This window comes from Phytophthora infestans, genomic scaffold (genome assembly GCF_000142945.1).
Source record: "Phytophthora infestans T30-4 supercont1.42 genomic scaffold, whole genome shotgun sequence".
NCBI classification, from domain to species: domain Eukaryota; phylum Oomycota; class Peronosporomycetes; order Peronosporales; family Peronosporaceae; genus Phytophthora; species Phytophthora infestans.
This window is the reverse complement of record NW_003303717.1, coordinates 810,915-872,202: the sequence shown is the minus strand read 5'-3', so window position 1 is coordinate 872,202 and position 61,288 is coordinate 810,915. Positions and strand designations below refer to the sequence as shown.

The window sequence follows — 61,288 nt, the reverse complement described above, 5'->3', positions numbered from 1 at the left end:
TTCTTACTAGCAAGGGCTAAAAGAGGATCCACGTACTCATGCGGCGAAGCTTGGATTCCAGCTCCGTTTGCGCACGCTCGGCATCCGCCCACTCGGTAGTCGCCTTGTCCCGCTGGAGCTCGCTGTCTGCCAGTTTCGTTTGGATCTCGTCCCGCAATCGAGTCATACGCACGAATTCTTCAAGCGCGTAATCTCGTCCGGCAGACGCCCTCTCGAGCGACTCCTTGGCGTCTTGCAACTCCTCAGAGAGTTGAGCCAGGGCTGCATCCGGCGACGAGGGAGGTGGATTTGGCGCGGGGGACCCTCCACGCGCCGACCCTAAGGCGGATCCGCCATGGGCGGATCCCACATAGTCGTTGGTCACCACCTCCTCCTGGGTCAAACGCAACTCGTCACGGAGGCGGTCCAAGCTCACATCCGCAGCTGCCCCAGCAGTCTGGGAATCCTCCAGATCCCGCTCGAGGTCGTGGATCTGGGATTGGAGTTGGTGGATCTCAGATCCGGCGAGTGCCATCTCCCTGAGGAGATGGTCGTTGTCATCTCGCATAACGTCTCGTTGACGGGAGGCGCGATCCAGTCGTCCGGTCAGGTCGCGGATCTCTACCGCCTGATCAGCCAACAGGAGTCGCAGGTCCTGCGACCGAGAGGCCGCACGGTGCTCCCACCCCTGGATCTCCATCGCTTGGTCATGGATTTGGGCCCGCAAGGTCTGAAGTTGGGTAGTGTGTAGAGACGCAGCTTGGTCTTGGCCATCTTGAGCCGTCTGGAGCTCCGCCGTCAGGGTTTGCACCTGATCGGAAAGAGCCTGAGCTAGAACCCGCAGATCGGTGGGCGACATAGAAGACGGACTGACCGGAGGGGTAGTGGATGGGGCCTTGCCCGACGATTTGCCGGTACGCTTGGCGGGAGACATGTGTCGCGAAGGGGAGAAAACGGTGGTGGGTGCTGGTGATGCACGCCGTGAACGCTGTTGTGCAGCGCCGACAACGTACAGGAGGCGATTGTGGTAAAGTGCTTTCTCAGAAATAAGAGAATGGGCCTGATGCGGGGTCACTATCCCGAATCAATGACAATTTCAAGTGATTAGAGAGGATTTGGGTTGGCTGGCACGGATGCAAGTTGCCGGTGGTGGATTAGCCATGACGAGCAGCGCCCCGTATGAAGTGACGATGGATCTGGTATGAGCGATGTACGAGAAGGCAAGATCCACCAAGACTTACCTCGGATCCACCCTTACTTGGATTCACCTAAATGGATATGGGATATACTATACAAGAGTGGATCGGGTGTGGATCCTATGAAGGAAGGATGGTAGGTGCCCTCTAAAGGTGGATCTAGTAGCCACGGCTAACGGGGAGTCAAGATCCACCGCGAGGTGACCCGGATCCCATGCTTTCGAGTTAGGATCCAAGGAGGGAGGATCCCGCCTTAAGGGACCTGGATCCAGGGTACAGGTATGATGGATGCAGTGGATCTAGAACTTTCGTGGGACAGTGGAGATCACAGACGGTTGCGAGATGATGTTGGATGAGTGGAGAGCTCAGATCCACGACGAGTGTACACTTTCAAGTGAAGTGGATCCAAGCGACCTGGATCCTGATGAGTGTACCCATAATGGGGTAACCATAATGATTACGCCATGGATCCGGTGGATCTGAAGATAATACAGCTGGGATGATGGGTCAAGGGAAGAAGGGACATGCAGCCGAGCCGGGTAAGGGATTTAGCAGACGAAAGACATAGAAGGTAGAAACCCAGGCAGGTATAGGCTTAAATATCAATACAGACCTCAATTTGCACAGTATCACGCAAGTGCCTTCCTGCCCTCAAGAACCGGAACTACATTGGCCGTACGAGCTCCGAGAAGGTTGGGAATTGCGAATCTAGTGTTGGTAGTGATAACTGGATAATACATTGGCCAGATCCTACAACCTAGTGAGCTTTTCCTTTACTCGTGCAGATCCGACAGGTTAACCGAATTTACTACTTGGTCGGTTACACCCTAGAGGTTCTCAACTCTCAAGATCCCGTCACAGGAGAAACCCAGGCAGGTATAGGCTTAAATATCAATACAGACCTCAATTTGCACAGTATCACGCAAGTGCCTTCCTGCCCTCAAGAACCGGAACTACATTGGCCGTACGAGCTCCGAGAAGGTTGGGAATTGCGAATCTAGTGTTGGTAGTGATAACTGGATAATACATTGGCCAGATCCTACAACCTAGTGAGCTTTTCCTTTACTCGTGCAGATCCGACAGGTTAACCGAATTTACTACTTGGTCGGTTACACCCTAGAGGTTCTCAACTCTCAAGATCCCGTCACAGGAGGCGGCAAGTACGACTTAAAGGACAACACAAAGGCAAGGGAACACACCCGCAAGGCAACCCTACGGCTAGATCCACGATCTAGGCCCCGGATCCATAAGCTCGAATATTCGCTTAGGATACGGAACCATCCACGGACGCAGAGTGAAGATTTTCCACTGCTGCTCCACCCCATCCCCACGTCTCGCCAAGACACTCAAGCTTCACCACTTGAACTCTTCGGAAGTTACCGAGAGAGCAGATCCCGCCCTACCGACGGGTACACAAGGTGAGGAAAGTTCAGCAGAACACGGATCATCGGGGGACCCCCTCCGTTAGTCGGTGTCTGGGCGCAGTTGGTAAGTTGGATCTGGCAATCTCGCAGATTTTGCTGATCCCGCTACACCACATCTCCGTCCGTGGACCCGTTTAGAAAGGCCGTGTGCACATCTATCTGATGGATATGGCAATCCAATATGGTTCCTATTGCCAACACGAGTCGAAGTGACTCAAACCGAGCTACCGGTGCATTCACTTCATCGCAATTTACCCCCAAATTCCTGATGGTTTCCTTGTGCAATCAATCGTGCTTTAAACCTCGCTATACTTCCATCAGCATTGTACTTCACCGCAAGTACCCAGTGACATGGCAGTGCCTTTTGTCCAGGTGGTAGTCTAGTGAGCTTCCACGTTCCGTTTTCCAGTAAGGACTGATACTCCAAATCAAGTGCTTGTTGCCACTGTTTCCTTTGTGGTCCTGATATCGCTTCCCTCAGACTTTTGGGAACTGATATCCTATTGACAATGCTATCGACTGCAATGGCCTTGTCAATGTGCGTTTGAAAACATTTGTAGTCTTCAAATCGCACCGGGCGTTTCCGACTCCGTTGTGGTCGTACTACCCTTGTACCACCTTCAGATCGTATCTTTCCAGATTTGCTCTTAGCTCCCACTGCTACCGACAACGGCTCTCTTGGCCTCTTGACTCCCACTGTCTCATACAACGGGTGTTCACTGTTATCCCCGTGAGACACTTGTGGTGCTTTACCTTTGCTCCGTGAAGCTGTAGCTAGCAACTCTATCTCATCTTTCTCAGCAGCGGTCAACTTATCGGGATCTGTACCGAATGACCGTGTGATGATATTTGCACAGTTTTCTGTGTCAAATTTAACCGATCTGGCTACTATGTGCTTGTTATTGTACACATCTAGAAGACGATACCCTTTTGTATCCTCAAAGATCCCGAGAAACCTGCACTTTATGGCTCGAGCTGACAGCTTTTTATCCTTCCTGACAGCTTCTGGCAGATATGCAAAGCACACACAGCCCCAAACATGTAAGGTCTTTACATCGGGACTGACACCTTTTACTAACTCGTATGGTGTCTTATTCTTTAGCCTGTTCATAGGCGTGCAATTCTGCACATATGTCATGTACTTTAGTGCTTCAGGCCACCACTTAGCTGGTAGGTTTGCATCTCTGAGTGCGCACCGCACTTTAGCCATTTTCGTCTGATGATCTCTCTCAGCCGCTCCAGTTTCTTCTGGAGTAAATGGATTCGACGTCTGAAACACCACCCCTTTCTCTGTGCAAAACTCTTTTAGGGGCCTATTCACAAATTCAGTACCACCGTCTGATCGAATCCTACGAATTGTGAACTTTCCTTCCCGTTCTAGTTGTAGTAGCAACTCTTTTACCTTTAGTTGCACCTCCTTTTTGATTGCGAAGGGCACAAGTCCAACGCCATGATGTCTGATCATCAATGATGCTGAGAAAGTATCTTATTGATCCGATGGTACCATACACACCAAGCGTCCGCATCGGACCATTTGTATCCATGTGTATCGTGCTTATTGGTTGACCGTCTCTGGTCCCAACCATATTCCTGTAACTCATTCTGCGCATCTTCATTTCTGTGCACGTATGGCAGAAGAATGGTACTTTACTCAGTGCCGCCCTACTGAAACTGGGCACTCCTGGGATCAGATTCCTGCTCATGACCTCAATGAGCTTATCTTTGTTCAGATGACCTAATTTAATGTGCCATTCTTTCAACGTTGTTTCCACTCGTGTGTTTCCTGAAACATACAGCGCCTTAACTGGCTTGACTTTTACTGCCGAACAGTAAATTTGCCTGTCCCTTAGTGTGCGACCCTGTACATAGTATGCACCATTCACTGCAACAGCGACAAACGCCAGTTTGTGTCGCCATAGGACAAACGTGTACCCTCCTTTTGCACTCTCTACTATTTGGTATCCACTTTGCTTCAACCAAACCTCGCTGAGTATGTTAGCCTTTGCCTTTGGTACTAGTGCCATGTTATCAAACCGAAATGGTTTGGCTCCTTCAGGACCAAAAATTAGAGCTGAACTGAGCCAACATGTGTATATTGAGTTTAGTCCCTTCTCCAAATGTGAAGCTAAACGCTTTGCTTGCCTGTTTCAGCACAAACAGCGATGCGTCTGCCGTTAGCCCTTGCCACAACCTGAGTCTAACACCCAATCAGAAGATGTTATGTCAGCCATGTCTCTCTGCATCAGCTCTGGGTACAACTTCCTTACCGTGTTTTCGATAGCCCTCGAGGCCTCTTCGATGTTTCCAGAAGCTTCCGTCACCTTTGCAGTATGCGCAGGGACACCCCCCTTCACAAAATCCTCGTAGCCATCCTCATCATCGCTCATGCCGCTTGACGACAATGACGATGGCGGAGTGGGGGATACCGGAGGTGATGTCATCAGCTCATCCGTATCCATTTTGGCTTGTTCTGCCGACAGTGTTGAGCCGCCGTTTGATTGTGTGGCGCTCACCGTCGCGACAATATTCAGCTTACTGATCGGCTGTAGTAAGGCCACATCGGCTGGGATCTCTTCTCGCTTAGCCTTAGCCTTTCTTTTGCCTTTCTCTTCCCCCTTCACATGAGCGACTCCCACTGAGTTGGATGGGACATCGACTCTCTTGCCTTTCACAAAGGTCGAGTTGCGCATCAATCCTTGGCTTCGATCCTTTGCCCTTTTGGGACAGTCGACCTTGTAGTGAGATTCACCATTCCGGTAGTACCGACCATCACAGTAGTAGCACTCGCCCCCTTTCTTCTTCTTGGGCTCGTCTACTCGTGCCTTGCGCTTGCCCAACGGCTTGTTGGATGCCGCATAGTTTACTGGAGCCGTCTGAGCTTGCATAGCGTCAATTTGGCCCCGGCTCTTATCCATGAAAACATTGCGTAGCAGCGCTTCGACCTTATCCAGGTGAAACCCCTCGTTGCTGTAATCCACATGGTCCCCCCAGTATTGGGTTGGGAACAGTGACAGGACCTTCACGGCCGCATACTGATTGGGTATCATCGTCACACCTTTCAGGTTCTCCCGTGACTGCCGATTAATGCGGTTTCGTGTCTCCTTTACACGAACAATGAGTTCTCCCACCAAAGCGAAGTCCATCGCCAGTGCCTCATCAAACTCCGTAATCAGTGCAACCATTCCCTGGGCATTGGACTGCCCATAGTGAGCCTCAAGTCGCTTCCATGCAACCGGCAAGTCCTCGTCGTTAAACAAAACTCTTAGCGACTCCAAATACCCTCGCGGTAAAGTTTGACCTAGCAAGCTACGGATGTAGCTGTCCTGATCACAAAGGACCACCATTTGCCAATCATAGTTGCGCTTCTTTTCTGGGTCCTCGTCGTACTCCATTGGACGAGGTACCTCGCAGCTGGTTACCAGTAATTCCTCGTACTTAAACGCTGGTTTTTCCTGACCTTTTAGCATCGCTTCGCGAGTTAGTGCCGTACGCTTTTGACGCAAGTGACCGATGATTAGGTCCTTCCATACACCGAACTGCCGCACGTCTTTTGAAAAGACGAGCCTGTTCACTGTCTTGCTTTCCCTGTTGCTAGTCATTCCGACTTGCTCTAGTGCCCTTTACTTGAAATGTTAAATCAAATGTAAGCTTATAGGTCTATTAATTCCTTAATTGACCCCAATTCCTCAACCTATTGCTATTCTTACAGTTGTGCTCAGACTGAAGCAAAAGAGGAAGTGAGGAGCTAGTCCTCTCTTCCTACCCACCATACTTCCTCTCCTCATCGCACTTAGTGTGTGCCTTGATTATAGAGGGGCTCCTCTACCAATCACCGGTCAGAGTACCGTTGACTACATAGACACTTCAATAGGCATAGTAGAGCCCATAAACTTTATATTAATATGTCTCACCCGGTACTACCCAGCCCATACGGGGATTGCCTGTCGCATCCCCTTGGTGCTAGCTCCAGTGCCGGCAAGGGCGGAGAAGCGTCACGAGGGCAACGTTTCAGAATAGCAGCACGTAAGTCCTTCTTGTCCGTGATGTCAGCTCCGGTGGCAGCTAGGAAGTCCTCCGCCTGCCGGTACTGTTTCTCAAGAGTGTTAATCTTCTCGCGAACACCAGCACTATCACGATGCTTGATGCCAGCAGCCTCCAACCTGCGTTTTTTTAGCTTCAGCAGGGCTTCCTTCGTCTGGCCGTTGGTTCTATCACTCCCGCGCCACTTGTCGTAGTTCGATGGGTCTGAAAGCCAATCTAGCACCACTCGTAAAAAGGATTTACCACCGTCGACGCCATCGGGGTCCCAAAACGTTGGAGTGCTCTTTCCCGCTCGTGTCGTTTCGCGAACCAGCTCGGCCATAGCTGCCTGATCATCCTCTACCATGCCAGTGTGAGCCACTTTCTTTGCTTCTCCTGTCCTCGTGAAGTCTACCTTGCGTTTCATCTCAATCTGTTTCAATGGCCTCCGTCAGACCCTTGAGTCCAAAAGAGGTCTTGAAAGAAAATCGCTAGGGTAAGATCTCTTGGAGTCCAAAAAAACATTTTGCTAACGAAATCCAACTGATATCAGTTGCAACGAGAGCAGCATATCCTTCGTCGTGCTGTAGTACTTTTATCTCTTGGATACAAGAGTGTGTAAGTTTGTTCACTTGGACATAAGTGCTTGACATTCTGAAGCAGCAACTTGCAACACAAGTTAAAGTGCGCAGCCATTCTGATCAACCCTATTTGTCTTTAACTCCATACGTGTCTATCACTTAGTTTTCTTTCATAGTTTATATCTACTTAAATTGGGTAGGCACTCAAAAGCTTTTTCAAGAACACGCCGTCCTTCAGGGGCATTTGAGAAGTGCTACGCTGAGCGGCGTCTCATCCCAACCAGTATTGTCAGAGAACCTAGGGCGAGATCCTTGAGTTGGCTCCACGTGATGAGGTCCTGGAACTCACCAGCCTCTTCCGTGTATTTCACTGTCGTGTTGTCATAAATGTGATTGTTGTAGTACGCCACATTTAGGCTAGTTCCATCCAAGTACTTCCCCGGAGGCGGAGATTCTTTCGCCCAGCCAACCGCAGCTGACAAGGACACTCCTAGAATGGTTACGCTGTCCACGTTAGGTCTGTCTTGCCACACAATGGCGTACTCCCAGCCGTCGATGTGGCCGAGGAAACAAAGCGGCACGTGCCTTAGGGAAAGGCGTACATAATTACCCACTTGTCTTTTGTTGCTTAGCTTGAAGACTGTTGATAGACTCACTACGTGTGTAGTTAACTCTGTTATCCTTATTGAGACAATGAGCTCAGTCTGAGGCAAATTGGTGAAGTGAGCATGCCTCCGCGCTGCGCGCGGGGCGGCTTCACGTTCCTTTGCCTGCTGTCGTCATCGCACTATGTACCCAGATCACACCATCTGTGATTTGCACTGAATGCCCTCTCGTATTTGATAACGATAGGTACACATCACTTTCGAAAGGATGTTCTCTCATTCAGTTATTGCTTTCGTTAAGAGACAAGTATGTTTCCTGCTGTCCTCCTCTCAACACTTTCACTAAGTACTAGGGGACAGATTCAGATCTCGAACTCCTAGCTTCTCTCTTGGCTTTACAAATTGTTTTGTTGGAAGAGCTTTTGTTAGAATGTCTGCTGTCATCTTTTAGTTGCGTAATATGCTATTTTGGAACGACCCGGTTCAACGAGATCCCTCGTGAAAAGAAAGCGGATTTTAATGTGCTTATTTGTTTTGTGGTTTCCTGGGTTTTTTACATTGCTTATGGCTGCGTTGCTGTCGCACCACATTTGCACTGGTACCCGTTGCGAAAATCCCATTTTACCTAGCCGAATTTGCTGACTCCCCCTCGGATGCAGTAATTGCCTTGAACCACTCCTTGTTCTCGTCTTCGCTGTCTCCATCGTTGACATCGTCACCTTCTCGACGTTGTCGCTTGCCTTGAGCTTCACTGTGTGCAAGTCTCGCCTTCAAATTAGCATCTCGAGTGAGATGACACGCTCGAGTATTCAGCGTAGACAGTCCGGCATGCAACGCAATACACAGCGACGGCGGATCGTGCATCCCATACACGTCATTGAATGCCTTACAGAACATTTTCTCCAGTGTCAGCCATCTGTCCCCCAATGAGTACGGTTGTAGCAAGATATAAACCTACTGGGTTCTTTAGCTGCGTTAGCAATGTCCGGTCGGGTCCCACGGACGAAATACTGCAAAGAGCCAACGATCCCTCTGTAGTCAAAGGGTTGAGCAGCAATTTCTACTGAAATTATCTTTGTTTCTGGTTCTAGAGTAAGACTAGGTACTTGTGGTTTTATTACCGGTAAGCAGTTGACCCTATTAAACTTTGTGATGAGCTCTACAATGTACGTTCGCTGGAAGATCTTCATCACACGCTGGTGCCTATTGCGGTGAGCTTCCTTTTTAAGGATATAGTGAATATAACTAGGATCCTACATTTTTAACCGTTTTTGATAGTTCGGGTTTTAGCCTGTTGATAAGACCAAAGTCGCGTGACATGATTGTCAGGTCATCAACGTATACCACAACTATGAGCCATTCGTTTCCCACATTTTGCACGTAGATACGAAACCTTTGTGACGACGTACAAACCCATTGATACTAAAAAGGTATAAAGGACTCTATACCAAATTCTCTGAGCTTGTTTGAGACAGTAGATGCTCTTGAGAAGCTCACAGACCAAATGCTCTTGACCGTGCTTCCTAAAAACGTGAGGTTGCCTCATATAAATATGTTGCTCTCTTTCCATAGTGCCATTTAAGAACGCTGATCCATTTAATGGATATGACAGTCCAGTATGGTTCCAATTGCTAGAGCTAAACGAAGTGACTCAAACCGCGCTACTGGGGCATATACCTCATCGCAGTCGATCCCGAATTCTTGGTGGCTACCTTGCGCAACAAGGCGTGCTTTGAATAGCTCAACTGTTCCGTCGGCGTCGTACTTTACTACAAGTACCCAATGATATGGCAAAACGTTACGTCCTGGTGGCAGTGGTACAAGTCTCCACGTTCCATTTTCGATCAAGGACTCGTATTCTAGCTCAAGCGCTTTTCTCCATTGTTCGCTATGAGGTCCACTCAAAGCTTCCTTAAGTGTACGTGGGTTTGGCACTTTGTGCTCCAGTATATCATGTCCAATACTGTTATCTACCGGAAACGTGGATAATCTTGGTATCTCTTTGGTTTATTTTTTTACGCCGCGGGCGTGGCTTACTGCTTAGTGGTGCCTTCCCAAGCCCCGCGCGTTTGCGTTTATTCTTCTCTCCCACTGATGTGGTAGTTGTCTGAGGAGGGGATGATGTGGCTCCCACTATCTCAGTAGAGCCAGTAACGATTGAATCAGTCTCAACTTCCTCCGTATTCTCCTTTGAGAGTGCTTTTGTTTCTTCGATCGCAGCTGTATCTGATGTTGCAGATTCCGTGGTGGGAGTGGCATCAGCTTTTCCGAAAGCTCTTTGAACCAAGGAGGCTACATTGTTGGAGTCAAACAAGACATCTCTGGATATAAACAGTTTGCTATTGTAGGGCTGCAATTTGACCGCATTGCACAATTGCTGTCTCTCTTTGACTGTTTTATTCTGTACGTAGAATGCGCCATTGATTGCTCGAGCCACAAACGTTAGCTCGCTGTTCGCAAAACAAATTTGAACTCACCAGTTTGTAATCAAATTATTTCGTACCCATTTCGCTGTAGCCAGTATTCGCTAAGAATGTTTGACGTTGCATGTGGCACAAGTGCAATATTCTCAAAAAGGAATGGCTGTATCCCTTGTGGGTCATGCAAGTACAGTTTAACTGCTCCCATGTTTGCATTAGAATGCTTAGACCCTTGTCCAAACGTAAACATGTATCGGGTGTTGGGAAGCATCTCGACGAACTTCGACTCCTCATCGGTCAGGCCGAATCGGCAGCCTGAGTCCAACACCCACGAGTCTCTGGTTATACATGTTCCTGCATCAAGTAAATTACGATACGAAGACCGTATCGTATCCTCCAGCTGTATCTTCTGCAGACTGATTTGGTCTGCAATCAGCTGTTCGCCTGGCGACTGCAGCGTTTGATTTTCGTCGACGCACCCACCGTTAAAGCCAATTGACATCACAACATCCATCAAATCGACCGTTTCGTGTGCGTCGAACATGATCTGGTCGCGGACAGGACTTGGTAGAAATTCCATTCTGTTGGGAGGGCTGGCTGAGGGCACTGGCCTCGTGGACGAATTCATGTGCACGGCGTTACACGCATTCACTGATACGCCGTCGACAGACAGTCCTCTGTCGGAACAGCTGTCCTCTGTGTGTCATTTCCCTTCGCATTCGAGTTGGACTTGCCCTTTCCTGTCTTTGACATCGGCTCTTGGTGACCGCGTGCCTTCTTTACCGAACGAGGGTACGACCAGATGTTGCGTCGGAAAACCTGGAGTTTCAGATCTTGTTTTCTCTTGGTGCAGTGCTGCTTGAAGTGCTGCCCACCTTTGAATGTCGTTGTGCACTCCAGCACAATAGAAGCACGACATGATGTCGGTATTTTCTTGCGTCGGCGCGGGAGTAGACTTCCTTTTCCCCAAGGCCGATCCTGTGGTTTTAGCAGATTTGGCGGGTTTTGCATCGACACGATTTACGGATGCCCCGTTGCCCAAAACCTTCATTTGAGCCTTGCGCTTTCTCCCAGAAATCGCGCAGAGCTTCGACCCCACCTTATCCAGTGTGAAATCCTCCTGTGTAAACACGGTTGCTGAGTCCTAAAGATATGCAGGCAGTACCGCCAAAATCTTGATCAGCAATTTCTGCTGCGAGATCAGTCCGACCTTCAACGCGTCAGCGCTGTTACGGTCCACCTGCTCTCTAGCAGCCTTAAGTAGCTGAAAGAGGCGGGAAACGCTCTCGAAGTCGGAGGATGGAATCATTTCGAAACGCGGCACTAACTCGACAACCCCCGATGCCGTTTTCAGTCCACAGCGTTTTTCTATGGCACGCCAAATCTCATGAACCGGCCTCGTCATCAACCTCTTATCCGCGAGGAAGGGTTAGGCTGAGCAAATTCGTGATTAAAGAAGCTTGTTGCCTGACAAACGCCCTTTGAAGCGCGTACGCATCCCTTTCTGCCTCTTGTCCTGGCCCTGGTAGGGCAGGCTCTCTCTCGATTGCATCCTCATAGCGTGCGACAGGAGATCGACGCTTCGCCTGAAGCTCGATGACGACTAGCGCGTCGCTGAGCGTGACCAGATGAACCTTCACCTTGTCTCTCCATCCGGCGAACAAAGCCTTCTTGTCATGGAAGACCAGCTTATCAGCCACAGTTTGGCTCGGTTTGCTTATCTTGCCCATCTTACTTGAAAGCACTGTACACAGCCTCATTACGTGTGTATTTAACTCTTTTATTCATAATTGCCCTTATCTAGACGATGTGCTCAGTCTGAGACAAATTAATGAAGTGAGCATGCCTTCGCACTGCATGCAGGGCGGCTTCACCTGCTGTCGTCATCGCACTATGTACCCAGATCACACCATCTGCGATCTGCACTGAATGTCCTCTCGTACTTGATAATGATAGGTACTCATCACTTTCGAAAGGATGTTCTCTCATTCAGTATTTCCTCTCTTTAAGAGACAAGCAGGTTTCTTGCTGTCCCTCCGCTCAACATCTTTGCCCCACGTTGTTCGAGCGTAGACTTTAGAGCCCAATGGCGTGCCCTTGCATTCCCCGTCCCGCGGGCCGCTTCAGCTGAGGCCACTGCTGATAGCACCGTCCTTTTGCACTGCTGGGTATGGGTGACAGTCGTCCTCAATCTTGATTTGCAAAAACATACATGTTTTCATGTTTCTATGTTTTCATGACTTCACCATGCTCTGACATGAGTATCTCTCATTACAAAAGGTAGTTTGGCTATGCAATACAGTAGCTGAGAAATATCCGACAACGCCAAAGCGCACTCTTTCTTCAATTTTCACACCCTACTGTGAATATGGTTGCCCATGTCACGTTATGTCACGCCATATCTCAAACATGTTCAGCATAAATTTCACGCTCCTCGTAATTTATTTTTTAGAATCATGGACAAAACTTAGCGATACATGACAAAAGTCCATGATTTGGCCACCTAGCCTTTTTAGAAAACATGGGCTGTAGCATCCGCCATTATTAATACCCTTTTTTTAACACACACAACACAAAGCACTACTTAAACTGGGAGGGTGGTGGATCGCTCACGCCTGCGTGTTTACATGAAACAAACTCATAGACAGTAGAGAAGTTTTGCTCTCAGCTGAGAGGTTGGACCAAGTTGTCATCCATCTGGCGGAGCATGTAGGTCATCAGCTTAAATACCTGTTGTCAGCTCTCTTTTACACTCTAGTTTAAATCTGCTGAAGGTATTTTTATTTGTGTTGGGTCGTCCTCTACAAACGATTGAGCGGCACAAATCACGAGACAAACTAATCGGAAGACTCGATTTGTCGTACGAATTACAATCGAAGGTGCCAAAAAGTCTGCAAAGCACAATACGTCCTTCCGAATATGATACCCCGGCCAATTCGAGCTTCAAAAAAGAGAAGTCCAGCACCAATTACTATGGTGAGTGAGTCTACGATAGATACCGATCAAGTTGCAGCAGACAACGCAATCTCATCTGCACGACTTTCTTCTATTCCATCCGACTGATTCATTCAGCGTCATGTTTACAGTTAATGGCCGGCGAATTCAGCAAAATAGGAAGCCAAGGCGAAGCATGAGGTCTTTGATGTTGAGAGATCAATAGCGCACAGCATGACGTTGGGATTAATTGACGATTAACCTGAGGAAGTAAATGCGAAATAAAATCTTCCTAGAGGTATGTACGTCTGAGCTGAAAAATCTAGGTCATTCAAGAAATGCCTGAATACAAGTCCTTATATACTGTTAAAAGTCATCTCGCCAAAATCGCTCAAATTTTAGGGGGATACTAGGAGCTTAAGCCCGGATATACTATTTTAATAATCCATTGTGCTACCTCTGTATCTATTTCGACGTGCGGCTTTCCAAAAATTGTTCATTTAAATGATCTGATCAGTCACAGGCGATGTATGCACACTGACTGCTTACACACTAATGCCGTGCTAAGCCCGGTGAAGCTCTGGATATTACGGTATTTTCAAAAAGTAATAGCTAGTGCGGAATGAAGGACTTTTTAGAAGAAAAAAAAGGAGAAGAATTGCGATATAAGTAAGACTTCCAGTCTAGAAGAAGACATCAACAACCGAGCGAGAATGATAGTCATTCATTTGAGTGGCTATCCCCGAACTTCGAAACTTATAAACAAGTTGGTACCCTAACTTAAGAAAATACTGTATTTTAAAGAAGACCTGTAGCAATTTTTCCACAGCATTATGGTTTCTTAATCTGTTCGATTCTCAATTGCATGAAGTCTTTGGGTTTCTGCCAGCGCATCACGACTTGGAGTAAAATACTCCAAAAACGCTTTCGTAAGGGGGGCCATGAGATACAACTGCGATAACGTTTTCACTCGAGTGACGGCGACGTAGAAAGATGAGCGCTGAGGAATCCTGCGAGTCGGATGACGAAGCGGAGCAAGAATCATTTTCTCTACTGTCAGTTCTTGGCACTTCTCAGTGGTCAATGAGTACGCCAGCACAAGAGAAACTTGGCAAATTGAGATAGAGAATGAGCGATCTGGCAGCCGAATTCGAACACCACATTCTGTCCTTTTGCATACAGGAGTGATACCAAGTGGTAACGTTTTCTTTCTCTGATGTGTGTGATGTGTGTGCGTGTGTGTATGTGTGTGTGTGTGTGTGTGTGCGTGCGTGTGTGTGAGTGTGTGTGAGAGGGAGGGGGGCTTACTTACGCGTTACGTCGTAAGGTTGATGTGTATGAGGATACAGCTTAGCCAAAATGAAGAAGCCGCGGTCGAACGTGCGTTGTCGTCCGACCTTGCTGTGACGCGAGACGGCCTCGATAGGAATCCGATTACACTGTTCACAGCATTTAGTGTTAGTGACTGAATAGTGTTAGTTTTCAATTAGAGTTAATAACATGCAGCGGCAGAGAGAGCAAAAATCAACACTAATTGCCGTCAAATTTGAGGGCGCTTTCATTGCTGTTTATTTCCCGACTCTTCAGGTCCTGAGTCGATGAGCTCTCCCAAACCATCTACAGCTCGACCTTCGCTGATTGTAGCGGCCATGCAGTGTGCTCAAGCTCTCGCGGACAAGCAGCAAGCTGATCGAGAGAGGTCTAGAACATTTGTCGCGTCGGAAGCCGAAGCTACCACTGCGAGCCATCCGCAGGAAGACCTCGGCGTCTTCTCAGAACCGTCAGCTCCAGTTGCTCAAAATGGTGGAAAATGCAAGCGCCAGCCGCAAAATGTCGCAACTAAAAGGGACAAACTGAAGGTGGTCAAGTGGATGATAGAGGCTGAAAAGCAAGAAAAGAAGCGCTTGTTCAAACGCACAATTGATCATTTCCCTGGTTTCTTTCGAGCATCCGACAGCGCCAATTACATGAAAGTATCTCTATCGCCCACAGACGCTGTTGGAGATACCGACATACTTCAAGACGATGTGCAGCTGACCCAAGAAGCTACAGTGTAAGTCTACAATAACCCTATTTTGTTGTACCTCATATACATGTAGTCTTAGTTTTCATTTAGTGTTATTAACACTAATTGATGTCATTGAAACTTGGAAGTCTCTCTCGTAATTAGTGTTAACAACTCTAAATGCTGTGATCAGTGTAGTATTCATCTATTCCCTTCTTTAAATCATGTAGCCTTCATGTACTGTACCACCCACCATTGGTGGTATCGTATATTGGAGCAACATCCACCTAAAACCAGATAGCGTGAACGCTGACCCAGGCGGCTTGGAACGACTTCACCAGTGCTTTTTATGCTTTACCGTAGTTTATTAGGTATTCCGTCCTTTTAGCCTATCACTTGCAAGCCACTATACTTTTAATAATTACAAACGTAGCACCCTAATATTTTATAGAGGATCGTCGACGGTTTCGATCGCCCCTAAAACTCTGGATATGAATATCCAGAGAACTGACCGTTTGCTGCAAGTATGAGATGGCTTGCTTGTGTAATAGGAAATGGCTGGGTCAACGATACCCGCGTAATACGTGAGTGCAGAAATGAATTTGATATTATCTAAGCTAAATGCTAACTGTAAGCTTATCAGATTAAACTATTATCAGAAAATGTTCTTGATGTCACCATCCTCTATGCATCGACAACGTGACATCCTGAAAGCTCGTCTCCAGCATTTTAAGAGTCTTACATGTATTGGCCCCTTTCAGCAAAAATATAACCTGGAACCTGAAAAAAAAAGTTCCAAGCTTTGTTTTTCCCATGCGTTCAGCAAATCTTCCCCTGGAGGTGCTGCGTGCTCTCCACAATCATTCTGGCTATATATTCTAAGAGGTCGCGGCCCATGAACGTCGGACTGCTGCTAATGCTTCTCTTGGAGGGGATTCCTCCTCCAGCTGGCATGGGCGGACAAGCAAGACACCTCATCCAGCAAGCGTACCAAGCAGAACTCGATGTGATAGCCGAAGTAGCAGCTCCAAAGGATCGGGAGATTCTCGCGAAGCAGCGCAGCTCACACTGGGCTAAGATGTTGTTCTCTTCGCGCATCTACTTCGATGGATCGATGAGTAACCTATTTCGCATGGATAGCTCTACAATTGGCGCTTTGATACGGACTGTGACCCCCCATCTCACAACAGGAAGAATGGAACCAGATGCTGTGTTGCCTCCAGTGAGAGTAGCTGTCTTCTTGTATCTATGTGCTCAGGGCACATCGCTGGAAGCCACAGCAGATCGTTTTGCCATTGGGCCATCTACAGTCTCCGGTATCGTGCGCGAGGTGTCGTCCATTGTATGCCAAGAGCTCACGGATTTAGTAGCTTTCCCCCCTTTGGTACAATGTGCTTCCCATTTTACTGAGTTGTGTGGTGTGCCACAGATTGTGGGCTGTATTGATGGATCACATATACCTATTGCTCGACCTAGCGATGATGGAGACATGTATTACAATCGAAAATGCTGGTATAGTGTAGTATTGCAAGCCGTTGTCGATTGGAGGGGGAGGTTTTGCGACCTGGATTGCAAGTGGCCAGGACGCGTAGGTGACAGTCGTGTGTTTCGCAACAGCACATTGGGTCGGGTGTTTCCCAGCGTCCTTGGCTCGACCACTTCTGTACACAGCGCGCCACGCGCGTACCAGAGCAAGGATCGTGATGTCGGTCCAGTTGCGCTTGAAGTCAGAGATCGCAGGCTCTAGAGCTCGCACAGACGCAGGTTCCGCAGAGCCCAGGGGCTCTGCCTCGGGCTCTCCGCTATCCATGCGCAGGCTGAAGGGGGGGGGGTGAAAATGAGTGCCACGGAGAATCTATCCAGTCTCACAAGTTCCACGTTTCAGGGACCTCTTCCGCTCCCTAAAACTTTGGCACTGAACCGAGGTTTACTTGGAACTTTTAGTGACTTTTTTTGCGGTTGGAGGAGAAAAAAGTGGTATGCTGAAAGTGTTTTCCCTCGAACCTAGAAAAAAACTTCCAGGTTAGAGGTTCCAACGTTTTGCTGAAAGGGGCCATTGTCCGTTTTACTCAAATTGTCCGCCTAATAGTCGATCTTAAACTGAGCAAATCATGCGACCAGGGTAATCTTATTCTGGGACGAGGTCTTTCTTATTCTGATGGAGAATTCTTCCTCACGGGACGGGGCCTTGCATTCTCCACACAAGAGTGTTCATTATCCGGTTGACGGCCTCCTGAGCAGTGCTTCCGCACACGTTACGACGGAGGTCAATTGAGGGGGAATGCAGCGCATGCTTATTCCAAGAGGGACTGTCGCCCGTATGGGTTAATTCCCCGCCGGATACTCAATCAAAAAGTAAGTACTTGCCACTCTATCTTTATGACCTGCTCGCGTTCTGACCTCCCTACAGTGTGGTTGTTTTGTGCTTAATGTAGACTACTGTTCATCTCCAATAATACATGTAGCTTGACTCATACCCGATTGCCCATTGATTGTTTTCCTATGGAGGTGTCGCTTCCTAGTCATTTGCGCTGCGAGCTGACGGTGAAAGCTGGGAGACCACTGGAGCGATGTCGCGATAAAGGCGTTGCTTTGTCGTTCGACATCGATGTATCTGAAGGGTACGGTGTGCTAAGGGCGAAAGTCAAGTCGGCTTTTGCTACAAAGGAGCGTCTATGCTGGAGCGACGATCTCGACGTGTACATCAGACTCGCCAAGAATGCACCACAAAAGGCCTTCGTAAAACTAGATCAAGATGGCTTCGAGCCGTCATTGCAAGCAGCGTGGCGCAATGCTCGGCTGCGCCGTGGTGGGCAGGTTGATTTTGTGCTCGATCTCTTTGTATATGTAGCGAAGCCTAAGAAGGCGCCAGCTACTACGCTTCATCGTGCGACCGAAAACCGTGTGCAACAAGTGATTCCGCGCGTACAAACAGCTCTACTAACGGCTAACGTACCATTCGGTCCTGCTACCCTACGCTACGCTGCTACGGCTCAAGCCAGATTACCGGATGGTGAAGACGTCCGCGTGCCAGACAACACAACATTCCGCCAGCTTCAGCACATCGACAGCCTGGAGCAACAAGCGGCAAGTTCGTCAAGAGAACCTGATGAGTTCGCCCCCATACAAGTCAAGATCAGCGACGCTACGGTGACACTGCGCATGCGAGTTCAAGACATCCGCCAGGCGCTCGGCTTGCCGATGTATCCATTGTGCCCTCCATTTCGACAAGCACCGGAATTTGTGCAGCCACCTGCACACGACATGGAAGATGTTGATCATCTACAAAGCGATGAAGAAAATGAACGAGACATTGCAGAATTTGCTGTATAGGATTACATCGATTAGTTACTGCGCAATATTCAATGCAGCTCCTAGATAACCGCAGTGTCGGTATAATCCGTAGCCAACTTGGTCATTTGCCTTGGTGCATTCGCGCAGCGCAGCACTTAGAACTTGAACCGGTGCTTCCTTGAATGCAAGACTTGCGTGCTTAATAATCCAGCGTTTTAAAAGCGAAAATCCCACTTCAATTGGGTTCAAATCTGGGGAGTATGGTGGTAACAAGAATAGCAGAGCTCCGGTCGAGTGTACCAAGTCTTGTAGCTCCGCGTACATATGGATCTTGGCATTATCAAGTATCACAATTGACCGTGGAAGCGGCCACGGATTCAGGTAAGGTGCAAGTTTCGTTGCAAATACCTGATGAAACTCTTTCCTAGTAAATGTGTCAAATGTGTGACCCCATGAGAAAAACCCGCTCACGTCCATTGCTACCAGCACGGAGACCCGCTGACCACGTGACGAAGGCAAACTGACAACGGCTGGCGTGCCTCGTTTTGACCACGCGTGCTTCCTTAAAACACTCCTGTACAACATTAAAAAATATGTTAAAAAACAATAGATATCAAACAACGAGTCGTTCTGCTATCGCACCTTCCGTCTTTGGATGTCTCGTCAACAAACACGAGCTGCTCGGGGCAACTGTAAAACGGCAGCAACCGACCGGCATACTCACGGCGCTCTCGCGGAGCTGACTCTCTTGCACGCTTAGTTAATCTTTTCCTTGTCAGATTAAGGTCGAACCGTAACGCGCGGCATATCGAAGCAGTTGACGTGCTCGTCACGTGCTCGAATTTGCGGCGAAGCTCGTCTTGAAGCTCTTCAATGTAGAAGCACGGATGTATTTCTACATATTTCTCCACGAATTGTATTACCTCACGTGGCCACTTGCTGCTGCGCTCTCGTGACGGTGCCTTCCGACACGGTGATCCTGTCTTGTCGAACTTCGTAATCCAGCGACGGACACTACGTTCGTGGCTTCCGAATATTGTGCCAACCATAGCGGCATCCATGCCGTATACATAGACCAGGACTACCGCTCTCCACCGCAAGTCGCCAGAGTAGGTCATCGCGTACGCTGCTAATCTCCGAATGGCCAGAAAATTCGTGGCAAACTGAGGATGCGAGTTTAATAGCGTTGTTTGAGCTAAAGAAGGAGAGCTCTGATTGGACGACCAAGAATGATGTTGCCTTAATCGTTGATAGACTTCAGTTAACCTGACGTCTCACACCTACACCTACTGCATGCTGCCGTTGTTACTCTCAGTGTAAGAGTCCGATTTGGACAATCCGACTGAAAGCCACAATAATTCTAGACCTTAAAGCTTCAATGGTCTCCATAACATTACAGCCAATCACATTCGCGATCTTGATTGACACGACAGTTCTTCACAAAAAAGACCACCAAGATCTGGAAAATGAGTACGATGGAGCTTATTACGCGCGTTCTGGCCCATGTACGTGCACGCGATGTAGTTCGTGAGCTTGTTCAATGCAACGCAGCTTCAACCTCCAAGAAATGGCGTCAGTACACTGAAAAGTCTGGATATCTCACCCCTGTATCTTGTTGTGGTATGAAGAGTCTACCGGTGCTGGTGGTGATTCTCATCGGCTATTGGATGGGGAGCGGACTCACAGCTTATGCGGTCAAAGACGGCGTGGTGACTGCTAGAGACACTTCGGGCTTTTTTTTTTCGTGGAGTCACGGAGACGCCCGGGTGTTCAATTGGCACCCGCTGCTCATGAGTTTCGGCTTCGTCTTCTGCTCGATGCAGGCGGCTCTGGCCTACATCTCGTTGCCTTTTAGCCATAAAGTTAACAAGGTGAGCAGAGAGAAGAGAAACGGACGTGTGTGTGTGAGGGTAGAATGTGACTAGATTTTGGTCTGTGTTGTGCAGCGTATCCACTTGTCGCTGCATGCTCTGGGCTTCCTGAGTGCGGTGCTGGGGGCTGTGGCTGTTTTCCGCTTCCACAACGAGCACAGCATCACCAATCTCTACAGTCTTCACAGTTGGCTCGGACTTGGCGTCTTGATCCTCTTCTCCGCGCACGTAAGTGTTGTTGTTTTATTTTTTACTGTAGACGAAAATGCTGCTTATTGACGCTTCTTTGTTCAGTGGTTGGGCAGCTTTATTGTGTTCTTCTATCCCGGCGCGGAGAAGAATGTTCGTGCGTCTATCGCTCCGTACCACATTGGGGTCGGACTGTCCATTGTGGGGCTTGTAGTCGCGACTATCGAAGCAGGTATCCTGGAGAAACTGGCGTTCAACGGCAGCTGCAACGTGAACGGCGAACTGAACGGCGAGCCTGTGAAGGGCTACATGGCGTCGGATTGCGTTCTGGGCAACGTCATTGGCTTGCTGGTGGCGCTGAGTCTCGTTGCGCTGGTTGTCACGATCTGGCACGCGAAGCACCAGGAACCGGTCAAGCAGGTGGGAGACGAAGCCACTCCGTTGTTGCTGGGCAGCTCGGGCGATGAAAGGACGGAGATCTCGGTCTGATTGTCTCCAAAAGGGGCAGAACACGCTGCTAAAATGAAGGAGTTTTCTGACGAATATCGCGATATTTCAAAGTCGTTTTGTTGCTCAGTTGAATTGAACGGCGTAATTTACCCCTAAGAGCAGCAGTGCGTTAATTAAAAAACAGAAAAACAGGTAGTTTTTGGTGAATTCAGCTTACCGTAGTGCATCAGTGGCATGTGCAGAATGAAGACGGTCCACACAAAGAGATGGCCTTGCACAGTGCGCATTTGGGTCTCCAGTACAAACGCGAGTTGGAAGAGTGGGGAGATTCCGAATTTCCGCTTGAGAAGAAACAGAAGCCCGACGAATCCTGTCATCTCGACGGCTCCGAACATCAAAATGTTGACGACGTCTTTCTTCAACTTGTCGGGTGTCGATGATGCTGTTTGTGGGTAGTAAGGGGCAGCTGGTAGCTCGAAAAGAATGGGGAGGTATATCGCGTACAGGAGGGGTAAAATGCACTCGATATACTCCGTCATGAGGAGATATTCGGAATGGAAAAGTGCCTGGAGAGCGTCCCAAGAAGCTTCATCTGTTGTGACGCTTTTCATAGTGGAGCGCAGTACTTTAGCAGACGTGAGTGTGTGCGGGTGCATGAGAGTAAGAAGTCTCGTAGGTGCAGATGGTAATTCACGTAATGGCTTCGCTTCAGCCGCTTGAAGAATCGACGGACCGATCTTATGCAAGCGGGGTGGAGCCAAGGCTCGAGCCTTTTGTTGGGCTCTTGAAATAAGCGCTAGGAATGAACGGCTATCGTCCGACAAAGGTAGTGGGAACGGGGCGAAGATTCGAATTCGACTCAATATCTTCGGCGTTTTGAATACTTTGCGCAACATTACGGGCAAGTCTTCCAGATAATTTATGGAGCACGAGACTCCTGGCGATAGGACGCTAGTTTGGTGAAAAATGTCTCGAAGAGCGACAAGGACATGGAAGCCGTCCGAAGCAATGATGAGCAATGTCGTGAGCATTGTCTTTGATATCTGCATGCAGATTGCGACGTAGAAAACGTTGAAGACATCGACGGAGAATACCACGATAGGACCGACGTATTCGTGGAGCCCTCCAGCTGCGTTTGCAATGATAACTTTGGTAACTTGCTTGAATATGGGGATCACAATGATAAAGACAGTTTGTTGGGGTCCGGAGAGCTGATAAAAAACTGCAGTGAACACTGGATAAGCCATCGCCACTGCTCCTTGAGCAAAAATGATCGTAGCCTGCGCTTTGATCTGTTGGCAAAGAATTGGGGACTCCGTAAGCCGCTGTCTTCCAACTACGAGCAACGTAAAACTCAAGACTATCAGCAAGTACGGCCCCACCATTAGAATATAGCCAAACGGGATCGGAAATTGCCACAAAACTGCAACAGCCAGCGCCATGGATACATCTACTAGGGAAGTTCCCAACGCAATTATCGCAGCTCCAGTGTTTGAGATGACGCCTGGTAATATCGCTTCTCGGACTTGTAAAGTGACCCCGACAGAGACAGCGACTAAAGCTAAAAACCAACGAAACCAGAAGGCGTAATTTGCATGCCAACCCTCGGATGGGTCTTTTAGAGGCGTACAATCGATCAGGAGAGTCACCGAGATGGCAGGAATTGGGGTCAAGATACAAACAGCCACGACTCGACTGAATGAGGCGCGCTTGTAGTAGTCTCGAAATGCCAGAAGTCGCTCAACGGAGTACTCGCTTCGATGGCCAATTTGGCTGCGGTGCCAATAGTTTAGTAGCCATAGAAAAGCTAATTGGCGTTTACTTGCGATTGTCTCGTGTTCTCCCTCTGGCTGAATCTTCATCGAGTCGAATAGAAGCACGACTATCGCTAGGCGCTAAGTGCATCGCAAAACTATAATTATTGGGGTCACCACTTAAAAAAACTATTTCAGTCATTTTTATAATCCAAATTGTAGCAAGTTGTACTGTGAGGATTAAGAAAAAATGATACTACAGTAGTAACTTGATACCACGCTAAATGAAGGTGTTTCTATTACATGGCGTTAATGATGTAATTCACACTCCTTAGTAGCTGTGGGAGTACCAAGCGAAGTTCGTGCTGGCTACTCGGCAAGTCGGTGTCTTCATTTGGCTCGCTCTCCCCTTTGCTTCTTCCTCTTGTCACTAGTTGGTTATTATCGATGGCTTCCAGAACTTCTTCAATGGTTCGACGTAAACTCATGGCATCAGAAGTGAAGTTGTCGACACTGTCACCGGCCTTGACATCCTGGGAAAGCAGTAGATTGTAGAGCGCTTTACTTGCTATCAGCGTCATGTCCAGGTCATCTACCGCAGCACATTTGACGATTCCTACCAGCAAACTACGGACGTCCACATCTTCATTTTCACCCATGGGGCGAACTGATAGTAAAGATTGGCGCGTCTTCTGATCAAGCGCAGCGTTCATCAAGACGCCACACACAGTGTAAACGACTTCACGGCTGCTGTGATCTAGCAGAACCACTAGACAATCCAGCACTTTGAGCTCACTCATGTACCCCAACACATCTTTAAATCGCGACAAATTTCCAAACGCTCTGGCCGCTTCCACCACCGCTTCTTCGTTCCTGTCCAGCAGAATTCGCGATAGAAGCTGGGTGATGGCAACGCGGTTGCTTTCAATGAAGCAGTAGTCGTCCTTCTGGACTGGTTCTCTCGAGCCACTGACTGATTCTGTGCTGTAATAAGACACATTGGTGATACAGCTTACGGTGTTCAGCATGAGTTCTTCATCCTCCACTCGTTGAGAGACTTCCAGCACCTCCAGTAGAGGTGACAGCGCTTCGTATCCGTTCAGTTGAGCACCCACGTCTGCGTTTATGGCCAGGTTTGCAACCACACGGACGAGTTTGATCAAGACTTCCATCGCCTGTTCTCCTTCTGTAGCGCAGCGACGCTCTTCCTTCTCGTCTGTGCGCTCTGCGTTCCGAGCGTCCGAATATCGAGCAGCATAGAACTGTAGCACTTCCAGCATGATGGAAACCCCGGAGTTTGTCGCAATCAAACGTCGATTCTGGTCGTTGCCGGCACACAAATTGCCAAGTATGAAGAAGACGCGGACGAAGAGCAAGTCTTGGAAGCGCATGTCCGGACGCTGTGGGTCCGTGAGTGAAAGCCACGAGTTCTGGCGATGGTCGATGAGAGCCATGAGGTTCTGTAGGTTGCTCGAGTTCTGGTTGATCTGAGCTCGAGGGAGTTCGTGTAAGGTGAGTTTACTCAAGATGCGAGAGACGTTCACCATCAATTCTTGGTGGTTTAGGAGCGCAGGGATCATTCCGCACAGCCGCAGAGGAATGCGAGCTTCGAGGAACTGTTTGTGGTTGCTCTTGGTGACGGATAAATTGCGTAAAATACCGGTAGTTTGGATCAAGAATTGAGCAATCTCCTTGTTTCGAACGACATCGTCTGAGCGCCACAGTATCGTCTCGCTGAGAATTGCAATCGCTCGGTTGGTAGCCAGCAAGCGAGCCATCTTGTCCTCTGCATTGGAGCAGTTTTTCAGTGTTCCAGCAGCGTAAATTAGCGCCTTCATGGGGATCTTTCGCTGCCCTGAGGGGAGGATGAAAGGGACATCGCTGTCTTCCGAGTGCCTGTCGTCCTCGTGTTCAGAAGACTGGTCGCCAGTGTCGGCAATAGCGTGGAGAACGGCCTCCACGTAGCGAACATTGCAGAAACTCCCATCGTTACCGCTGTCTTTACTCAGGACAAACAGGGCCTTCCCCAGCTTAACGACTTGTGCACTGGTCTCAGCGTTATCATCACTGCAGCTGCAGTACAAAGCCAGAAGCGATGGTGCTAGCTCCAGTACACATTCCGCCTTGGTAGCCCAGTTTTCAAGCAGCACGTCGGAGAGTTTGTGGAAGAGCTGGCCTCGAAGATTCGCAGCTGCTGCATCTTCCGGGTCTCTTACACTTCGGTCTTTGCTGCCAGCTTGGAGAAACAAGCTCAAATCCACAAACGCGTCCACCAATCCACGCAACTGACCAACTTTGGTGAGGAAGGTTGGCGATTCTGCCAGATCAAGTAGATCGTCCATGCAGCGCTCGATGTCATCGTAGGACTGTACCAGCTCGTCCTACAGCAACAGCATTAGAGATGAGATCAAAGTGCATAGCACGGCAGTGAGGCGTCTTACGGTAGAAGGAAGACTGAGAGAGGATTCCGAATCAAACTGCGTCTCCGCCGCCGCTTGGGCGTCTGCACTTGACAATTCATCTTCCGAGTCATCAGACAGAACCGGGGCGTGGACCAACTTGAGGCTGCTGGATGAAGCTGAAATGGTCTTTTCACTGCGCTTGGCGGTTGCTGGAGGTCGGGCCTTGCGTCCACTTAGTCGTGGTGGAAGCTTGGTGGGCATTGGTACCAATGGAGTGCGTTGCTGCTGTGTCTTCTGCTGAGCCATTTCCTCCAGCTCCACTGCTGTGTACGAAGAGCTCGGACGTGACCCTGGACGATAATCATCTCCGTGGAACAATGGACGACTCGAAGACTGCGGCGTGAATGGTCTTGACGGGTGTTTGAGCGAGGCTCGAGCCTGTTGGGGAGCAGAGTCTGGTGAGTGTCAAAGTTTTGCACTTTGAGCTGTGGGGAATCTGTTACCTGGGATAAAACGTGGGAGATTCCTCCTCGAGCGATGCTCGCGTCCATCGTTAGTTCTCGTTGGTGAGTTTTGCTTGCAAGGTGTTTGTAGCCATGTTGGCTCGCGTCGCTTCGTGCGCACAGATTTAACATTTGGGTACTTCTTGATTAACAATTGCACACACATATCGTCAGATGGAATTCGGTATTAATAACGCATAGAATTTCGGAGCTCAGCAACCGGTATCTCAGCCTGATAGTAATTTAGTGTTGCTGAAATGAGCTCATATTCCCTATGTATCAAGCAGCGTTTGTTAAGATGCCAACTTCAAGTCTGCACTTTTATCCACCTTACAAATGCCTAGATTAAACTCCTGTTTTTGTCAAAATGCCTTCCCAATTCTCTAAGCCCTTTTCTAAAAAATCATCATTGATACCCCCACAAGTGTCCACTGAATTCCTCCGTTTCGTGTGCATTACGATCCGTCCGAGCATGACGGAGGCGGGTTCCGAGGCTGCACGGCAGCGGCGGCAGCTGGCGTACGCGCTGCAGGCGCTCAAGCTGTACAACCCGGACTTTGCGCTGACGCCTGAGGTGCTGGAGATCATGCGCGCCTTCTTCGCAGACTTACGGCCGGATGCAAATGGAACAATCACTCGCGGAGCCTTAGCGGACGAGATTGCGCGTTTAGACCCGAGCGTAGACACCGTTCGTCGCCTGAGAAACGACATGGCAAAGAGAGAAGAGCGTCTGGACTTTGCTGCTTTCTGCGATTACGTCATGCGCTGGAAGGCCCAGAGTCCACAGGCTGTGCAGGCCGTGTACACGTCGTGGGCGGCTCAGATTGCAGCCATTGACTTCGACATGAACGACAATTTATTCTTAGACCTCAAGCCGGAGGATGAGCCGCCCAATGAGTCGCTAACACTCGAGATCATTCAGCTACTGCGGCAACGACGAAGGTCGCGTGAAGGTGACGTCAGGGTCAGATATGAGGACTACGAGGCTTCAATTGCCGGATACGGACTCCATCCGGATGACACCTTCAATGTGGACGTAAAGGAGGACAATGCGACGACGATGAAGCTGAACCACGCAGATGCGGCTGATGCAGCGGAGAAGAAAGGGTCCATTATGACAATTTCCAAGTCGTTTCTTGCCGGTGGGATGGCTGGTATTGTGGCCAAGTCCACGTTGGCCCCATTGGACCGCGTGAAAATTCTGTTCCAAGTGAACCACCAGGAGAAATTCAACTTCCGAAATGCCGTCAGAATGGCTAAGAATATATACGTGCAGGACGGGTTTCACGCGCTGTTTCGAGGGAACATGCTCAACATCCTGCGAGTCATCCCCTATGCAGGACTGCAGCATTCAGGCTTCGACTTTTTCAGGCATAAATTTCACGCCTACAATTTTCGGAAAGCGGAGAAAGAGGGGAGTGACGAGATGCCCAAGCTTAGTAATTTGCAGTTGGTTACAGCAGGCTCGTTGGCTGGAGGACTGTCGTTAGTGGTGGCGTATCCGTTGGATATTGTACGGGCCAGATATATGGTGCAGATGGGAAAGCAGCGATACACCAGCATCTACGAAGCTGTGGTTGCCATGTACAAGGTGGACGGGATACGGTCGTTCTCGCGAGGGATGGTGCCGTCGCTCTTGGGCACGTTGCCCTACACGGGTATTGGGTTCTCGCTTAATGAACGCTTCAAGATCTGGGTTTGTAGAACCGCACTTTGGAATATGAGCTATGGCTGTGTGTGACTAACTTACCGGTATTGCATCGGTAGACACTCGAGCTGCAGCGTCGACGGCTGGAGCGGAAATATGGCGCCGACGCCCCGGAGTCGAGTCTCAACCCGTTGACCAAATTTGTGTGCTCGTATTTTGCAGCTTGTATCGCACAAACGAGTATGTGGAACGCTATGTTTTTTTCTTTTTCATTTAAACGGAGCAACTCACAGTTTCTTGTTGCTAGGCACATACCCGATGGATACAATTAGAAGAAGAATCCAGACCGACGGCTACGTGTCGGGATCCCATGTGAAAATGCAGTATACAGGTGTAGTTAGCACTGCACGAATCATTATGGCACGAGAAGGCTGGCGGGGTCTTTTCAAGGGAGTCTCAGTGAACTGGATGCGAGTAAGTACTGTACTATCAACCTTCGTGATCGGGCGTATCCGATCACTAACTTTCGCTGTCCAATGCGTCTTAATACAGAGCCCCGTCTCTACTGGCATCAGCTTAACGGCATACGATGTCTTGAAGGAGATATTAGGCGTCGAGAAGATAGAATAATAAAACAATTGCGTCCTCCGATACTGGCGCGGTCACAGTAGCTACGCCGTTTGTAGCAGTGCGATAAAACTCCATCCGCAGCCAACTTGGAATGCTGGAACCTCCCGTTTACGACCAGTTTCAAAAACTAGCAGCGTCACTTTGATCGCAAAGGCGACGAACCTGTCTAGGCTGACGGTCAGCTATGACAGCATGAACACAGTGGTCAAACGCCAGCAACTCGGGTCGCGGTTTGTCCACCAGTGTCAGTTTGTCGCGTGTCTTCGCCACTCGCAAGGAGAAAAGCCACCGAGTGTTTGTCCACCAGACTCGCCTCAACTCCACAATAAAAATCAAGTCCGAGTCCACGAATTTCCCCCGAGGCGTCGATATTGGCCGATTCCAGGATGCTCGCCACGTCTCGGTAGTCCCGAATCACCGCATAGAGACCCGTCACGAGGTCGATGGTGGGATCATATCGGCAGATTTTGCCCTGCTCGTCGAATTGAAACACTGTAGTCATCGGCAGCCCAAACGTCGGATTTTGCAGCATTTTGTCGCGCAATCGTGTGCTGCTGAGAGTGAGCGGGAAGGCAGTAGCTAAGCTCCGAGTTGTCAGTCGAATGACGAGCAACGCACTCATGTACCCAACAGCAACGTCTTGTTCCAAGAAGCCCACACTGGATTCGCAGTGCTCCAGCAATATGGGCGCCGAGTCACGAAGTAAAAGCGCGAGATTTACCCAATGCTTGAGGATACTATCGCGTCCAACCGACTCGCCGTACCGCACATCAGTACAAGTTGCTGACTCGAGAAATTTGATCTGTTGGTCCCGTGTGCCTAACTCAAATGTCTTCATACACTCGCGCATGCACGTGATAACGCTTGACGCCGTTAGTGTCATCGGTCTAATTGGCATATTAGCGAAGTATTCGTGGATTCTCTGAGCATGGTGACGCGCATGTAGCTGCTGATCCACATCCATCCGAAGACGTTTCACTGTAGTCTCGAGAGAATTGACATACTGTCGCTGCTTCTCCCGGTACCGTTGCTGCCGGTCACGGCGAGCTTTCGTGGCTGCTGCTTGTCGATTTAGCTTGATTGCGTCTTGCTCATCGTCATCTTTGGGGCATGGCTGAAACAAGAAAGGACTCATCGTTAGAACGCCAATCTGACAATGGATCGCTTCGTGTTTCTGCGACTTGTTGGCCGAGCGAGCTCACGGGTCCCACACGCTTGCAGTCGCAAATGACCGTCGGTTTAGTCAGGCAGAACGGCTCCTTCATTACGGTACATGTTCGTGCGGGGCGGAAACAATATCGGGGCGAAGACAAAGATGCAAATGCCTTGAACCTGCGTGAGAACCCTGAGCGCTGGCAACTGGTCTCCCACCGCATTTCCCATCAGTTTTAGTTGCGATCGCACGTCCCAAGTCATCTCCCATCCATGGGAGATTCCAGACTGGTGCCGATGACAAAACAACATCAACAAAACGTTGGTATTTCACGCGCTTCTCAGAGATGTTCTCTCTGTCTGTCACCATCGTCGTCTCCAGGTTACTGACCGACCCCCTTACAGAGAGCGTACGTCAACATGAGCAGAGACAAAGAGGCGAAGCTCGAAGTTCAACTCCTGGGGATCGAAAGTGGATGGAAGTACAATGTACCAACCAGGAGGATACTTTCGCGATGCTTTTGCCAGTACACCACTTGGTGCACCACTCACATACACACCTCTGGATGAAGTGGCGCCTGCAAACGCTTGTTTAGGATTTGTTGAAAGTAGTAAATCTCCTTCCGACGTGCTCTCGAACACTGACACGTTGATAGACGGAGGAGGCATGGACTCTGCTTCGGTGGGAGACTCACCTGGTGCTGCATCTACCTCTGACTCGAGGACTACCAGCCGAGCTAGAATATCGCATTCCTGCGTGACATGTACCAAATACCTGGGATTAAACGTGTAGCAACCGTAATTGGAACAGCCTGCAGCTGAGCCAGTCTGAATCTCCCACTTGCCTCGCAGCCGCGTAAGTTCCATGCCGTGGCCTTCAGCGGGGATCTGGTGATACGCAATACTGGCTCCTGCAGGTGGATCGCTTACAACGCGCAGTGTGAACTTGCCCAGAACGTCTTGCTCAAAGGTGGACGGGATCAGCACAACGTCATGCAGGCCGGATGCCAGAGTAGCTGCGTCTACCTCAATGAAGCAAAATCCTGGTCGGTACTCACCGGAACTGAGTACCTTAAGCGGTTCATCGACCACCGAGTCATCATCACCTGCAGCATGCAACCCACAAACCCGCTCGCGCGTGTGCAAAGCAGCACGAAGATTGATCGGGAAACTAGCGGTTGTCGTGTCCTTGGAGGAAAACACTTCCGTCTCGAGAAACAGGAAGAGCGAGCGGCATGGCTTCTGGAGCTGCAAATGAAACTGCGGGTTGTTCATGAAAGTCGAGTAAAACGGGCGTCCACCGGCACAAGCAGAGTCCCAAGCACCCGGAATTACTACAGAAGTCGGTGAAGTGGTCGGAAACTGCGGAATGGACATACAAGTAAACGGGCGGGTCGAAAATATTGACAGCGTGTAGTCGAGAGCCGCAAACTTCTCGTACTGTGACGCCACAAGCGTAAAACATGGCTGCTCCGAGTCGTTAGTTAAATCCAAATCTAGACTCACGAGCGTGTGTGGGTTGTTGCTGTACGTTCCTCGTGACACAGCGCAATGGTTGTAGAACACGCGCTTTCCAGGGGTTCCGCGATAAACATGCAGCGTCAGGAACTGCTGGTTCGAGTAGTCAGTGTCGCGTTCGATGGTGCTCACATGCCTCGAAAGCAGAAACCACACGGTGCAGGTACCAGCGGCGGCGGTGGCTCCGTCGTGGGATGGTGCAGTCTTACCGAATGTGAGGGAATACTGCGGGTTGAACCCAAGAGTAAGGGAATCGTTCACGGGTCCTAGCTCAACAGGCCAGTGCTCATGGCAAACTCCCTTGTAAGGGAAGAGTTCAGGATTCCAGTTCATATACAAACTCTCAAAGTATTGCTTTACCGACTCAAAGTCGATCCAGAACAAGCCGTCATCCTGCTGTCCACCTGCTTCATTGGCTTCGCTCTCCCCAGGTGCGTAGAACTGGCGCTGATACGCACGCAGCTCGTCACCAATAGCGCTGTCCCATCGGGTCTTGTCGTGGCGAGAGTATGGTCCCTTCCAGCTCATCTTCCGCCATGGATTCTTCACCTGTAGTAGCCGTATCTTCTTGCCTTCTTTGGACGCAACTGAATTGTTGGCAAGCTCGTACACGTTCAGCACAGCGTAGACGTGCATGGGGACGAGGCCAATCGCTTTCGCTTCCTGCTTCGTGATGTCTCCAGTGGACATTGTAATGATGCAATCTCCATAGTGAAACGCACTCTTGAGCTGCTCCCACAGGCGTTCTTCCTTGCTTGGTGCGTCGATAAGCTCGGAAACAGGAACACGCTCTGGAACCCACCCCGTCAAAGCAAATAGGTCAATGCCTGAGTTCCCTCCAGGAAAGTCGTAGCCTCCATTCAGCTTCAAATAGGCCTTCTCAATTAGACTCACCCACAGTTCGTTCTTACGCGTAGTACAGCTTGACAGAAGCTGTCCGGACGTCGCACTTACCGGCAACAAGTCGTCAATAACGACTTTACGAGGCACACCGTTAGCCCACAGCTTCACCACGTACTTGCCGAACGGGTTATACACCGGCTGCTTCGTCCTTGGATCGGCCGGGAAAATAATGTTCGTGATCAGATGTTTCTGAAATCTCTGCTCGTAGGCCGCCGCGATACACAGCGACGCGACAAACGAACAGTCCGTCACGATATCCTGCTTCACCACCAATGGGTTCACTCCCCCATCTGCAATCATCACGGGCGCCTCATACCCGCACTTTGCCGCACAGTCGCTCGGTCTCATCCACGTCGCCTCCTTCTTCTTCTGCTTGGCCGACAACGGCACGTGTCCGTCAGGATCAGCGAACGGCTCAGGTAAACTAAACTTCTCCTGGGCATCCAGATCATCCAGCCACGGCACGAACAGGTGGCCGTTGATCTGCGACGACCTGCGCAGTACGTCCAGCTCCTGTGGCGTATACGCTGCCCCCGACTTCTCCTCTTGCTTCTGTTTCTTCCCCACATCTGTCACTGGTCTGACTGCAGGCATCGCAGCAGACGCATACGCCGGTGTGACGAGCGCTGTCTTATCCTGTAGTGTCGGCGGCTCTGGCCACTGGAGCGCAGCGACGTCCACGTCGTCGCTGCTGTTGTTTACCTGTTGCTGGATCTGATTCTGTGTCGTCTGAGCGCCAGCTTTGAGCTGCGATACATAGTCGATAACGTATTCAAGTTGCTCCTTGAGTGCCGCCCTGGCCGTCGCCTCGCTCGTCGGTAGCGCGTTCAGTGCCTGCATGTAGGTCTCCGCAGCGGCGATGTACCTGTGTATGATGATATCAGTCTTGGTAGAGTCGGATTCCTCGGCCTCTCTGGCCGATGCGTGCTGCTCCATAGCGCGGGCCAGCAGAAACTCACTTGAGTGCTGCAGTTCCGCTACTCTCGTCGTCAGCTCTTCGATCGTGGGCTGCAGTCGCGCCCGCTGCGCTGCAGATTCGATCACTGCGAGGCGCTTGAGGATTCGAAGTGCCTGTTGGAACAGCGGAACAGCCTGCGCAGCATGGCCCGCTCGCTCGAAGCTCTGTGCTTTCTCAGTCGCCGCCAGTGCCTCGGCGTACTGCCGCTCCGCCATGCTCAGCACTGATCCTCTGCGGACTCTGAATCGAATTGATTGTGGCGAGACGGTGTGGCGTACGTACGTTGATTGGATTGGATGAAATAAAACTTGAGCTTTCTGGATTGGTGGAAAATCATCGTGCGGTCACAGGAGCATTTCCGAGGGTGCAGACAGCAGGACACTAAGCAGCAACCATGAGCGGCAAGGAAGCGTGGAAGCCCTTCGTCAAGTTCGAGTACCAGAACCTGCTGCCGGCGGAGCTTCGTAACAAGGTCCGTCTTCGTTTTTTGTTGTTGTTGGTATGAAGCTTCCCTCCTCTTACGCTAACGTTGTGGGTGCAGCTCCGCAAGATGCTCGTCTTCACGGAGGCTACGGGCACTAAGCAGGTGCACCAATCTCCGGCTGTTTCTCAAGGCTACCGCTACCCGTCGCCAGACAAGCAGGCTGAGGGCGTGTCTGTGCCGTCCAGTGATTCTAAGGACAGCATTTACAATATCCAGTACTACACGCGTGACATCCGTCGCTTTCCGTTCCCTACCGAAGTGGGCATGCACCCGTCCATCCCCATGGAGAAGCGTGCCGAGATCCCGGCGGACGCCAAGCGCGGATCTCCCGGTAACAAGAACCCGGCCGTGTTGCGCTACGACCCTACCGGTACCCGCTCGGCCATGAGCACGACCCATGAGGCGCGTGACAAGCTCATTCTGCAGCACGCCTCCACGCACAATGTGCGTTTTGAGTGGGAGGGGGATGCTGAGAAGGAAATTCTCGAGGACCTTGAAGCCAAGAACCTGCCGCCCACGCCCGGCCGCCCCTTCGTCTGGGACTTCCCCGCTCAGAGCCGTGTCATGCGCTGGTAAATTAGGTCTTATGGCATGAAGCAAGCGTGGGTAAACTAGTGTGCTGTCTTTCACGGAGAAGGAAAAATTGCATTCCAGGCAAACCTACATGTTGGCGACGATGATGAAAAGATTTCCATTTATCGAGAATTTGAGCACCTTTGCTTTGAAAACCACAACTACGTAGTATAAAGGAAGAGTTTTAAAATTCGAAATGTCTTAAAGCAAATACTGGTATACCGATGGTTAGAAACTTCTTCAGTAATTACGGGCTTACCGATGGGCAGTATTTTAGATTTTCTTTAGTTGAAAAGAAAATTAAAATACTTTTTAATCAATGAAATGGAAAGAAATATCCAAGGCAGCTCAGTTTAAAAAACGGGTTGATCACCGGTATCCTGAGGCTAAAAACGTTTAAAAAAGAAATTAGAGTCGCAAAACAAAAGCAAAAATAGAAGTTGTATTGTTTCCAAAATGCCAATTTGTTTTCTGAGTATTCACAAAAAGGAGCAATTGTAATTCTCCCATTTAAAAATGGGTAAAATGCGATGATCATCTCGTTTTGCATCAGTCTGGGACAGTGAAGAAGGATAACTGGCATTACCTGAAGAAGCTTGAAGCCACCATGCAATTCACCGTGATGCCGGAGCTACCAACTCTTCCTGCGCCCGAGGTCGTGGCCAAGACAGACCAGTCCATCACGCTGCGTGTGCAGTTGCCGCCACAGGACGGAGACGCGCAGTACAAGCTTCAAGCGGTCGGTTACTCTTAATTAGCCTCTCCATTCTATTTCTTCTCTAACGTTTGTCTTTCCTCATTATCTGCAGAGCCACAGTGAACATGGCTACGTCTATTACTCCTGGAACGAATCGGTGCTCTTCACGGGCCAAATGTTCCCGGTCAAGGGGCTCACACCCAACACGGTTCGGCTTCAGTATTTATTTTATTATGATAGTTTATTATTATTATCTTGCTATTAACTTCGCATCGCTTTACAGACGTACGTGTTCCGGGTGCGTGTAGTGCACGACGCCAAGCGCCAGTGTGGCGAATGGTCGGGGCTCACGGCCTACACGCGCACGTTCACGGAGGAGGAAGATGCCAAGCGCTCGGGCACCGTCTTCGAACACGCGCTCAAGCTGGAGCGCGAGCAGAAGAGCATTTTGCAGGGCCAGATCTCCAAGCTCACTGGAATGCTAGATGAGCGCAAGACGGCGCGTGAGAACGACAACAAGGTGCAGCAGCACGAGGACATGCTGGCCAGTCGCCGCATCATCGACACGAGGCTCATAAAGCTGCAGCAAGAGCTCAGCTCGCAGACGACAGCGCTGCAGACGATCAAGACCCAACGAGCTGCAGACGAGCAGATGATCACAGAGTTGTTGAACGAGCAGGAGAAGCTGCGAGTCACACATAGCGAGCAGCAGGGTCAAGCCCAGTACGAGATCGAGATGCAGACACTGCGTGCGCAGTTGGAGAAGAACGAGGAGGCACTACGCAAGCACCAGGAACAGGTGAATGCCAGTCACGAGCATATATCGAGCTACGAGGCGTCGTTGGAGGCCAAGAAGCAAGAGATCGCTCAGAAAGAGGACGAGGTCGAGAGGATCATGGCCGACTGCAACCGCATGGTGCAGGAGCAAGCTGATCTGGCTCACGTCAAACAATTGGAAGTGGAAGACGCTCTGCTGGAGGCCAAGACGTCGCTGGAGCAACAGCTGGACATCAATACGTACTTGCGCGAAGAGGTTTCTCGTCTTCGGGAGGAGAATCACCACTTGAAGAACCAGATAGAGGAAGTGGACTCAGAGGTGGTGCCCAAGCTGGTGCGTCTAGAAGACGAGAACGAGCAGCTACGCGCACAACTTAACCGACGGTAGACAGCTGCAAACTCAAGTGGCACACTGCGCAGTGTGACTTGTATCCTTGTGCTTCTCTCTGCTAAGACCTGTGTGGGTCTGCTGCCCCTTGTGTATACTTAAGTACTCCCGCCCCCGTGTGGCTATATAGCTATTTGCAATACACTTTTCCTTCACTCTGAAGTCGGTTTATTTCTCCCTAGAATCCCTCGTCTTCATCCTCATCATCAAAGCCCCCGAGTGTGAATGCATCAGCGGCACCAAGTGGGGGAAGTCTCGACGGAGGGGAACTAGCAGATAGAGCTGGAGACGGATCAAACATGGACCGAGAAGGCAACGGACGTCTTACTGGAGTGCGGTCTTCATCGACAAAGCCTTCCCCGTCGTAGGATGAACTTACCGACATATTGCAGGACCGACTGAGACTTCCCATGTAGCTATCAGCACGATACGAAGCACTCGACGGGTTGGGTACACTTCCAGCCATGCTCACGTCTTCATCGATCAGATCTTCTTCTTCTTCGCTGTCATCTTCACCTTCTTCTGCCTTCTCCTGCATCTGACGGATTGATGTCTTGACGGATTCCAGCAGTTCACAGTTTTCGCTTGACGTCGGATCGGCGTGTTTCCAGTACAAATACAACGGACCGATATACCGGAACGAACGACGCAAGAGATAAGGATCGAAAGGGAAGAACGTCTCGAGAGGTTGACGCTGACCGAGCAGTGTGGAAGCAGACGCTGATCCTGCCGTGGGTTTCTTGGAGCGCTCCATTGACTTGGCAGATTTGCTCGTAGACGACGAGACGGTGCCAATAGCTTGATCCACACGTTCGAGACACTCCTCTGAGACCAAATCGAACGCCTCCACCAGGTTCAAGAACTCAGTAGCTACCGTTTGTTGGCAATACGCCAATGGACAGTAGCCCCCGCTTGTGACTAGCAGCCGCTCCCAGCCAAGACTGCGCAGGAAGTCGTAGCCAGCGCCATCGTCACTGGTAGCAATCTCCAGTCCGCGGAAACAAACCATGTAGCACACCGTCTGCAGTGAGGAAATAAAAATACTCTCTTGAAAGCCGCGATCGCCTGTGATCCCCATGTTCTCCGACTCCTCCAGTAATCGTTCGTCTCTTTCAGCTGCAGTCTCGCCGTCTCGCTCTTGTTGCTCTTGGTGTGCTGCATCGTAGACGTCCATTTGGTCATGCAGCCACTTCAGCAGATGATACAGAGCCTTCTGTAGATAAGCCACGGAAATGTACTTGGCGCGAGCAAGGAAGCTGGCCAGATAAGCACCACAGCTTTGACGTGTGGTGGGAGGCGTCTGAGGGTCCAGCGACGTGGCAAGCAGCTGCGAGATGAACACGTCTTGAAACTGCGGGTCCATCCGACACACATAGAACAGCAAGAACTGAGGATACTTGGATCGATGAGTGTTGAGAATCGAGTGCTCGAACACCTTGAGTAGGTACTTGAAAATCAGAGCTGCTTGGCGCACGTCCAAATTTTTATCTCCTGTAGAAGAAGCCACCGAGTCGGAGGACGCTGACGTAGGCGACGAGGATACAGCGCTCTGCTCGATGTGCTCAAACATGACGAGCATCATTTGGTCCAGTTTATCGGCCATCTCGTCCACCTGTCGCGAGGCGTCATCAGGCGGCAACATGTCGTCGTCCAGGAAATCGTCCATCGTGAACATATCCTCCTCGCTCTCGTCTAGTTTGATCTCCACATCAATCGCCACCAGCTGGTCTAGCACCAGTCCCAGCACACGTTCACGCAGTCCACTTACGTACCCTGTCACACGCAGTACATTGCGCAGATACGCCACCTGAGTCGACGCATCCATTCGCTTGTGCGGGAAATGCTCACATAGAATTGGGAACAATACATTGGCTGCAGTTGGCACCAACGTTAGTACACGCTCCAGAGTCTCATGGGCGGCTTCGAATCGGCTCTGGATACGCTCGTCTAGACTCGGCCCCTTGGCTTCGTGCACGACCTTCGCAACGGGCGTCGGGGTCGCTACTGTATCGGCTCCAAATGATCCTCCAATGGAGATTCCACCGGCTTTTGTGGATTTCTTGGTTGTCTCCTCCTCGTTCTTTTGCTCTGTCTGAGCGAGTACTCGGAGGTCCGGCGGTAGCTCCTTCTCCTGGGGACGGCGCATGTTGCGCACAAGCATGTGAAGTGTGGGCACCACGTAGACGGTATTGGAAGATACCAGGTGCACGATGAAGCTCGTGTAGTCCTCCACCTCGAGCGGGTCACCACTTGCCAACAAGTCAAATTTGAACAGCACGTCCAGCAGCGCGCGGTAGGCTTTAGGCTCGCGTGCCATCGTGGAGATACAGCGCGGTAGGGCGCGAAAGATCTTGCGACGAGTGGCGACGGGCGGCGGTACGAGCGTCAACTGCTGGATGAGGTATTGGTAGCTCTTGGCATTACCCTGGGAAAAACATGGTTAGACTGAGGCTTAGAATGTGGAAGAAAAAGAGATAGTACCTTGATGAGCAGGTCCAGCGCATTCTCGATGAAGTGGTGCATGCTGGCAACCTCCTCCTCGGTCGGAGAGACCGCCACGGGCTGCGCACAGCGCAGTGTTGTCGCACTTCCTGCCATCGGAGCTATAATATTTGGACAAGTGCGGCAGGTTGAGTCATTGGTAGCAGCTACGCGATTGGCGAAAACTCGTTTAACATGATACGATTGGATAAAATTGCTAATTGGTGTGTCTAGTATATGATCATTTACGGTATGACGCCTACGGGTGCTCCTTGCTTTGCGCTAGTAGTTCCCCGGGAGCGTTGAACCACACGCCAAGCGGGTGTTCGGATGTGCCTCGTGGAGGCAGGACGTTTGGCGGACCCACGCTGCTGAGGATGCTGCGCATGGTGTCGATATCGAGTCCATACTTGTCTGCGAGCACCTCGTGTGTCCAGCTCATGGGCTTCTCGTAGTGAAGACGCAATAAAGTACGCAGATCTCTCGAGGTTAAACGGCCTCGAATTTCTTCCTCGTCGATGCCTCCAATGCCTGATGAAGACGCAGCGCTGGTCTTATCGGTTGGGAGTCGTACAGGCTGCGATGATCGCGGGCGGTGGCTACTGGCAGTGGCTTCGAAGGCGCGTGTGCTCTCCTCGAGAAACTTAACGCGGTCGAAATCCTCGATCTTCTGAACGTCGTCCAGCAGTTGCGTCTGCATCTCCATCAGCTCCACGTGGGAACCATGTGAATCGATGGGCGTCGCCGACATCTCGACGGCTTCCACTTGAGTCTGCGCCGGTAGCTCCGTGACAGCACCACGAGACAGAGCAATCAGCTGCTCCAGCGACACGTTAGTGCGGATCACGCGGCTGCGCGAAGACGACGCCACAGCGGACGAGGTCTTGCTGGCAGCGGCTCCCATGTGCTTTTGTGCTAAACGAGCGGTGGAAAAACTCGTACTTAAACGGAATTCCGGTGGTGTTACCGCGCCTCGAATGTTTTTTTTCTGTTATGTTTTTTTCGGTTCCTTAGCTACTGTCTGCTCCCAATCGAGCAGTTCGTACGGGGTTGGTCCCCATGCTGAATGTCGAAGAGCTGCAAGCGTCTGCCAGTGAAAAGTTTGTTCACAGCAGCCCTCTACTTCTTCTTGGTCGCGTCGTCTTTCGTCTTTAGATGTCAGTTTGATAATGGGAGAGGCAGGCAGTCTCTTGTGCTGGTGTTTCGGTTGGAAAACGGGGTCGCTGACCTCCACGTTGTAACCTTGGTCGTTGAAAGAATTCGCTCTCACAGCTTCTTCGTCTGCCTCACTTCTGCCACCTTCGCTGTTAATGCCCAGAAACGGTCAAGCCACTTCGTCTCCCCTTCTGCGTTCGTTCGATACACGAGATCAGAGTTGCAGCCGAAAGGTGGCGAGTTCTACGGGTTGGGAAACGAGTTCGGCATTTGTTGCTGACGTTGCTGGGCGCTCGTTGGGGCAGCTGCAAACCCTGGGGGTGGACGCGTGGGCATCCGTGGAGGCGACGGGTCCTGCGTCTCAGTCTGGGTCGACGGCGTCGACGAGCCCAAAAACGCGCTCAAGCTCGAAGATCTCTGCTGGTACAGAGCTGACTCGCGCTCTATCGCTGCCAGGTCTGCCATTGGGGCGAAGGCTCGGCTTTCGCCACCCAATCCAAGACCATTTAAGCCTCCAGGGGTTGCAGTAGGCGCCATAAAGTCCGTAGTCTGTCCACTGCTGCTGTTAAATGCCATGCCCAGACCTAGGCCCAGGTTGGATCCCAACATGCCGCCGGTGTTATTGCTGCTGCTGTTTCCCCATCCTGACAGCAGAGATTGGCTGGACAAGCTGCCGACATCGTTAAACGTGTTGAAGCTAGGATAACCCAGCGACGCACCAAACGAGCCGTTGCCAGCCCCAAACGCACCACTTTGGCTGTTGATACTGGCTCGTCCGTGTTCCTCAGCAGGTGAGATTGGACTCGGAGCGCGAAGGCTGAATGCGCCTCCACCAGATAGCGATTCCAAAGGAGAAGGAGCGTACCCTCCGTACTGCTTGGTAGACTGGCTCTCTGACATGCCTCTTAGCGCTGGCGACGGCTGGAACACGATCACTTCGTCGTCAAAGTCGTCGTCCTCATCCACACCAGTTCCAGCACTGTAGCCATTGCCGAAAGCGCCTTGTGCCTGCGTATGCTGCTGTTGTTTGCTGCTCTCGGGTGATAGGAACCCGAGATTCAGAGAAGCAAACGCGCCTGGCGTGCCGTTATCCTGCTGCGTGTTTTCTTTGCCGACGACAGGCGAAGTCGTGAACTGCCCCGACGCTCCACAGAAGAGAAGCGGGTTTCCTTCGTAGCCATCGCACAAATAGCGAGCGAAATGATACAGCTTCCAAGCACGAACTTTTGCGGCTTCAGCGTCCGCCAAAGACGTCACTTGCGACGCACTATTCGCTCCTGTAGCTGTGGTCTGGAGCGTCCATTCGTCCTGCCTCGTAGACTTGACTCCGTCCTGCTCCAGCGGTGCAAAACCGCGGAGTTCGAGACTTTCTTTCAGCAAATGCTGCTGCTCACTGACACTTGCAGGTATCTCGTCGGTATTCTGTCCGGCGCCCACTACCAACGGGGCATAAAGCTCCCGAATACGAGCGTGGTTGGCAAGTTTAGCCAGCGTCTCAAGAAACACTGAAGCGAACTGGTCCGCTCCGGTTCCCTGGCCACTCGTTGCCACGTCACTGTAGAGTTTCTTTTGGCGATGCACCAAAAACTCTTCCAGCTGCTCCAACATCTCCGGATGCAGCTCCAAATAGTCACAAAAGACGGTCACAGGGCCTGCAAGTCGAAACGTCGAGGGTGCGGAGTCCTTCGGCGCTTTACCGTTCACATTCGCCGCCGGTTTGGTGTCCAAAGTGTCCAAAAGAAACTCCATGACGCTAGTAAGCGTTCGAATCGACAGACGAAGCGCATCTTCAAGCGGGGCGCTTGGCGAGCGCGAGTCCGAGGCTCGACTGATGCAGAAGATGTTTATCACCATGATCTTCAGTAGCAACGCGTCGCCCACTACACCTGCCTGCAGCAGCGTCCTCATGTCCTTAAACAAAACCGCTTCCATGTCTCGTGGGTACACTGGCGTGGCTGTCTCGCTGTTGCTGCGAGTACCGGACGAGGCTGTCGGTGATCCACGCGGCGACGAGAGCGCAAACAAGATGCCATGCATACGCGTGAGACGGTGCAAGTAGCTCTTCAAGAACGCCGACTTCTCCTTGGACGACGGCGACGACGACACGGTAAACGTGATCGGCGCAGCCAATGGACGTTGACGGCTACGTTCAAATAGCAGAGCAAGGTTCTCCTCCGCCGTGGTGAACGGCTGGGAGGTCAGTAAACTGCGGCAGTACCGGTACACCGCCACGGTCTCCGCCTCCACGTACGTGGCCAATACGGCCAATTGGTTGTGCGGATTGCCATTCTCCGGCAGCACAGCCAACGCGCGATGGTACAACGCTTCGGCTGCTGCAAAGTTCTTCTTGGCTTTCTGACTGTGCAACTCTCGGTAACGCGCCAAGTCTCCTAGAAACACATAGCAGCGATGCAAGCTCTGGCGACCACGCGCGATGGCGTCAAAGTCTTCCTTGGACGCAGTCTGCAGCCACGAGGCGAACACGTCTCTCAAGTGCGCGTAGAAGACTGCAGAATCGGTCAGGAATTGCTGAAACTCGCTCGACACGCGCGCAAAGTGTTCGCGAACGTTGCGGTCCCCCTGCGCCGCCGCCGCGTACTTACGGATGCGCCGACGGAAGTCCTCGATGCGGCGATAGAAGCAGGGTTTCCACAACGCCTGCTCCACCTCCTTTTTAGCTGCAAAAGCCGGGTGTGCGTTCGCCAGCCGCGTGGCGACGTCCATGAGCCGGCGTCGCAGCGCGTTGGCGTCCTGGGCGTTGAGTGGGTTAGCACGCAGAAGATCCCGAAGCTGCTTGTCCAGCGCCACCAGCTCCCTATAGGCATATAACGTGGGTTAGAGTGGGCATACAGAGAGGATGGAGGCGCGAGCGTACATGTAGGCGCGGCGCGGGTCCATGGCGGCTTGGTGGCCAAGGACAGTGCGCAGCTTTTGAGGGCGTTAACAAATGTCGGTTACGTTTTACAAGCAAGACTACCAGGGGCTAATGGTAACCAAATATCATTTGATATTTTTGATAGTAGTAGTAATATTTTCGATATCAAATATTAATAGTAACTCATTTTTGCAAAAGCTAACATAGTATTTTTATATTAGCTCGAAAAATAATATTAGATACTACATGATATTTTATGATATTTCCTCACTTAAGTACGTTTATTGCCAGCTTACCTCTGTGAACCGAGCGGAGCCAAATAACTTTTTCGATCAGGTTCTAGAAAAGCAGTAGGCTTTAAGACTGACGAGTATTTGCTCTAGTATTTCACTGTGACACAGACAAAGGCGATCGAGATGGAAAACTGCAAACGCTTGCAGCTGTTTAACGTTGATAGAGCGAAATCCAGACATTTGTTCTTGTTCTCTACCGATCTCCTCGTCGACATCGTGCGTCTAATAAACCTGCTGCCTGTGGCGCTAGATTAATGCGCTCAGCAGTGCCAACACACAACGCCAACCTTGCCGTCACTCACAATTGTCCCGGTACTCACGGTTGATTAGTAATACTTCAGCTAGTCGAGCGTTAACGACACCTGATTGGTTAATGTAGCCCGATTACGCAATCATTGAAAAATATAATATCGTATTAACTAAAATTGAGTTGATATTTAATAATATCATATTGTCTCAGAAGAAAATATTAGGTGATATTTTTTATATTAGCTGGTCTACAGGTGATATTTTCACAATATTAACTTCACCGATTTTGGAGTTACCATTAACTCCTGAAGACTACTGCAAAATGTTTTGTGATCACTAAAACACGGGCACACTTTTTTATTTTGGCCAATGAAGAGGTGCTCTTTTCGTCAAAAGCGTTGTTTACTAATCTGTCATTCCGTTATCGTAAGAGCTTCACCTAAACACCCATCTCCAAGCCGACAAAGGCGTCTGATGGGTCAAAAAATGATTTTTGCTCATAGTGAAGATCATACAAGTTGAAGTCAACCATGGCAGCATGCGCACCAAAACATGGTATATCACTGTGTATTCGCGTGCTACAAGCTAGGATACTCGAAGCAACAGCTAGCGCACATTTCAACAAGTCTGAACGCAAGATCTATGAGCAGAATGGGGAATTTCAGCGCGCCAAGGCTACTTCTGAAAAAGTTTTTTTAGCTGAACATCGCACGTGGCTGCTGAACTACTACCAAAACCGTCCGCTTTCTTACCTGGACGAGGCCCAAAAAGCCTTCACGTGTTTCTATCAGATTGCGATATCGTCCGTTTGGCGTATCATACACGAAGAAGGACTTACCTGGAAGGTTCTGGAGCGTCGCGCCATGCATATAAAGGAGAGAGACGTCTTCCGCTTCGTTGGGGAAGAAAGTTCGAGGGGACTTCGAGTGGAAGCTCTGTATTTCAGTCCTGGCTGTCACCGACGTCGACGGAATACTCGACTACTTCAATACTGATGGTACCTTCGACCGTGAGGAACTCACGAAGTGTTGCCAAGACTTTGTGCAGTCGCCAAAAAGAGTTGTCTGTCAATACCCTGGTCGTAACTCGGTCTGGGTATTAGATGGTGCTGCCTTCCATAGAGATCCCGAGATCATTCATTGCGTTGACGTGGTTCCCATCTTCCTTCCAGTAATTTGTCCCCTTTTTCAATCCAATATAGCTCCGTTTTGGATTCGTGAAGCGGTCATTTCAGCGTCTATCGCTGAAACCAGCAAGCGAGACTTGCTGTCATTCGTCGTTCAGACCTTTTGTCGTTTTAAAGGATTTGACATTGGAAAAACGTTTGACCACTGTGGTTGGAAGCGCCAAGGAAACTTTGACCCCACTGGACAGCTTTCCACAGAGACTCGAGCAGGACCAGAAACCAACACCGACAAGCGCAATCTAGACAGCTTGGGGGTTACCGAGTTGGAATGAATTATAGTGAGTAGACTAAAAACTTATAGCAACTTTCATCTCAATCGCATAAACTGTGACGTAAACTTGAAACGTGCCAATCCAGACGAAAGCGCATAATTCTCTGCTTGATCAATGTCCTCAGTGTTCAGGAGCCGATCCATTGAATCCTAAACAGAACTGGGGGAAGGGGGAGTAATATCCTCTTGAATCGCTTGAAGTATGCCTTCACGTGTCACCATGTTTCGCTCCAGCTCTTCAAGACGTCTTGTAACGGCTTCATTATAACGACGAATCTGTCGGACATCGTCTAACGCTGCTCGCACACAGTCCAAAATTACCTTTGTCGAAACATGCCAATCGATTTTCGACATTTTTTTCGCCAGCAACGTGCTAGTGGATTCCTGACTTGGCCAAACCCAAAAAGCACTATACCGAGTATTACGAGCTACCCCAACGCGCGACCCATCCACGAAACACACTTAATTACAGAACGTGTCATGCAATGTGTGACCCGCCAAGACGTTTGTCAAGTAGCAGGCAAAGAGTCATCTGAACGCAGGAGAGATATCGACAAGTGGATTAACTTTGCTGTTGGAAGTGCTAAATGTGTCCGGTGCTGATACATTTGGAGATATCGGGTGTGGAATCGGTAATGTGTTAGTGCATGTGGCTATCGAGTCTCGTGCAAAGGCTTGTGTTGGAATTGACATCCGTCCAGAACTTGTCATTGCAGCTCAAAAGGTGATTTATACACTGTTCACGCTAATTAGTCGTGGTTCGAATATAGTAGTACTTTGTACTTATAAAGGACAAGCCCGTACTATTACACTTTTAGTCGTGCACCACATTTAGTCATACACCAGATTTAGTCGTTCAGTTGTTCACAGCCACTCAGTCGCTGTCAAAATCCTGTGCAGTTATTCTAGCATTGCCCATGAGCTCCGACGGAATGCGTTCTCTGCAGCATGCCGTCGCTGTCAGTGACAGAGTCAAGTGTGTGGAGTGGATGGCTGTGACAGCAGCATTGCACGGAGAGAAGGGCTTCCCTGCCAAAGCCATCGAAGCCTTTCCAGCCTACTTCCGCTCTGATGTCCGCCGCGTCAACCCAAACAAGGCCCGGGACTGGTGGAGCAAGCGTCATGCTCTTGTGCAACCTGAGGGAGAGCGCCAGCGAAAGTTCGCGCGCAGTGGATCTGGTAGCCGTCACCAATTTGTCATAAAGACAGCTGCGAGGAGAGGTCCTAAACTGGGTGATCATTGGGCCTGGTTGTATCCCGTCCTATTGTCTGAGTTTGATCGCTTACGCAAAGCGGGGGTGAAAATGTTATCACAATTGCTATTAGACATTGCGGTGACTTTGGTTGAGGACAGTGTTTACCCAGTGTACAACAAAGCGTTCCAATTTAGCGTTAAAACCTTTACTAATCTAGTTACACCTCGTCAAATCCACGATTTCGCAGACCGACACGACATTGTTTACCGCCGCCTCAAGGGCAAAAAGCAAGTTAGCAGCGAAAAGCAGCGCGTCATCCACGCGTCTGTTGCGGAGTATCTAGGGCGTCTAAAGCATCAATTCGACGACGGTCTCATTGACTCCACAACATGGATGAAAGTCATTTCGTTATTGACTTAGATGATGGCAAGAATTTATTTCCGTGGTGCCTCCCACGTCAAGTACCGTGCGTGGTTTCTGGTAAGTTCAAAATCACTTTTTTAAATTCACTTTTTAACAAATTTCTGTGTTTTTTAGGACGCGAAGGGATTACAATGTGTGTGCTTCTTCGTGGCGGAACCAACGCACAAATAGAGTGCCCAATGCTCATCTTCAGAATGAGAATGCAAATTATCGAGCGAGATAAGAATGGTCTCAACTGGGCTAAGAACTCCATGATTTTGTGTGGACTAGATGTTGGCTCTTGTGGCTACTGGAAAGTCGTTCAGCTTGACCGAGACCTACAGGACATCGTACGCTGAATTTCAAGATGAGTTCAAGAAGGGCTACGCGGAAGCTAAGTAGTCGGCTTAGCTTTAGCCTTCTAGGATTCTACCCTAAATAGTCATACACCCTAATTAGTAGTTTACCTCGATTTGTCGTACATTGTTTTGGGACTTTTAAATCGTACACCACTATTAGTCAGAGGCTGACTAATTAGCGTGAACGGTGTACTCATTCAGCGGATTATCCGGAATTACAAAAGGTGGCTGTGTTTGTAGCCGATATCACTTCCATCAATGCGGGGCCTAATTGCACGCTGGATGTATGCACAGTGATACTGGAAAACAATGTCCTATTCGAAGACTCGACTAACTACGCAATTGAACGGTTCCTCTGTATCTCCCCAGCCGTCAATCGAGTTATTTTTGCGCGCAAGGTATGTTCAATGCATCGATGTTCCTGCCAACGTGTTTTCTGCATTTTGTGCAATTTCAAACGCCCGCTAGCAGTGCCGGTCAAATGGAAACAAGTACCGCAGGCGATGTATCTATAGGAAAGAGCCGTGTTGCCTTCGCGCATAAATATTAATCCATGATATTGCTATTATCCGTATCCACTGTTATCACTCACTTGGAATTCTTTCATGTTGATATTTGCACTACATGACATAATGCTGTGAGAATGCAGTACATGTTTCTATTACGAGATAGTTGAAAACCTATGTGTACGGTAGAGGTTCAGACGGTGCAAAAGGGGAGTTCGCAGCATAAAGCTCGGTTGCCTTCTTTTCCGTGTACAGCCTCGACGTTCTCCGAATCCTCCCGCCTGCGTTGAACAACCCCTCTGAAAAAAAGACGTGAAACTTCTCCAATCTTCTCCCTCACACACAAAATATTTAGCGGTTGGGCTGGGAACTTCATGCTGCATAAGTGAGTGGAGCACCAATTCGTCACCTCAGTTGTATGTCGTCCTTCAAAGCGGTATATTAAACACACCCGTTTTGCTCAAGACGTCGGAAATTAAACTTTAGAGTGTGTCGGAACACAACGAGTCTCGAATACATATCGGTTATTTGCCATACTAACGTTCGACACTTTGGATGGTGTCTTCAGCACGTCAAGATCCGACTCAATAGGATTCATTTGCAAACCACCTGTCGGAAATAGTATTTTTTCACGCTACGGACAGCAACTCCCCAATCAGTTTCACCATAAACTGTCTATAAGGATCTCGCTTGCTTGTACAACCTCCTGTCAGTTCCGAGTGATGAAGGCATTGCAGCGAGCCAGGTCAATATACGCTAACGCCATCGTTTTATGCCATTTTCGAAAAGAATGGTCATCGGCAATTGAAAATCGAGCCCGAAGTTGGTCGATTCTGTCAACGCCTTGCATGGCCTGGTTGTACTCGATGACACAACTTGGCGCTGCAAATGGTCGTTTATCTCTTCCCACTAATCGTTCAACCTTAGTATTCGACGATGCATCCACGTTTGATACTATATTGACGACAGATCCATCCACCCATGACGCAGCGACAATTTTATTCGATTCACTGACGGCCTGCTTCATTGAGCCTCGCGGTAAGTCATCATTCTTTGGCATCACACACGTGAAAAATGTTTGCCGCTTTCACGAATAGCCCCTCTTCCGTACATCCCAAACACTCGAAGCATCTCTAGCAGCTAGCAAGACGTATAATAGTTGTCCGTATTTACGATTCGGTTCGTATGGTGGATTGGCCGCGTCTCCTCCGTCACGCATTTTCTCATTTCTCCCAGCCAACTCGGTAGCTCTCTCCAAAGCACGCGATAATGAAGTCGGCACAACGCCCTCAAGGTGCTCGCTCATATCACTTGCGCAATGTAGATGGAAGTTAACCATTAGCCGCAACTGTGAACAACAGCACATATGTATCTTGAAGTGGTACTTTCCGGTAGGTTTTGTAGCATTGACGACAATGAGGTGTCGCGCAAAAAAAGATCTGCATGCGATACTCGATTCATCAACGGCGACATTTCGTCCAAGTCGCACAAACTTGGGAAAGTGCACCTTCAACATATTCATCAAAGGGCGAATACGTGCCGCAGGATCGCGTTTGAGATCATCGGTCGCAACTTCATGACGGAAGCAAAGATTTTGACGAATAAACTCAAACCGCTTCAAGCACATTAACGGGTGCTTTCTGATTCAAATATTGTGTCCTCCACTTGGTCGCCCCAGTAGTTGGCGCACTCACCCTTGTCAATGAGCGCCATGTAAAACAATATCCCCAGGAACTTCATCATCTCGTCCAGTGTTACTTTAGGTCGCTTCAATGCTGCTGCATACGCATTCGTATTGTTAGCTACCTTTCTCCAAAAGACAAGCGGAAGATAAGCTAGAAAGCTTGACGACGCGGAGTGGGAGAATATCGATTTGAACTCGTCTCGCACTTGAGGCGCTGTGGTTCCATCTTCTTGAGTGTGTAGATTGTCAGGTTCAGTGATATTACCTAATGGCTGAAACTCCATGCTTTTCACCTTATCAATTTCCTCAACGTCTTCAGGAACAGTATCGCTGCAGTCATACCGAGCATAGCATTCATCCACCTGCTCAAAGTCATCCCACATGTCTCCAACTTCGGTTTCCTCATGGTAGGGACGGCATAAGATATCCCAGATTTCATCATGCAGTTCATTTCCACTTAAGCGATTAAAAGCCGCAATGCCTTCATAGACTTTGGTGAGAGGAATACAGTGGATATGACGTTTAAGCTGAAACTGAGTCGCTGTTCAGCGCAGCTCATACAGAACGTCATTTGCTTGATCTCGCTTCCTCCCTTTTTTCTCCTGCACACGTGACATTACTCCCGTCAAATATGCCTCGCCGACGACACGATACTCACTGTGCGGCAGCCTTCCATTTTGGGCGCTAACCAGACATTAGCACCAGCAAGACTCACAGCACCAAACTTTTCTGATCCATTGTCTCGTTCGTCTTGGTTGACGTCAACCCTGCTTGCATTTTCATGTTGTGGTTCGATGGATTCACTTTCAGATGACACACTTTCTAACTCAGCGGACGAATTGGCCCGTTGATTGCGAAGACGCTCACGGAGACGCTTTACTGTTTCTAGTTTCAGGTTCGCTTCTGGTTCCCATGTGCTTTCATCCGAGCTGTACCCCAACCATTTCACGAAAACGTGGCTGTCGTTCTTCACTAGAAGCGCCTCCACTTCGTATTCGAGATCACCGTCTTCTTCAACAACCAGCATTAGTGATATCTTCGGTCTGCGCAGTGCCTGCGCGTATTCGTGACAAAATCCGTGATGAACGACTTGAACGGGCTGCAATACCATTCCCGCGCTGGCGACGATCGAAAAGCTGGAAGGCCTGACTGGATGACGATAATGCAGGGTCAGGCATTCGTTTGATGTTCTTGCGCCTTCGAGGCATGATTCTTTTGATGACAGCGCCAATGATCGAATGAGGCAATCATGAATGGTTCCAATGTTGGGGGCGGGGGAAATGCCTAGATCTCTGCAACTCGTCACAGCATACAATAAGTGAGTAATTTGCCTTAGCATACCGAAAACAGCATAGCTCTCCTGCCACTGATCTGGACAGCTTAAAGCCACAGTACTCGTTGTCCATCAGTATTACTCGTACGTATATTGAGAAGAACAAGCGAACTCGTCTTATAGATCAACCTACCTTGTAACCGTCACTATGCTCAACAAGTTGTAGTATATTGCACCAACTATATCGCTCTGTACTCAAACACACACAAACACAACCCAATTAGCTGCGTTTGCACATCAGCACCACAACGTGCACCATACGCACCGCTTCGCTAGCACCGGATCAACATAAGCGGCACAGCGACTCGAACCCATGCCGCCATCGTGGCTAGCAGAACTCTTGACGACTCCGCCACCACGCTGTAGCAAATACCACCTGGCGCCACTCTCTTTAGGTCCATGGCGCACATTGGTGTCCTTCTTTCTCGCTCTGTACACAAACCAACCGAATTTGCTGTATACACAGGCTGTGGGCCCTCGCAGCAAGGACGCAGCTGAAACCCGCTCGTATTGCACCCTTAACTGGTACACAGCACAACACTACCCAGAGACTGCCTCCCAAGGTCGGCCGATCGAGTCTCACTCGACTCAACCGTTTTCATCAAGCACTCGACACTGCCAAGGATACGCAACTCGCCACACTAAATCATGCTCGGTGCATTGGACCCCGCAAGCCATATTTTGACAACACCGAAGCATCCAGATTGGCAAAGCGGATACAAGCCTTTGCCGGTGAGTGGACACGTGTGGCCTTGCTATCGATGCTCGATTGACTGCAATGGTGTGCAGCGCTCTGAGGAACACATACACACCCGTTTCATCGCAGAGGAGGCGCGTGCGCACGCTATAGACACTGCAACGATCGTTAATGTTCGCCAGCAAAAGGATATGTCAGCTGTGGGATCTGAACCCACGCGTTCGAAAACATTACGACCTGAACGTAACCCCTTAGACCACTCGGGCAAACTGACGGGCTAATCCGACTCAAAACCAAAAACAACAAAATGCGCTTTTTGAACGCACACAAACGATAAACACACTACACACGCGCATCCCGCGCTCCAGCAGTGCCAACGCCGTCAGCACACCCGCTCACCACACACATAGCCCCGCACTACTTGCCACAGGTCAGGGTATCTCCGCTACTTGCTACTGCTTCTTACCGAGCCTCCTACTTCGTATACACAGGCTGCGGGCCCTCGCAGCAAAGCTGCAGCTGGAACCCGCTCGTATTGCACTCTAAACTGGTACACAACACAACACTACCCAGAGACTGCCTCCCAAGGTCGGCCGATCGAGTCTCACTCGACTCAACCGTTTTCATCAAGCACTCGACACTGCCAAGGATACGCAACTCGCCACACTAAATCATGCTCGGTGCATTGGACCCCACAAGTCATATTTTGACAACACCAAAGCATCCAGATTGGCAAAGCGGATACAAGCCTTTGCCGGTGAGTGGACGCGTGTGGCCTTGCTATCGATGCTCGATTGTGGGCAGCGCTCTGAGGAACACATACACACCCGTTTCATCGCAGAGGAGGCGCGTGCGCACGCTATAGACACTGCAACGATCGTTAATGTTCGCCAGCAAAAGGATATGTCAGCTGTGGGATTTAAACCCACGCGTTCGAAAACATTACGACCTGAACGTGACCCCTTAGACGGGCAAACTGACGGGCTAATCCGACTCAAAACCAATAACAACAAAATGCGCTTTTTAATCGCACACAAACGATAAACACACTACACACGCGCATGCCGTGCTCCAGCAGTGCCAACGCCGTCAGCACACCCGCCCACCACACACATAGCCCCGCACTACTTGCCACAGGTCAGGGTATCTCCGCTACTTGCTACTGCTTCTTACCGAGCCTCCTACTTCGTATACACAGGCTGCGGGCCCTCGCAGCAAGGCCGCAGCTGAAACCCGCTCGTATTGCACTCTAAACTGGTACACAACACAACACTACCCAGAGACTGCCTCCCAAGGTCGGCCGATCGAGTCTCACTCGACTCAACCGTTTTCATCAAGCACTCGACACTGCCAAGGATACGCAACTCGCCACACTAAATCATGCTCGGTGCATTGGACCCCGCAAGCCATATTTTGACAACACCGAAGCATCCAGATTGGCAAAGCGGATACAAGCCTTTGCCGGTGAGTGGACACGTGTGGCCTCGCGATCGATGCTCGATTGACTGCAATGGTGTGCAGCGCTCTGAGGAACACATACACACCCGTTTCATCGCAGAAGAGGCGCGTGCGCACGCTATAGACACTGCAACGATCGTTAATGTTCGCCAGCAAAAGGATATGTCAGCTGTGGGATTTGAACCTACGCGTTCGAAAACATTACGACCTGAACGTAACCCCTTAGACCACTCGGGCAAACTGACGGGCTAATCCGACTCAAAACCAATAACAACAAAATGCGCTTTTTAAACGCACACAAACGATAAACATACTACACACGCGCATGCCGCGCTCCAGCAGTGCCAACGCCGTCAGCACACCCGCCCACCACACACATAGCCCCGCACTACTTGCCACAGGTCAGGGTATCTCCGCTACTTGCTACTGCTTCTTACCGAGCCTCCTACTTCGTATACACAGACTGCGGGCCCTCGCAGCAAGGTCGCAGCTGGAACCCGCTCGTATTGCACCCTAAACTGGTACACAACACAACACTACCCAGAGACTGCCTCCCAAGATCGGCCGATCGAGTCTCACTCGACTCAACCGTTTTCATCAAGCACTCGACACTGCCAAGGATACGCAACTCGCCACACTAAATCATGCTCGGTGCATTGGACCCCGCAAGCCATATTTTGACAACACCGAAGCATCCAGATTGGCAAAGCGGATACAAGCCTTTGCCGGTGAGTGGACACGTGTGGCCTCGCGATCGATGCTCGATTGACTGCAATGGTGTGCAGCGCTCTGAGGAACACATACACACCCGTTTCATCGCAGAGGAGGCGCGTGCGCACGCTATAGACACTGCAACGATCGTTAATGTTCGCCAGCAAAAGGATATGTCAGCTGTGGGATCTGAACCCACGCGTTCGAAAACATTACGACCTGAACGTAACCCCTTAGACCACTCGGGCAAACTGACGGGCTAATCCGACTCAAAACCAAAAACAACGAAATGCGCTTTTTGAACGCACACAAACGATAAACACACTACACGCGCATCCCGCGCTCCAGCAGTGCCAACGCCGTCAGCACACCCGCTCACCACACACATAGCCCCGCACTACTTGCCACAGGTCAGGGTATCTCCGCTACTTGCTACTGCTTCTTACCGAGCCTCCTACTTCGTATACACAGGCTGCGGGCCCTCGCAGCAAGGCCGCAGCTGAGACCCGCTCGTATTGCACCCTAAACTGGTACACAACACAGCACTACCCAGAGACTGCCTCCCAAGGTCGGCCGATCGAGTCTCACTCGACTCAACCGTTTTCATCAAGCACTCGACACTGCCAAGGATACGCAACTCGCCACACTAAATCATGCTCGGTGCATTGGACCCCGCAAGCCATATTTTGACAACACCGAAGCATCCAGATTGGCAAAGCGGATACAAGCCTTTGCCGGTGAGTGGACACGTGTGGCCTCGCGATCGATGCTCGATTGACTGCAATGGTGTGCAGCGCTCTGAGGAACACATACACACCCGTTTCATCGCAGAGGAGGCGCGTGCGCACGCTATAGACACTGCAACGATCGTTAATGTTCGCCAGCAAAAGGATATGTCAGCTGTGGGATTTGAACCCACGCGTTCGAAAACATTACGACCTGAACGTAACCCCTTAGACCACTCGGGCAAACTGACGGGCTAATCCGACTCAAAACCAAAAACAACAAAATGCGCTTTTTGAACGCACACAAACGATAAACACACTACACGCGCATCCCGCGCTCCAGCAGTGCCAACGCCGTCAGCACACCCGCTCACCACACACATAGCCCCGCACTACTTGCCACAGGTCAGGGTATCTCCGCTACTTGCTACTGCTTCTTACCGAGCCTCCTACTTCGTATACACAGGCTGCGGGCCCTCGCAGCAAGGTCGCAGCTGGAACCCGCTCGTATTACACCCTAAACTGGTACACAGCACAACACTACCCAGAGACTGCCTCCCAAGGTCGGCCGATCGAGTCTCACTCGACTCAACCGTTTTCATCAAGCACTCGACACTGCCAAGGATACGCAACTCGCCACACTAAATCATGCTCGGTGCATTGGACCCCGCAAGCCATATTTTGACAACACCGAAAGCATCCAGATTGGGCAAAGCGGATACAAGCCTTTGCCGGTGAGTGGACACGTGTGGCCTCGCGATCGATGCTCGATTGACTGCAATGGTGTGCAGCGCACTGAGGAACACATACACACCCGTTTCATCGCAGAGGAGGCGCGTGCGCACGCTATAGACACTGCAACGATCGTTAATGTTCGCCAGCAAAAGGATATGTCAGCTGTGGGATCTGAACCCACGCGTTCGGATCATTACGACCTGAACGTAACCCCTTAGACCACTCGGGCAAACTGACGGGCTATCCGACTCAAAACCAAAAACAACAAAATGCGCTTTTTAAACGCACACAAACGATAAACACACTACACGCGCATCCCGCGCTCCAGCAGTGCCAACGCCGTCAGCACACCCGCTCACCACACACATAGCCCCGCACTACTTGCCACAGGTCAGGGTATCTCCGCTACTTGCTACTGCTTCTTACCGAGCCTCCTACTTCGTATACACAGGCTGCGGGCCCTCGCAGCAAGGCCGCAGCTGGAACCCGCTCGTATTGCACCCTAAACTGGTACACAACACAACACTACCCAGAGACTGCCTCCCAAGGTCGGCCGATCGAGTCTCACTCGACTCAACCGTTTTCATCAAGCACTCGACACTGCCAAGGATACGCAACTCGCCACACTAAATCATGCTCGGTGCATTGGACCCCGCAAGCCATATTTTGACAACACCGAAGCATCCAGATTGGCAAAGCGGATACAAGCCTTTGCCGGTGAGTGGACACGTGTGGCCTCGCGATCGATGCTCGATTGACTGCAATGGTGTGCAGCGCTCTGAGGAACACATACACACCCGTTTCATCGCAGAGGAGGCGCGTGCGCACGCTATAGACACTGCAACGATCGTTAATGTTCGCCAGCAAAAGGATATGTCAGCTGTGGGATTTGAACCCACGCGTTCGAAAACATTACGACCTGAACGTAACCCCTTAGACCACTCGGGCAAACTGACGGGCTAATCCGACTCAAAACCAAAAACAACAAATTGCGCTTTTTAAACGCACACAAACGATAAACACACTCTACACGCGCATGCCGTGCTCCAGCAGTGCCAACGCCGTCAGCACACCCGCCCACCACACACATAGCCCCGCACTACTTGCCACAGGTCAGGGTATCTCCGCTACTTGCTACTGCTTCTTACCGAGCCTCCTACTTCGTATACACAGGCTGCGGGCCCTCACAGCAAGGCCGCAGCTGAAACCCGCTCGTATTGCACCCTAAACTGGTACACAACACAACACTACCCAGAGACTGCCTCCCAAGGTCGGCCGATCGAGTCTCACTCGACTCAACCGTTTTCATCAAGCACTCGACACTGCCAAGGATACGCAACTCGCCACACTAAATCATGCTCGGTGCATTGGACCCCGCAAGCCATATTTTGACAACACCGAAGCATCCAGATTGGCAAAGCGGATACAAGCATTTGCCGGTGAGTGGACACGTGTGGCCTCGCGATCGATGCTCGATTGACTGCAATGGTGTGCAGCGCTCTGAGGAACACATACACACCCGTTTCATCGCAGAGGAGGCGCGTGCGCACGCTATAGACACTGCAACGATCGTTAATGTTCGCCAGCAAAAGGATATGTCAGCTGTGGGATTTAAACCCACGCGTTCGAAAACATTACGACCTGAACGTAACCCCTTAGACCACTCGGGCAAACTGACGGGCTAATCCGACTCAAAACCATAAACAACAAAATGCGCTTTTTAAACGCACCCAAACGATAAACACACTACACACGCGCATGCCGCACTCCAGCAGTGCCAACGCCGTCAGCACACCCGCTCACCACACACATAGCCCCGCACTACTTGCCACAGGTCAGGGTATCTCCGCTACTTGCTACTGCTTCTTACCGAGCCTCCTACTTCGTATACACAGGCTGCGGGCCCTCACAGCAAGGCCGCAGCTGAAACCCGCTCGTATTGCACCCTAAACTGGTACACAACACAACACTACCCAGAGACTGCCTCCCAAGGTCGGCCGATCGAGTCTCACTCGACTCAACCGTTTTCATCAAGCACTCGACACTGCCAAGGATACGCAACTCGCCACACTAAATCATGCTCGGTGCATTGGACCCCGCAAGCCATATTTTGACAACACCGAAGCATCCAGATTGGCAAAGCGGATACAAGCCTTTGCCGGTGAGTGGACACGTGTGGCCTCGCGATCGATGCTCGATTGACTGCAATGGTGTGCAGCGCTCTGAGGAACACATACACACCCGTTTCATCGCAGAGGAGGCGCGTGCGCACGCTATAGACACTGCAACGATCGTTAATGTTCGCCAGCAAAAGGATATGTCAGCTGTGGGATTTGAACCCACGCGTTCGAAAACATTACGACCTGAACGTAACCCCTTCGACCACTCGGGCAAACTGACGGGCTAATCCGACTCAAAACCAATAACAACAAAATGCGCTTTTTAAACGCACACAAACGATAAACACACTACACGCGCATCCCGCGCTCCAGCAGTGCCAACGCCGTCAGCACACCCGCTCACCACACACATAGCCCCGCACTACTTGCCACAGGTCAGGGTATCTCCGCTACTTGCTACTGCTTCTTACCGAGCCTCCTACTTCGTATACACAGGCTGCGGGCCCTCGCAGCAAGGCCGCAGCTGAAACCCGCTCGTATTGCACCCTAAACTGGTACACAACACAACACTACCCAGAGACTGCCTCCCAAGGTCGGCCGATCGAGTCTCACTCGACTCAACCGTTTTCATCAAGCACTCGACACTGCCAAGGATACGCAACTCGCCACACTAAATCATGCTCGGTGCGTTGGACCCCGCAAGCCATATTTTGACAACACCGAAGCATCCAGATTGGCAAAGCGGATACAAGCCTTTGCCGGTGAGTAGACACGTGTGGCCTCGCGATCGATGCTCGATTGACTGCAATGGTGTGCAGCGCTCTGAGGAACACATACACACCCGTTTCATCGCAGAGGAGGCGCGTGCGCACGCTATAGACACTGCAACGATCGTTAATGTTCGCCAGCAAAAGGATATGTCAGCTGTGGGATTTGAACCCACGCGTTCGAAAACATTACGACCTGAACGTAACCCCTTAGACCACTCGGGCAAACTGACGGGCTAATCCGACTCAAAACCAAAAACAACAAAATGCGCTTTTTGAACGCACACAAACGATAAACACACTACACGCGCATCCCGCGCTCCAGCAGTGCCAACGCCGTCAGCACACCCGCTCACCACACACATAGCCCCGCACTACTTGCCACAGGTCAGGGTATCTCCGCTACTTGCTACTGCTTCTTACCGAGCCTCCTACTTCGTATACACAGGCTGCGGGCCCTCGCAGCAAGGTCGCAGCTGGAACCCGCTCGTATTGCACCCTAAACTGGTACACAACACAACACTACCCAGAGACTGCCTCCCAAGGTCGGCCGATCGAGTCTCACTCGACTCAACCGTTTTCATCAAGCACTCGACACTGCCAAGGATACGCAACTCGCCACACTAAATCATGCTCGGTGCATTGGACCCCACAAGCCATATTTTGACAACACCGAAGCATCCAGATTGGCAAAGCGGATACAAGCCTTTGCCGGTGAGTGGACACGTGTGGCCTCGCGATCGATGCTCGATTGACTGCAATGGTGTGCAGCGCTCTGAGGAACACATACACACCCGTTTCATCGCAGAGGAGGCGCGTGCGCACGCTATAGACACTGCAACGATCGTTAATGTTCGCCAGCAAAAGGATATGTCAGCTGTGGGATCTGAACCCACGCGTTCGAAAACATTACGACCTGAACGGGACCCCTTAGACGGGCAAACTGACGGGCTAATCCGACTCAAAACCAAAAACAACAAAATGCGCTTTTTAAACGCACACAAACGATAAACACACTACACACGCGCATGCCGCGCTCCAGCAGTGCCAACGCCGTCAGCACACTCGCTCACCACACACATAGCCCCGCACTACATGCCACAGGTCAGGGTATCTCCGCTACTTGCTACTGCTTCTTACCGAGCCTCCTACTTCGTATACACAGGCTGCGGGCCCTCGCAGCAAGGTCGCAGCTGGAACCCGCTCGTATTACACCCTAAACTGGTACACAGCACAACACTACCCAGAGACTGCCTCCCAAGGTCGGCCGATCGAGTCTCACTCGACTCAACCGTTTTCATCAAGCACTCGACACTGCCAAGGATACGCAACTCGCCACACTAAATCATGCTCGGTGCATTGGACCCCGCAAGCCATATTTTGACAACACCGAAGCATCCAGATTGGCAAAGCGGATACAAGCCTTTGCCGGTGAGTGGACACGTGTGGCCTCGCGATCGATGCTCGATTGACTGCAATGGTGTGCAGCGCTCTGAGGAACACATACACACCCGTTTCATCGCAGAGGAGGCGCGTGCGCACGCTATAGACACTGCAACGATCGTTAATGTTCGCCAGCAAAAGGATATGTCAGCTGTGGGATTTGAACCCACGCGTTCGAAAACATTACGACCTGAACGGGACCTCTTAGACGGGCAAACTGACGGGCTAATCCGACTCAAAACCAAAAACAACAAAATGCGCTTTTTAAACGCACACAAACGATAAACACACTACACACGCGCATGCCGCGCTCCAGCAGTGCCAACGCCGTCAGCACACCCGCTCACCACACACATAGCCCCGCACTACTTGCCACAGGTCAGGGTATCGCCGCTACTTGCTACTGCTTCTTACCGAGCCTCCTACTTCGTATACACAGGCTGCGGGCCCTCGCAGCAAGGTCGCAGCTGGAACCCGCTCGTATTGCACCCTAAACTGGTACACAACACAACACTACCCAGAGACTGCCTCCCAAGGTCGGCCGATCGAGTCTCACTCGACTCAACCGTTTTCATCAAGCACTCGACACTGCCAAGGATACGCAACTCGCCACACTAAATCATGCTCGGTGCGTTGGACCCCGCAAACCATATTTTGACAACACCGAAGCCGCCAGATTGGCAAAGCGGATACAAGCCTTTGCCGGTGAGTGGACACGTGTGGCCTCGCGATCGATGCTCGATTGACTGCAATGGTGTGCAGCGCTCTGAGGAACACATACACACCCGTTTCATCGCAGAGGAGGCGCGTGCGCACGCTATAGACACTGCACGATCGTTAGTGGGCGCCAGGCAAAGGATATGTCAGGCGTGGGAATTGAACCCACGCGTTCGAAAACATTACGACCTGAACGGGACCCCTTAGACGGGCAAACTGACGGGCTAATCCGACTCAAAACCAAAAACAACAAAATGCGCTTTTTAATCGCACACAAACGATAAACACACTACACAAGCACATGCCGCGCTCCAGCAGTGCCAACGCCGTCAGCACACCCGCTCACCACACACATAGCCCCGCACTACTTGCCACAGGTCAGGGTATCTCCGCTACTTGCTACTGCTTCTTACCGAGCCTCCTACTTCGTATACACAGGCTGCGGGCCCTCGCAGCAAGGTCGCAGCTGGAACCCGCTCGTATTGCACCCTAAACTGGTACACAACACAACACTACCCAGAGACTGCCTCCCAAGGTCGGCCGATCGAGTCTCACTCGACTCAACCGTTTTCATCAAGCACTCGACACTGCCAAGGATACGCAACTCGCCACACTAAATCATGCTCGGTGCATTGGACCCCGCAAGCCATATTTTGACAACACCGAAGCATCCAGATTGGCAAAGCGGATACAAGCCTTTGCCGGTGAGTGGACACGTGTGGCCTCGCGATCGATGCTCGATTGACTGCAATGGTGTGCAGCGCTCTGAGGAACACATACACACCCGTTTCATCGCAGAGGAGGCGCGTGCGCACGCTATAGACACTGCAACGATCGTTAATGTTCGCCAGCAAAAGGATATGTCAGCTGTGGGATTTGAACCCACGCGTTCGAAAACATTACGACCTGAACGGGACCCCTTAGACGGGCAAACTGACGGGGCTAATCCGACTCAAAACCAAAAACAACAAAATGCGCTTTTTAAACGCACACAAACGATAAACACTCTAGACCACTCGGGCAAACTGACGGGCTAATCCGACTCAAAACCAAAAACAACAAAATGCGCTTTTTAAACGCACACAAACGATAAACACACTACACACGCGCATGTCGTGCTCCAGCAGTGCCAACGCCGTCAGCACACCCGCCCACCACACACATAGCCCCGCACTACTTGCCACAGGTCAGGGTATCTCCGCTACTTGCTACTGCTTCTCACCGAGCCTCCTTCTTCGTATACACAGGCTGCGGGCCCTCACAGCAAGGTCGCAGCTGAAACCCGCTCATATTGCACCCTAAACTGGTACACAACACAACACTACCCAGAGACTGCCTCCCAAGGTCGGCCGATCGAGTCTCACTCGACTCAACCGTTTTCATCAAGCACTCGACACTGCCAAGGATACGCAACTCGCCACACTAAATCATGCTCGGTGCATTGAACCCCGCAAGCCATATTTTGACAACACCGAAGCATCCAGATTGGCAAAGCGGATACAAGCCTTTGCCGGTGAGTGGACACGTGTGGCCTCGCGATCGATGCTCGATTGACTGCAATGGTGTGCAGCGCTCTGAGGAACACATACACACCCGTTTCATCGCAGAGGAGGCGCGTGCGCACGCTATAGACACTGCAACGATCGTTAATGTTCGCCAGCAAAAGGATATGTCAGCTGTGGGATTTAAACCCACGCGTTCGAAAACATTACGACCTGAACGTGACCCCTTAGACGGGCAAACTGACGGGCTAATCCGACTCAAAACCACAAACAACAGAATGCGCTTTTTAAACGCACACAAACGATAAACACACTACACGCGCATCCCGCGCTCCAGCAGTGCCAACGCCGTCAGCACACCCGCTCACCACACACATAGCCCCGCACTACTTGCCACAGGTCAGGGTATCTCCGCTACTTGCTACTGCTTCTTACCGAGCCTCCTACTTCGTATACACAGGCTGCCGGGCCCCTCGCAGCAAGGCCCGCAGCTGGAAACCCGCTCGTATTGCACCCTAAACTGGTACACAACACAACACTACCCCAGAGACTGCCTCCCGAAGGTCGGGCCGATCGAGTCTCACTCGACTCAACCGTTTTCATCAAGCACTCGACACTGACCAAGGATACGCAACTCGCCACACTAAATCATGCTCGGTGCATTGGACCCCACAAGCCATATTTTGACAACACCGAAGCATCCAGATTGGCAAAGCGGATACAAGCCTTTGCCGGTGAGTGGACACGTGTGAGCCTCGCGATCGATGCTCGATTGACTGCAATGGTGTGCAGCGCTCTGAGGAACACATACACACCCGTTTCATCGCAGAGGGAGGCGCGTGCGCACGCTATAGACACTGCAACGATCGATTAGATGCTCGCCAGCAAAAAGGATATGTCATGCTGTGGGAGATGAACCCCACGCGTTCTAAAAAAAATAACACCCTGAGATTATACCCCTTTAGCACACGGGCACAATGACGGGGGATAATCACTCTAAAACACAAAACACCACAATGTGCGTTTTAGAAGCGCACACAAGAGATACACACTCTACACGCGCATGCC

General features: G+C 50.6%; 11 protein-coding genes and 1 pseudogene across 12 annotated transcripts; 4 read left to right on the top strand and 8 right to left on the bottom strand.

Moving 5' to 3' along the window:
• Positions 1 to 9,880: 9,880 nt before the first annotated feature.
• On the bottom strand, positions 9,881 to 11,955 carry PITG_15574 (uncharacterized protein; the record flags this gene model as incomplete). The annotated part of the gene is made up of 5 exons (XM_002897676.1): positions 9,881 to 9,938; positions 10,507 to 10,563; positions 10,705 to 10,902; positions 11,101 to 11,369; positions 11,866 to 11,955. The coding sequence occupies 5 exons, from the start codon at positions 11,953 to 11,955 to the stop codon at positions 9,881 to 9,883; spliced, it is 672 nt and encodes a 223-aa protein (XP_002897722.1).
• A 7,955-nt stretch (positions 11,956 to 19,910) lies between these two features.
• Positions 19,911 to 21,007, top strand: PITG_15573 (cytochrome b ascorbate-dependent protein, putative; the record flags this gene model as incomplete). The annotated part of the gene is made up of 4 exons (XM_002897675.1): positions 19,911 to 19,963; positions 20,087 to 20,329; positions 20,405 to 20,557; positions 20,624 to 21,007. 3 exons carry the CDS (start codon positions 20,126 to 20,128, stop codon positions 21,005 to 21,007), a joined length of 741 nt encoding a protein of 246 aa, XP_002897721.1.
• Positions 21,008 to 23,021: 2,014 nt separating this feature from the next.
• PITG_15572 (uncharacterized protein) lies at positions 23,022 to 25,711 on the bottom strand (the record flags this gene model as incomplete). Its single annotated transcript, XM_002897674.1, has 4 exons — positions 23,022 to 23,087; positions 23,154 to 25,103; positions 25,164 to 25,562; positions 25,628 to 25,711. The coding sequence occupies 4 exons, from the start codon at positions 25,673 to 25,675 to the stop codon at positions 23,022 to 23,024; spliced, it is 2,463 nt and encodes an 820-aa protein (XP_002897720.1).
• Positions 25,712 to 26,099: 388 nt separating this feature from the next.
• Positions 26,100 to 27,905, top strand: PITG_15571 (Mitochondrial Carrier (MC) Family; the record flags this gene model as incomplete). Its single annotated transcript, XM_002897673.1, has 4 exons — positions 26,100 to 27,323; positions 27,395 to 27,515; positions 27,583 to 27,749; positions 27,828 to 27,905. The coding sequence occupies 4 exons, from the start codon at positions 26,100 to 26,102 to the stop codon at positions 27,903 to 27,905; spliced, it is 1,590 nt and encodes a 529-aa protein (XP_002897719.1).
• A 205-nt stretch (positions 27,906 to 28,110) lies between these two features.
• PITG_15570 (uncharacterized protein) lies at positions 28,111 to 29,170 on the bottom strand (the record flags this gene model as incomplete). Its single annotated transcript, XM_002897672.1, has 2 exons — positions 28,111 to 29,019; positions 29,108 to 29,170. The coding sequence occupies 2 exons, from the start codon at positions 29,168 to 29,170 to the stop codon at positions 28,111 to 28,113; spliced, it is 972 nt and encodes a 323-aa protein (XP_002897718.1).
• A 286-nt stretch (positions 29,171 to 29,456) lies between these two features.
• On the bottom strand, positions 29,457 to 32,414 carry PITG_15569 (calpain-like protease; the record flags this gene model as incomplete). Its single annotated transcript, XM_002897671.1, has 1 exon — positions 29,457 to 32,414. One exon carries the CDS (start codon positions 32,412 to 32,414, stop codon positions 29,457 to 29,459), a length of 2,958 nt encoding a protein of 985 aa, XP_002897717.1.
• Positions 32,415 to 32,801: 387 nt separating this feature from the next.
• Positions 32,802 to 33,625, top strand: PITG_15568 (uncharacterized protein; the record flags this gene model as incomplete). Its single annotated transcript, XM_002897670.1, has 2 exons — positions 32,802 to 32,908; positions 32,978 to 33,625. 2 exons carry the CDS (start codon positions 32,831 to 32,833, stop codon positions 33,494 to 33,496), a joined length of 597 nt encoding a protein of 198 aa, XP_002897716.1.
• Positions 33,626 to 34,056: 431 nt separating this feature from the next.
• On the top strand, positions 34,057 to 35,517 carry PITG_15567 (uncharacterized protein; the record flags this gene model as incomplete). The annotated part of the gene is made up of 3 exons (XM_002897669.1): positions 34,057 to 34,232; positions 34,303 to 34,398; positions 34,474 to 35,517. The coding sequence occupies 3 exons, from the start codon at positions 34,101 to 34,103 to the stop codon at positions 35,353 to 35,355; spliced, it is 1,110 nt and encodes a 369-aa protein (XP_002897715.1).
• A 16-nt stretch (positions 35,518 to 35,533) lies between these two features.
• PITG_15566 (RNA polymerase I-specific transcription initiation factor rrn3, putative) lies at positions 35,534 to 37,953 on the bottom strand (the record flags this gene model as incomplete). Its single annotated transcript, XM_002897668.1, has 2 exons — positions 35,534 to 37,780; positions 37,837 to 37,953. 2 exons carry the CDS (start codon positions 37,951 to 37,953, stop codon positions 35,534 to 35,536), a joined length of 2,364 nt encoding a protein of 787 aa, XP_002897714.1.
• Positions 37,954 to 38,095: 142 nt separating this feature from the next.
• PITG_15565 (uncharacterized protein) lies at positions 38,096 to 38,740 on the bottom strand (the record flags this gene model as incomplete). The annotated part of the gene is made up of 1 exon (XM_002897667.1): positions 38,096 to 38,740. One exon carries the CDS (start codon positions 38,738 to 38,740, stop codon positions 38,096 to 38,098), a length of 645 nt encoding a protein of 214 aa, XP_002897713.1.
• A 494-nt stretch (positions 38,741 to 39,234) lies between these two features.
• On the bottom strand, positions 39,235 to 41,889 carry PITG_15564 (uncharacterized protein; the record flags this gene model as incomplete). The annotated part of the gene is made up of 4 exons (XM_002897666.1): positions 39,235 to 40,380; positions 40,432 to 41,407; positions 41,465 to 41,806; positions 41,867 to 41,889. The coding sequence occupies 4 exons, from the start codon at positions 41,887 to 41,889 to the stop codon at positions 39,235 to 39,237; spliced, it is 2,487 nt and encodes an 828-aa protein (XP_002897712.1).
• A 17,690-nt stretch (positions 41,890 to 59,579) lies between these two features.
• PITG_28708 lies at positions 59,580 to 59,656 on the bottom strand (annotated as a pseudogene). The gene has a single exon. The product of its transcript is annotated as a tRNA-OTHER (tRNA).
• Positions 59,657 to 61,288: the final 1,632 nt, after the last annotated feature.